Source organism: Lathyrus oleraceus, chromosome 5, assembly GCF_024323335.1.
Source record: "Lathyrus oleraceus cultivar Zhongwan6 chromosome 5, CAAS_Psat_ZW6_1.0, whole genome shotgun sequence".
In the NCBI taxonomy this organism is placed as follows: domain Eukaryota; kingdom Viridiplantae; phylum Streptophyta; class Magnoliopsida; order Fabales; family Fabaceae; genus Lathyrus; species Lathyrus oleraceus.
Window position 1 is genome coordinate 307,182,386 of NC_066583.1, and position 72,089 is coordinate 307,254,474.

Sequence of the window (72,089 nt, forward strand, 5' to 3'; positions counted from 1 at the left end):
GTCCTTCACCCATTGGCACATACGACTACTCCGGCTCTGCTTGGGTACAGCAGCCGGATACATATGAAGAAGCTGTTCCACGATGGGGTGGCTGGGGTGAATGGCAACATACGGGTTGGACAACTCGACGTGAATCTTACCAACCGTATCACCATCCTGAGGAAGAATTTCTTCCATCCCCTCCACATCCTGTTGACTCTTCAGAGCTGTTGGAGATGATGCAAAGCATGCAACTTGCCCAACAAACCTTCATGGAATCCCAGGATGACCGACTTGCTCAAATTACCAGTCAACTTCAAACCCAAAATGAGCGGATCGAAAACTTCTCCACAAGCCTAAATGAACGATATGCAGATTTGGATAGGCAGGTCACAGGGAGTCTTAGGCATCTGGAAGGTGTTTGTGATTACCTAGAAACTCTGGCTGACCCTAGCAGAAACCCAGGCGTATACTACCATCCCGGCCACCGTCACTTAAGACAATAGCCATTCATATGCACTTACATGTTGCTTGTTGTTTTTGCATGTATTTTGTTTTGCTTTGCCCGTTTATGCACCACAACTTCCTTATGTATTTTCTCCTTCTTAATTAATGACTATTGTTAAGAAATGATATTTGTGTGATATTATTTCGTTGGTATCTATATTTCTACTACTGCCTGTGAATTTATCGTTGCAATCTTGAATAATTACTCTGTCTCTCTTTTTGATGTTGTCAAAGGGGGAGAAAAATGCTGACATGCTGACAAACTAACAGTCTGACAAACTGCAAATGGCCTTAGATTACAAAAGAAAGGGGGAGTGTGCAAAATGTGTCAATACTGCATGATGTTCGTCACGCTGAGCTATACGGGTTGTCATCATCAAAAAGGGGGAGTATGTAAAGACAAAGTGTCATACAACATACGATATCAAGTTTCGATGATGACAACACGTCTACGAACAAATGCAACACATTACCCACCATATCCTTTTTCACGTTATCCTAAAGCTACTATAATCATTAAAAACATATAGACAAAGTGTGATCATGACCAAATACATGAAAATCACTAATCACAGCTTTTTTGCAGATTTGAAGGCTTTGAGTCGACCATAGGGGTCAGCTAAAAGCTCACGGGTCGGCGCAAAGGCTCTGCCCAAACCGGAGGGAGTCAGCGCAAAAACCCCTTGCGTCGACGCATAGGAAACCCCTTGCGTCGACGCATAGGGTCGACGCTTAACTCACGGGTCGGCGCAAAAATCCCTGCGTCGACGCATGCAGTCGGCGCGTGCCACACGGGTCAGCGCACGCCGACCCTATGGTCGACCGTTCGCGCGCAAACTCAGCTTTCTGAGTTATTTCAAAGTTTAAATTTCTGTTATGTTTGTTTGGTTTTGTCTGTTACTATAAATAGAAGTCAAAACACTTCTATTAACCAACATTTGCTATTTTTGAGTACAAGTGTTCAAGGAAACAAGAAAGAGTGAAATAGTTGTCAAAGATTCATCATCTTCATCTTCAACAGTCCACAATACATCAACTGCACACAATAACTTTTGATGCGATTTGTGATAGTTTGAAGGTGATAAGGTTCGAGGTAGCGATTGAAGAATCGGGTTCGAGTTGAAGTCTTGGCAGGTTCTTTCTTGAATAAAACCATTAGGGTTTTATCCTCCAATACCGGTTTGCGTTTGGGGGTTTTTGGACGGGTTGCTTCATTATCTTTCAGCTGAGCGAAGGTAACTGATAAGAGAAAGTCTTCATCAGTTTAGTAGCGGAGTCGGTGTTTGAGTAGTGAAGAATCCGGGTTTGATTCGTTCGTGTTCGTGATCAGCCGGGCCAAGGGGTTGAAGAACGGAAGGTTCATCAACAAGTGGCAGGAAACGGAGGTCAAGCATCAACAATCAAAGGTCTTGATTCATCTTGAATCAAGGGGCAAGGAAAAGAAGTATCATTCAACATATTGGAAATTCTGTTGTTTACATACTTTGCACTCCTTGTAAAAACGAATAAATCTCACAGGTGATATCTAATTAATCATCTCAATTCTATTTTTAGAATTGAGGGCAGACGTACCCCGAAGCGAGGACGGCGGGGGAACTGCCTCACCAAATCTCTGTCTCCTTTAATTTTCTGCATAATCTGTTTTTCAGCTTAAAATTTAAGTGATTTTAGTTTAAGCAATTTTTGCCAAACTTTGATATAAGTTGAGTAAGTGATTAAAACAGCTGTTGGAATACTAAGTACAATAACATATTGTACTAGGATAAATTGACTTACTTACTCAACTCAAATATCACTTGGAGTGTTTATGCACACCAAGTGTTTGTAAAATTGCCTAAGCCAAAGTTGCCTTAAGTTTGCACTGAGTTTCAATTTGGTATTTTGGTTCATTGGAACTAGGCTTGCTAGTAAGTGAACTCTATCATTGATTGTGATACTAGTGTAGCGAATTGTATCTCGTTTTATCTCTTATCCATTAGCTTAACGCCTATCCGGTTTTCCAATAACGGTTCGTTTTTAGACTAAATTTTCCTCGGTCGCTTCCGCACCTAAAACATTTTTAAAACCAATTTTTCGTTTAAATTGGTAGCGCCGACTCAAGTTTTTAACTGGGATCTATTCAACCCCCCTTCTAGATCCGTGCCATAGTCTAACAGTTTCGATCGCACGAGGGCGAGAAAGGATAAACTTGATAGGTTAAGATATTTTTGGTTGGATGACGATTACTCGGATAGTCGAGTAAGACAACTCGTATCCTAATAGTCGGGAAAGGGAATAGAAGACTCTTGACCACTTTCTTTTTCATCCTCAATTATAGGAAGGATTTGGTAATAATTAAGGTGTTTTGAATGGATGATGAATACTCGGATAGCCGAGTAAGACAACTTGTATCCTAATAATCGGGAAAGGGAATAGAAGACTCTAGACCACTTTCTCTTTCATCTGAGTGGTTATGAAAATAAGTTTACGTATGGTTGATGTATTTTTAGAATAGACGACAAGTACTTGAATGACTGAGTAAGACAACTCATATCCAAGCATTTAAGGAGAGGAATCGAAGGCTCAAGAGCATCTCCCTTTTCGTATAGTTTATTGTGAAAATGATTTGACTTACGGTATAAGTTGGTGGAAATGACAATTGTTCGACTGACCGAGTAAGAGAACTCGTATCCAAACAATTAAGGAGAGAAGTTGAAGACTCAAAGTCATCTCCTTTTTTTATTTCGTTATTATGAAATAGTTTGATTTAAACGAGTTAGGAAAGTCTTTAAGAGAGATGACAATTATTTGACTAACCGAGTAAGAGAACTCGTATTCAAACAGTTGAGGAGAGAAGTTGAAAACTCAAAGTCATCTCCCTTTTCATTTCTTATTACAAAAATGATTTGTTTTGATTGTGTTTAGGCGGACAGAAATGATGATTATTTGACTAGCCGAGTAAGAGAACTCGTATTCAAATAATTGAGGAGAGGAGTTGAAAACTCAAAACCATTCCCCTTTTCATTTCCAAATGAAATGGTATTTGATTGTGATTAAGTATTTTAATTGAGTTTGAATGAAAATACTCGATGTGGGATTGAGGTTTTAAATTTGTGGATAAATTGTATTTTAGTGAATCAATCATCTAATCAATTAATTAATAACCAAATAGGTCTCATTGTAAGAAAGCCCAAGAGTAAGCTATGTGAGGTTGATGGCGATGCTAAAAGCTATCAACTTACAAGGGTATTGGGAAAATGGGCAGGATGTTAAATCCAGACTTGTGTGATTTGTGTTGTTTTGAATTTGGTTTGGATTGATGATGGACTCGAATGAAATTGAATTTGTTTGCAATAATTATGAATCGATGATGAGACAAGTCTGTCCATTTTTAATTAACAAAATTAAATAGAAAGAATTAAGTGACAGTGTCGCTTTATTTAATTGAATCGGTGTTCTCAAACCGGTTTGTGCAAAATGACAACATGGTTAATGTCATTCGCAAAATCATAACGCGGTGAAGTATCATATTGATGTATTGTAATCTTTAGTGGTATAACAACATGAAATTGTCGAATCCATTGAATAGAAGGAATCCAATTTATTCAATGCAATGAGAAATAAAAATCAACACGAACCCAATATTATTTACAAAAATAAAAAGATAAAAAAAAGGTTAAAACAAATGCAGGGCTTCCTCTCCCTACTTATGAACAAACAATTCTTAATTCCCCAATAACACATCTTACAAACAAATTGAGAGGGAAAAAAATCAAACAAATCCCAATGTGAATTAAAATAAGAGGAGGAGGAGTGTGTTATGTGACAATCACCATATAATCTAGCAAACATTGTCCATACAAATCAAATTGCAGTACACCCTGTTATTACATTACCATAAGAAACTTAACATGCTACAAGCTAATTCACCAAGTATTTTCTAACAATCACAACTTCAGCTTAAAAAAATAATAATAATCGGCATGACCAACAAGATGATCAACGGATCCAAGTTCGTAATTACAAACAAATAGCAATCATCTAGTAATTATTTTGCAAATTTGAAAAAAAAAAGAATTATATTGAAACCAACGTGATAAAACAACTAGCAATAGGTTCCAGCAAATTTAGAACTCATCCACTTAAGTTGACATGAACATAAGCTATCAAATGAAATTATTAAAAACAGCATGCCAACTTTAGAAGTCATCCACTTATTTTAAGTGGAACATAAGCCCCCAAATACTATTATTAAAACCAGAATACCAACCATGACCTTAAAATATATCCAACATAATGTACTTAATTAACTTCAACATAAATGATTAAACACCACACAAAGTCGAATAAGAAAATACTGTGTAATTGGAATAACCACACACACAAACATCCAGCAATACCACAGAATCAAACCGAAACCAATATCAGAGCAACAGTAAGTTCAAAATTTACCGTTATCGTAACATTGTTGTTGAAGTTCGGTTGTAGCCTCTTCTTTTTTTCGATCTTTCAACAGACTGTATTCCTTTTCCTTCAACACATTCTCCTTCAACGTATTCGGTATGTTCCAGTTGTGGGTTTAGAAGTCGTAGACATCTTTGTCCATACCTAACGGCACCGTCACAGATCCGCTTTTGAGTAGTCACGTTTACAACGGAAGGGATGCGTATGGTTGTTTCAAGGTTGAGGACGAGCGGAAACGAGAGTAAGTTTATGCCGGTGGTTAAGATGAAGACGGCGGAAACGTAAAACATAGGAATTTTGGTGGTTGTGATGGTGAGTGTTTGATTGTGAGAATCGTCGGTGAGACGGTTGAAGAGTTGTGGAGATGCGGTGACGCGTCAGTTTCATTTGTGTGGTTAAAGTTGTTTTCCGACAGTGGCTATGGTAGTTGGAGGGTTTCTCGGTGATGGAAGTTATGGGTGGGTGTCCGACGTTTAGTTCGCCGGTGATGGCAGAGGAGCTTTGGAGGTTATTCGCGGTGGTCTGAGGCTCGCCGGAGCGAGTTGTTTTAAGGTGGCGAGGTTAAGGTTGTGTGAGAGTGGTTGGTTCTGTTGAAGAGATGGATGGGGTTTGGTTTGAAAGGTGTTTGTAGCGGGGTATTCGTTACCTTTAGATTTATTGACTAAATCAAAAGTAAACCATACAAATCGAGTCGCCACCGCACTTCTATTTATCCAAAGGAAAGGTTAGAAAGTGAACAAAAACCGAGAAGTTTTATCGAATCAAAAACTAATAAAAATGTCAGAGATCGGGGTAAGGGGGTTGGTTATGCAATGGGAAGGTTTTAAGCACCCAAAACATCCTAGGTACTCCTAGGGAGCCCTTTTCACAATTTGTTGTAAGGTAGGTTGGTATATGTGAAAACTATTTGTACAAACATCTCAAAAGAAGTTGGTGAATTGATTGGTCCAAAAGCCTTAAGGTCTTTAGTTATCCAAGGGAGAAAACTCAGCCTAAAACCACAAATCCACCATGTGAGGATAACTTCAACATGCTAGTGAGGGGTTAACCCTATAATAAGCATGGAAGGCTCATTGTTCATCACTAAGGATATAGGTGAGTATTATATCAACCTCAAGGATAACTCAAACCTAATAGCTAATGGTTATGAAAAAAGTTTTGATAAGAAAGTGGGCATTGAAACCACAAAACATTTGAATGAGTGAAATTTACCAATGAAAAGTATTTACAAGATATGGTCAAAGTTGACTTAAAGATTCAATTTAAAATAAGTGTTATGAAAAGGAAGTTTGAAAAATCAAAAGCATAATGCTTAGGTTTCTAATGTTTGAAAACAAGTGTTAATGTTTGCACAAAAGTTTTGGCTTGGGTTAGAGTGGGGGGAGAAGAAGAATGGCTAAGTCCTAAACATACAAGAGATGAAGGAAAAGAAATAAAACCACAAATGGAGTTCCCTTCTTGAGATCATATTGATGATCCAAGTAGTTCCCATCCTTTGGAATAAGCAAGCAAATAAGCAAATACTCAAGCAATCAATCAATCAAGCAAGCTTTTAGGAATCCTCCAATGGCTCTTATATCTCTCACTTTAGAAGCTCATGACAATGGTTCTTCACTTAGGCTCAAGTTGGAATCCCTAGCACAAGAACACACACATCAAAAAGTTCTATAATGCAAACAAAGAATGGACAAGAGGGAGTTTAGAGAATAGGTCCTTTCAATTCCTCTTCAACATTAAGCATTCTAAAGGCAGGAGGCCTAGTTGCTCTTTGACTTTTATAGCACTCCAATGGCATGAGGCCTAGTTAGTCTTTGACTCCATTTTTGCATAGGGATTGTCCTAAAGTCTAAGTCCTTTTGTCCATTTGCAATTGGTTCACAATAATCAAAATAAAACACAAGCACGATAGTATATGCACAATTACGTGCTCAAGTGAGCAAAAGGCAAATTGCATTAACATAAACATGTGCTCAAATGAGCAAAGGGCAAAAGCAAATGAATAATATGTACAAGAATATTAAATTGCATTAATGTAAAGTGCAAGAATTAAATGTTAATAGTCAATGGTTAGAGTTAGTGTGCCATAAGGCAATTTAGCGCTATGTTAAGCAATCGTAAGTGGACTAATGTAGTAGTCACACCTATCTGAGGCCGGTCAATAAAAATATAGGCAACAACACAAGTTAGAGATCTTGTTAGTGAATCAACCTCCTACAACTTGCCATGCCAAAAGAAGATGAGAAATGATCTTGTATTGATTTAGGTTCTTTGCTTGATTAGGAAGCAATCTATCCTTAATGCAAAGCCATTCACTTGATCTATGATCAAGATGAATTAGATTTGAATCAAGAAAGGTTAAACCTCCCATTCATCAAGGCTAACCACCAATCTTTAACTCATTGATCAAAAAAGAAAAAAGATGAAGAAGGAGATGAATAAGAATGAACATTAATGGAAATTCAAATGAAGTAATCAACCTACATTGACCAAAGATAGATGGAATCAAGGTCAAACATTAGCAAACAGGAGCAAAATGAAACTTAGAAGTCAAGAAACAAATAAAATATTTTTGGTATTTTTCAAAATTAAAATAATACTTGAATTAAAATAAACAATTAAAGGTCATACTTCAAATCTATTTCAAATCAACTTTGAAAAGTCCAAATGGATCATCCTAAGTTCAACAAGGTCAAACAAAGTTTGACAAAAAATTCAGCATTTTTAGAAACCAAAAACTATTTTTTAATCAATTAAAATGCATAAAAAATAACCTAATTGAATTAAAATATCAAATAAATCTTAAATCAATTAATAAATTGATGAGAATATTTTTCATAGATCCATCATCATTCAAAGAGGTTAAGAAAATATTTTTGTATTTTTTGAATATCAAAAACTATTTAAAATGAATTAAAAACAACCAGAAAAGAGAAAATTCATAAAAAATATCAAATGATAAAATAAAAAATATTAAAAATCATTTTTAGAAACTAGAAATTAAAAGAGAAATAATGTAATTGGTCTCGCATTTTTTTGGAATTAAAATGAGTGAGATATAATTTTTTGAAATGAAATGGAATAAAAGAATAAAATGGAATTTAAAATCAGAAATAAAAAATAAGGAAAAACGTGAGGCGTAGGATCTAAGCTCATTAATTGAGCTGGCGCATCAAACGGTTCCCAAGCGCGCGCCCATTAAACATACTAGTCAACTGAGCAACATGTGGACATTAAAAAAGTCATAAAAAGGAAGGATCCAGATTAGATCTGGAAATGAGATCGCACGACCATGATTTGATCTGGAGTTGGGACGGTGGTGTACACCACCGTCTTCTCCGGCGAGTTCTCCAGTTCCGGTGAGAGTTGCAGACATGGCAACCTCAACCAAATGCCACGATCTATACAGCAATGGAAAACTGGGGTGATGTACATCACCCCTGTGCCATCTATTTTCGCTATAGACTTTCATGGAGAGAGAAATCAGAGGTTGAAAAATATGGTGTTCAACTGAAACTTGATGGAATTTCAAAATTCAAAGCATAAATGAATTTCCTTTGATGAGAGGACTTCAGCCAACCCAATAAATGCAAGAAACAAGCTATAAACAAAGAGTTTCGAAGAAGGAAAGTTTGAATATCCACCTCTGAAATGTGGATCTTGAGAGCACGATTCTCCTCAACTAATGCTTGGAGTATGATCTAGTGATGAAGATGAAGCAAGGTCAAGGAATTATAAATCTGAAAATTAACCAATGTAGTTGAAAGTCAGATCTGAATTTTTGAGAAGAAAGTGGAAATTCCTTTAAGTATGGCTATGGAGGGATTCTTGCAGCATAACAGGCGCCTTCAGGTTACCCAATTGTGAAGCCTAGCACTCCTATTTATAGCAATTGGAAGCTGCAAGCATGAACAAAGTGTGTGCATGGATGAAGATGGCCTCCATGCATGGGCCTGTACAGGCGCATGGAGGGCCCAATTCTCATTGCAAATGAATGCTGATATCACATTTGAGTGAAGTGGACGTGCATAAATGATGTCATGAGCTTGTGCAATGTGTTTTCAACTTGTTTCCAAAAATGCACTAAAACTCGAAAATGATATTTCCAAAAATAAAACATAGCCTTATGGGTAATGGTTGGAAATCTATTGGCATGAGGATCAATTGTTATGTTGGGAAAAACTTCATTTGGAATTGGTAAATTGGTGAAAATTGATCATGAAGTGCAAGGTGCAAAACATGTGTATGTGAAAATTTCCAAAAATAATCAACTTCAAGCCCTTCTGTTTTAACGATGCAAGCTCCAAATGACAAAACCTTCAACATCAAAGTTGTAGATATTTTCAATACAATCAATTTGGACTTAAATTTTGAATCATTTGGATTTTTGATGAGAAAGGTATGGGCACTTGAAGTTGGACTTTTTCACATTTCAATGCCTTTGGTCCAAAGTGACCTATAATGTTTTGCATGATCACATGTATTTATTTTAGGATCATGAAAATTTGTTCAACATAAAAAATGAAGTAGACATCTTAGACTTTCCAATTCACTTGATCCCACCTAAAAATCATGAAAAATGAATGAGTTATGTTCTTGGGAAGTTGACCCAAAATTAGGGTTTCAGTCAAAATGACCTATAATGTTTTGAAATGGATTATGACCTTCCAAGCTTCAAACCAATTTTTTATGAACATGAAAGTTGTTTATATGGTTCTTAAGAACATGTTTTCTCTTGGGGTCATCTCCATTTGACAAAAACATTACAAGTTAGGTCTCAGTGTACTTCAAAATAGTCAGATGAATTGACTGATCAACTTCTCAAGTTCAAACTTCAAATCTTGATGAATTGATGATTGAGGACACTCACATAGGCACATATATGCATGAAATTATGAATGAAATAACTTCCCTTGCTTGTATTTGATCATAGGTTGAGGTTGCTTCATGAGCAAGGCACAGTTGATGCACAGTTTAATTAGGGTTTCCTTGGGAAATAATCCTTAAGCCCTTTGGTTTGCTTTGATCAAAATGATGAATTGAGATACTTGGGAGGCATATTTGATGGATGAGAGCTTTGTGAACCATTGTCATTCTTGCTTTTATCTTCACCTGGCCATATCAATGAGCATAGGGGCCTCTAGGTGTAACACCCTTCTAAAATACCCCAAATATTTAATTAAAATAGCAATATATCAATCAGAGTAATTATGCAATTAAGGGTGTCACACAATCATTTCACACCATTCACCATAATAACTGTCATGCTCTTTTATTAATTCAAAACATAAAGCATTTGCACAATACGTAGCGGATAGAAATCAAATCAATCATTCAAAACATGTAACACAATACATGTAAAATTATTCAACAAGGTAAAACATCCCGTCCCGATGTTACATCTATCAGAGCATGACCCACTAAGGAACTACACTAGACTTCAAGCACTAGCTCCTACTCAATCACTGCTCGTTACCTGAAAAATAGTTGTAAGGGTGAGTTCCTCAATCGATATAATAAGCATTATAAAATATCATGTAATGCTAAGTAAATAACACATTAATCACCCTAATCATATCACACATTCAGTAACGGCACATCAACTCAAATATCATGCTCAATACCAACACAATTTATACTCATACTCAATGCCAACACAATTTATACTCATACTCAATGCCAACACAAACACACATATAATATTGGAATACATCCATTCATATTATACACCATACATACATTATGCAATGAGACTCCATGCATGCGGTACCGACTATTCGTGAACATATAGTTCAACTTCACCGACCAAATCCAGGTACGGCTACCAAGCTCACTAGTCCCACTCATTTGAGACCTAGTGACTCACATCACTAATTCCTCACCATGGGAATTAGCTACCACCCCAAGGGCCATGCTATGCACGCTAATCACCTAGCATGCAAACATCAACAACAGTCCAAAATGACTAACATCACTAATTCCTCACCATGGGAATTAGCTACCACCATAAAGGCCACATTATGCTATGCCAAATCACCTAGCATGCAACATCAACAACAATCCACAATGGACATATGCTCACACTCTAAGCCATAAAACAGTCCATCCACAATTACATACATAATATATACATTCACAACATTATGCATATTTTCACACATCATCAGCATATTTATCACATAATTATATTATGTTATGCCAAATAATTCAGTCACAGTATTAGCACACTCTACTAATACCTATCCTACTCAAAACAACGGGAAATAATCTCTACTATATCACACACCGATATAGGCCAATCACCAATTATGTTCACAATATTAAAATATTAATTTTTCACTTTTCCAACAGTGTTAACCGGTTAACGCCCTGGGTTAACCGGTCAACGCAACACAGAACACGCTTTCTGGCAAAACTCAACAGTGTTAACCGGTTAACGCCCTGGGTTAACCGGTTAACGCAGACAGAACAGCAATTTCTCAGAAATCACAACAGTGTTAACCGGTTAACGCCCTGGGTTAACCGGTTAACGCAAGCAAAACAGCAATACTTCACAATTCCTAACAGTGTTAACCGGTTAACACCCTGGGTTAACCGGTTAACGCAAGACAGAAAGCTGTTCCTGCGCTAACACGAAGCAGAATGCAGAATTCTCCGCATTTTCCGCCGTTGGAGGACTTCCGGACCTCCGATTCCGATTCCGTAAAAAGCTATACGTTCGGGAAATCACAACTCACACAAATACAGATTCAATTACAGCTTTAACACAACTTATCCAACACAATTTTTCAGCATTCAACATCCCAATTAGGGTCAATTCAACGGTTTATCACTACCCATTACATGTTAACCCATAATACCCATTAAACGACGATAAACCCCCCTTACCTGAGTTAATCCGGCAATATTTAAGCTCCAAGCTTTTCTCTTCTCCAACCTTCTTCCTCTTGCTCTGTCTCTTTGCCCTTTTCCTCTTTTCAGCCGCTTCTCTGCTTTCACGTGAAAACTCTTTCTTTACCAAATGGGACTCTTTTTCTTATTTCCAACTTATATATATTTTCCAATAATTATTATTCCAATAATAATAATAATAATAATAATCCAATAAATCCAATTATTTAATTAAATTAATAAATATAATATTAACTTAAATTAAATAATTATCTTATTTTTATCGGGGTGTTACACTAGGAGCCTTGGATCTTGTGATTGCTCAAGCTACAAAACAAAAGATGTTAGTGACATATTTTTGTGCTTTTGGTTAGTAACCAAAGTAAGAAAAAGCAATAATATACAATTCAAGCATGCTTGGTGATCTCACCAACTCACAAGTGTTCCCACCCAAAGGTTAGGAGCCAAGATGCCATGATCCTTGAGGCAAGATGCAAATGCAATGTTATGATGCCATGAGGGATCTTAGGGTCAAAATTGGGGTCTTACAAATGCCCCTATTTAAGGTCATTCTAGACGGAGATATGAAGATTAAAATCTTCGTCTCGACGAGGTAGAATAGGCTTAAATAATAACAAAGAGACGAATTTTGGTCCCTAAGAGACCTCATGATGCAAATGTATGTATGCAAAAGGTAACACTCTGTGGGGAGATGTGTCCACAAAGGAAAAAAGAAACCAGGAGAAACTGAAAATCCATAGGAGTAATACACTCATAAATGGGACAGAGACTCTGGGGATTTTACTGGGGAATAAAAGGGAATAAAATGCGTGAGCAGGTCACGACTTAAAACTTGCTGAGAGACATGAAGGAACTCCATGAAAATAGATCAATGGAAGGACTCGAGCTGACGCAAAGATGCACGTATTGGGGAATATGCCAATACATCAAAATTATCCATAAAGGACACTTCGGATAAAAACCCGGACTCAGGCTGAGAAAATCCAGCAAGGGACTCCGATGGGGAATGTCCAAAGAGGACTCAGCTGAGGGAACAACAGAATGAGGTATTACCGGCTACTGGGTAATAAGCTCAAAGAGACATGTGATCAAATCATCGGTATAAGGGGTGAGAGAACAACACGCTTGAGGAGAATGAATATCTAAAACCGGTATAAGGGTGAGAGATATCAATCATCCAAAAATCTGAGGAAGACCTAAAAAGGTATATTTCAACTCAGGAAAATCTGACTCCACATGGGACAAAAGTCAAGATAGGGAGCAGAAGGGAAGGAACACCAGGGATACTGGTTACTGGGCATATAATAGGTGACCAACCAAGGCGTGAATTGGGGAATATTTCCAAAACACTCATCATCCGAAAGGAGGGCTGAAAAAGCAAACTCAATTATAGGATAGGCATCCGATTCCATAAGGAAATACGAATCTTACTCGACTGAGGAAGAAAAAGACTTCGACTGAAGAGCACATGAGATATATTATCTATTACCGTCAGAACGTAGATAACAAGCTCGCATGGAAGATTATCCACAACCAAATACTGGGTTAATAAAGGATAAATCGACCGAAAAGGAAGGACATCGGGATACCGGCTACTGGGTATAAAATGATGACCAATCAAAGGGGAGAAACGATCATTACCGAACAAGGGTAAATGAAAGATGACTCGCTGGGGATACATTGACAAAATCAATGATCCGGGAGATATATCACCGGTTACTGGGAGATATACTCAAAATTAAGGAAAATCAATATCGAATATTGGATAAAGATAACCAACAAAGAGGGGATTACATCTACCGGTCACTGGGTAGAAAACCAAGGAAAGGAGTAACCGTCATCGGTTAGGATGAACAACATCAAGGGTTAACTCTGCGAGGGGAACAAAATGGGGTTTACAACTACCGGTTATTGGGTAGAAAACCACAGAAATGGGACTTATAACTACCGGTTACTGGGTAGAAGGCCACAAAACTCCGTCGAGGAAAAGATGGACAATTACTTGTTACTGAGCAATCATTCATCTAAATTACGGGGAAGTGCAGGGAAAATAACAAGAGTAGTCAATCTAGAAACAAACTAGAGAGACACAATGAAACAAGACTCAACCCAATGAGGATATACTCAGGGGGAGTAATTCCATCCCTATACATATTTAGGGAGGAAACTGAAACAACAATTATCCACGAGGACATAACTCAGTGGGGAATATGGAAGAAAGGGTAGACGCTTTCTGCCTATGGGGCTGACTCTATGTGGAGAGATCAGACACAAACATCTGCTTGGGGAGATATATATATCACCAAATAGCAAAAGACAACAAACAAAGATATATGGCAAAAAATGCAACATGAATATCTGAATGTTATAATTATGCATGTATATGCGTGATTTATGTATGATGAATGCTGACAAACAGACACATCTAACACAAACAAGTACAAGAATCAATGTACAAACATCCGATACTACATCTCGAAAGAGAAAACCAGGCCTACCGGGGAGACTCCTAATTTGACGGGGGCAACAGAAACCAGGAAACACTAATATCCGCGGGGAATAAAATCCGATGCTGAGGATGATCAAAGCCCATCCTGCTGGAGATTGATGTAGGCGAGTCCATTGGGGATAAGCTACAAACCAAATTATTGAGAATTCCACTCATGTTGGGGATTTCCTGCTCACTCTGCGGGAGAAGTCCAATGAGGGAAGACCAAATTCCTCGAAAAGATAGCATATTAATTTATCAATTTATAAGGGATTTTAGGTCCATCCAACCAAGGGATGACAACCATATAATTGATAACACAAATGCTAGATCCAGCCTTACTGGGGAATTAGAAGATTGAGGCCAAACTTCAAACTCTCTGGGGATTTGGTGATGCATAACTTTCTTCTGCACTTGCGGAGGAGACAATCTGAAAGATAATGAAGAAGATACAGGTATGCTGGGAATATGAACAAATGTTTTACCCTTTTGGCGATCATACTATCCTTGGGAGAGCACTGAAGACGTCCCAATTATCCTTTATGTCATTGTGAATGTTCACTTTGCTTAAAACAGTTTATGAAAAAAAATTATTTATTCAAAACAATGATATTTGTCAATTAAAACATGCAAAAATATTTGTCTAAACAGGAACAAATACGAGTGCGAAGAATTGGATAAAGGCTCAAATTTATTTGATAGAATGGTAGTCTGCAAATGGCAAGACTCCAGGGATCTTTACAAATTTGAAATTGGCGATATATATTGGAAAAGGGCTGCATTGAACATAATGACCATTTCCCCACCAACTCTAAATCCGATGTATTTGAAGCTTCAGTTGACGATGACTGAGCGAAATTCTTTGACAGATGACAGTTGTAGAACAAAGTCTTGTCAGGATGCAGTTACTTGCCAAATCCCTAATTTTTGCCTAGATTGCCCCAGGGTGGGGTACTCAATCTAGCGGGATACATATTCATTTTTTTTTATGTCTCTAACTTTTGCCTGGATCGCCCTTTCAGGTTTCCAATCCACTGAGACGCTCATTTTTGCCTAAGCCGCCCTTTCGAGTTTTTAACTTAGCGAGCTATTCTGTTTTTATTTTTAGGTGAAGTATTTCTTGACTGCATCTGAATTCACAGGACGAGTGAAATCCTCCCCATCCATAGTTGTAAGTATCAAAGCACCGCCTGAAAAGTCTCTTTTAACAACATATGGACCTTCATAGTTTGGAGTCCACTTGCCCCTGGAATCGGGCGTGAAAGACAAGACTTTCTTGGGCACAAGGTCACCTTCTCGAAACACACGAGGCTTGACCTTCTTATCAAAGGCTTTCTTCATCCTTTGTTGATATAACTGAGCATGACACCTGGCAGTCAATCTCTTCTCTTCAATCAAATTCAGTTGGTCATAACGACTCTGAACCCATTCAGCCTCAGCCAACTTGGCTTCCATCGACACTCTCATTGATGGAATCTCCACCTCTACTGGGAGGACGGCCTCCATGCCATATACAAGGGAGAAAGGGGTTGCCCCTGTTGAAGTGCGAACAGATGTACGATATCCATGCAAAGCAAATGGCAGCATCTCATGCCAATCTTTGTATGTAACAACCATCTTCTGGATAATCTTCTTGATGTTCTTATTAGCGGCTTCAACAACCCCATTCATCTTGGGTCTGTAAGGGGAAGAATTATGATGCGCAATCTTGAACTCGTTACACAACTCTTTCATCATCTTGTTGTTCAAGTTAGATCCATTATCAGTAATAATCTTGTCTGGCACACCATAACGGCATATGAGTTGATTCTTCATAAACTTCACAACCATATGCCTGGTCACGTTAGCATACGATGCCGCTTCGACCCACTTGGTGAAGTAATCAATAGCTACGAGAATAAATCTGTGACCGTTGGACGCTTTCGGTTCTATCATGCCAATCATGCCAATTCCCCACATGGAGAAGGGCCATGGTGATGAAATCACATTCATAAGTGTCAGGGGAATATGAATCTTGTCCGCATAAATCTGACACTTGTGGTATTTCTTCACATATTTGCAACAGTCAGACTCCATTGTCAGCCAATAGTAGCCTGCTCTCAACATCTTCCTTGCCATGGCATGTCCATTGGAATGAGTACCAAATGAACCCTCATGGACTTCAGTCATCAACAGGTCTGCTTCATGTCTATCCACGCATCTGAGCAGAACCATGTCAAAATTCCTCTTATAAAGGACATCGCCATTGAGGTAGAAACTGCCAGATAATCTCCTCAAAGTCTTTCTATCCTTCGCAGATGCCTCAGGAGGGTAAATCTGACTTTGAAGGAAACACTTGATATCATAATACCATGGCTTATCATCTTTCACTTCTTCTACTGCAAATACATGAGTTGGTCTATCCAAGCGCATCACAGTGATATTGGGAACCTCATTCCAGAGTCTCACCACAATCATCGAAGCAAGCGTAGCAAGGGCATCTGCCATCCGATTCTCGTCTCGAGGAATATGATGGTAGTCAACTTCAGTAAAGAACGTTGAAATCCTCCTCGCATAATCTCTATATGGGATAAGGCCAGGCTGATTCGTCTCTCATTCACCCTTAATCTGATTAACCACAAGGGCCGAATCACCATAAACATCAAGATGCTTGATCCTAAGATCAATACACTCTTCCAATCCCATAATACAGGCCTCATACTCCGCCATATTATTCGTGCATTTGAAAGTTAGCCTTGCTGTAAAAGGAAAATGTGTGCCCTGAGGAGTAATAATCACTTCCCCAATACCATTTCCATATTGATTTACAGCGCCATCAAACACCATACTCCATCGGGAACCAGGCTCTGGCCCTTCATCAAGCGTAGGCTCATCGCAATCTTTCATTTTCAAATACAGAATCTCCTCGTCCGGGAAGTCATACTGAACTGACTGATAATCCTCAATTGGTTGATGTGCCAAGTGGTCAGCCAAGATACTACCTTTAATAGCCTTCTGAGCTCGATACTCAATATCATACTCAGACAACAACATCTGCCAACGGGAAATCCTCCCAGTTAACGCAGGCTTCTCGAAGATATACTTGATTGGATCCATTTTGGATATCAACCAAGTCGTATGATTCAACATATACTGGCGTAAGTGTCGCATTACGCGAAAAACCGGCGGGAAAAACAAGAACAACAGAGCCGCCACCGTGCGTTATTTATCCCAAAAGAGGGAAAGGAAACGCTCAGAGTAAACCTGGGAAAGAACATGGTCTCGCGACCAAAGAGAATGGGATCGGGAGTCGGTTATGCGAAGGGAAGGTATTAGCACCCCTACGCATCCGTCGTACTCGACGGGATCCATGCACAATAGAAAGGAAAATGGTTGCTAAAAACACTGCTCACACACACACAACTGGCTGAAAGAGACACAAGGAAACAAACAAGACTGACTCGGCAGGATATCGCATCCTGGGCCTACTTAGTCTATCAGGCATAGACATCAGAGTCGAAGTAGTTCGGACTGGGGAAACGACACATGCTCGCTAGGATGTCGCATCCTATGCATACGTATCTTCTCGGACGAGAGAAGAATCAGAGCATTCGTAGCTCGGCTGACACGCACACAAACAAACACTGGCAAAGGCAAACGTGGAGCCTGAATGCCAATCACTGGACTTACATCAGCATCCGAACCAAAACACACACAAAGAGGCAAACGTGGAGCCTGAACGCCAATCACTGGACTTACATCAGCATCCGAACCAACAAACTCACACTAGAACCCGAATGCCACTCGATGGACTTACATCAGCTTCCAAGCACACGACAACACAAAACAAAGACACAGGCGCCCGAAGAGATCTGCTCATCTCCTGCCTACGTACCTCATCTGGTATGAGGATCAGGGCGACGTAGTTCCCCTACGGAGGGATAAAGGACTAGCCTAACCAGATAACAGAGGGAGACACAACTAGGGAGACTACGACTCGAGCCTAGATGTTATCATGCAAATCATCCCTAAGTTAAGGTTTCTAGCTAACTTGCACAGGAAGCAAGCCTATCCTAATCATGACTTGCACAGGAAGCAAGCCACACCTAACTTGCACAGGAAGCAAGTCAAACTAACCCGAACTTGCACAGGAAGCAAGTCAAACAAACACACAAGCACAGGTAGCACACACTATATGCAAGCAATGGGCTCAAACAAGGTTAGGTTTTAGTCGAGGGGTCATATCAACCTCAACAAACAAACCACTGGAACTGGGTAGTGTTAGCTCTTAACCTTGCCATTGAGGGGCTAAGGTGAAGCAGATGAAAGGTGAGTGAAGATAAGACTTCACAGCTCTTATCCCTGGCCTGGGAGAGCTTAAGACAAGAATGTGTGGGTTCAGAAAGTGGGAACCCTTCTACACATTTAAAACTGACTCAACTGTACAATTGTACAAGATCTTGGGTTTGTATCTGCAATGCATCAACACAGTGGTGTGAGCAAAGCAGATGACACACAGAATAGCAGGGGATAGATTGCATATCCCTTGGGTTCTGCCAATTGCCTCTTCACTTAGGAGGTCTTTGACTCTATACAAGGACAAATGTAAACAGTCACAAACATTGCCTCTTAAGGAGGACTTCAAACAGTTGCCTGGCCAAGTAACAGGCCAGGTCTTCCAGACTACATGAAGTAAAGAAGTTATACCTCAATGCAAATTGCTCTTAAGCAAAGCAAAGCAAGTTCAAAGAACTAAGCAACTAATGGTACCTGAAATAGTCAAACAGATCAGTACACAATTCAAAAGCTAAAGCAAAGGAGGTAGGAATCAACAGTCAATACAATTAACAAATGTGCAAAGCACAATGCTCAAGGCATGTGAGCCAAGCCACCTACAAAACACACAAGTTAGTCAATGATATTTAAGCAAGCTCAATCAAAAAGAAATGGTCTCATTGGTCATTTGTTGGTCAACCTGAAAACATGAACTCAAAGGTGAGTAACAGGACCACTAGGGCAAGCCTAGGGTCAAAAATGAATGAGAAAGTCAAAACAGCAAGCAATGTCCAATCAAAATCAAATTCAAACATTTAGGAAGCAAACCCAATTGGTTTCATGTTCATATCATGCATCATCATCATTTCATAAGCAAAAGAAGTCAAAGCATGGCAAATGAGAGCTCATAGGAGTCAACAGAAAGACTTGCATCAAAAGCAAACTCAAACATTTTCAAAAATCACCAAATAAATCATGATCAATCCTAACACATAGCATGGTAAGCATGTCAAATTTCATCTCATTTGGACAAGTGGAAGGCAGTCAATGAAAATCAGAAAGTCAAAACAATTTTGAACATGCTCAAGGAAGTCAACCAAACATGCATCAACTTGAAAAATTCATAAATCAGAGATGGCATATGATAAATGAATGGGACTAAAACCATGGCAAAGCTTAGGATGTCTAGTTATCTCATGTAAAATTTCATGTCCATCTAATAAAGTATGAGCATTTCACAAATGAAATGGCAACATGTATCACACAAAGTCAACATTTTGGTCAAACAGGGGAGAAAATCTCAAACAAATGGAAAATGCCATGAACAATTCCACAAAAAATCACACACAAACTAGACATATAATAGTAGGTTCATGCAAAAAATCAATCCATTTGGAGGTCAATAGGCATGGCTATAAAAATCAACAAGTTGAACATCAATGGTGTGACACAAATTATCACACCCTACTTCAAAAATTCACAACTCACAATCCAGATAAGATAAATTCACAAACTCTACATCAAAATAAACATGAATGTGTCTAGTTTGTGCACAAAAATTTTCAGGTCCATAGGATAAGTCATGACTATTTCACAAAGGTTTTGGTGGAATGTGCAAGAAATGGATACATGAACAAAACCCTAGCACCATTTAAAAAACCAAACATCCAAAAATCTTGGAAAAAACATGATAAAAAAGTAGAGATCAAGCAGAGTATGATGCAAAAAATTTCATGAAATTTGGAATTAAAATGGATGAGTTATGAATTTTGTAAGTTGTTGAATCAAAATGAAATAAATATTGAACAAATAAAATGAATTAATGGATTTATTTAAATAAAATGGGACGGAATGGCATAATTGTATTTCTGGGCTTCACTAAACCAAACGCAGCCGTTTAGGGCACGGCCAGGAAATAACGTGATTGGCTGTTGGCTACAGTGCCATGCCATGCACGTGAGAAAGAAAGAAAATCTGGAAAATGATTCAAGAACAGCCTAGGGTTTATGCACAGTACAACAACATTCATCCCAAAATCGATTCATCCAAAAAAATTTCCAGAAATCTCAATTGGATACACAGAAATGATCAGCAAAGCATGACTAACATGAATCTATCATCAATTTTCACTAAAACACAGTATAACTCATGAATCGAGCAAAAATGCATTTCATCTTCAAACTTAAAAACAACATATCTCCTAAACTACTCAACCAAATCATGTGATTCGAAGCTTAATGTACTCAGGAACAAGAGATCTACAAAGTACATATCATGGTTTTGAGAAATTAGAGATTCGTGTTCTTACTTGTTTTTGAAGAAAGTAGTGGAACAGTGGTTGTTTTGATGTTATGAGCTCAAACAGATGCAGACTCATGCTCCAAATGATGAATGGTGAAGATGCTTGGGCTTGAAACAGCTTGGTTTGGCTTCAATCGCACTTTGCCATTGATGATGCTTTGGAAAAACAGTCCATGGAAACGAGCTTACAGTTGGAGAACAGGAGTTGGAATGGGCTCACAATGTGGTTTAGATGATGAAGCAACAAAGGAGGGCTCGAGTTCTCTTGAGGTTTTGCAGATTTTTCAAGAATGAGAGAAAATGAAAATTTGGAGAGAGTGATATTTTCTGTGTGCACAATGGCTGCTAGGGTTTCCTTCAGAGAGAAAATGATGAATATATACTCTGTTCAATGGTACTTAATCAAGGTTCATGAAAAAGTGGAATGGAGTTGGTGAAAAGTGTCCTTTTGCCAATTTTCAAGCAAGTTGGTGATGGGTGTGTGTACTGCACGAAAATGGGCTTTGAACATGTCCAAAATATGATTTCTGAACATATTTGATTGGTAGAATTGGTTGGAAGTGGTTAATTTTGAAACTCATTTTTCAACCTCACTTGAAATTAATTCAAGCAAGTTCAAAAAGGCCATTTTGATCCATGAGGTTTTGGTGCATGAGGGTTACATATTTGGAAAGAGGAGGTCAAATGTGACTTGTTGGAAAAAACCTCACCAAATTTGGCCAAATGGTTTGAGAGATATGGCCTTTTGAAGTTCAAGAATTTTTGAAAATGAATTGATCATATCTTGCTAACCATACATGGGAATTGAGAGTTCTTGGACTTTTTGGAATGGGAGAACAAGATCTTCAACTTTCATGTTGGGCAAAAATTCATTTGAAGCTTGTATCATGATGTAAGTTTGAGGATCAAGACTTTCCATTTTTGGCAGCTAAAATTACAGGTCCAGTTTCTATTTTTGGAAATTTCTTGTCTGGCTTCCAATTCTTCAATAATGGTCTTTGACATGATACATGAAGCCTATTTGGACATGAATGAGCTCTCTCAAACCAAATCCAACCATCAAAACCATAAAAATCAGACACAGTTGACCAAGTTTGACTTTTTAGGGTTTCTGGTGAACTGTGCATTGACTGATGACTTCTGAACATCCAATCCTTGACCAAAACACTTCAAATGGATCCCCAAGTCATGTGAACATGTTGGACCAACCCTAGGGCCTTGTTTCAATGAAAATTGCACTTGCTTGCTTGACTGACTGATCTCCTGACCAGTTTGACCTAATCTGTCTGATGATCTTGCACTTGGGGCAAAGGACAATGCAATGCTATGCAGTGGACCATGTTATGTTATGACCTAATATGAGAATGTATGTACAAGAAGTAGGTGCAAATTTGAGGTGCTACAGCTGCCCCTATTCAATCAGCTGGGAACCCGAACGGATGATAGCGACGGCTGTCAGACTTTCAGGGTAAACAGGGATTGAATACCAAGAACCGTAGAAATTTGCACTCTGCCGGATATGATACAAGAAGAACCACGTCATTTACCGATGACGCCTGCAATTGACAACTTCAGAAAGGCGAAACCATTTACCGATGGTTAGAAGCTGGTAACTTGATATTTACCGATATCAACTTCAGCTCGAACATTTACCGATGGCTACTACAACTGGGGATCTGATATTTACCGATATCGAAGAAAACGGGGCCATTTACCGATGGTTGGTAAAACTGGGAATTCAATATTTACCGATATCGAAGCATACAGGGCCATTTACCGATGGCGTCTCCACTTGGGGAGGAACAAAATCTTTGTGGTGTAATCAGACAAGACGTTTACCGACGACTTCTGGGGATCTTGATTTTGTCAACAAGGAAACAAAGCATAACCAGACATTTACCGGTGACTGGGATGAGACTCGATGTTTACCGACATCGAAAGATGATGTTTACCGACATTCAAAAACGACCATACATTTACCGATGACCGGGGAACACTTCACTAAGGGAAAAAACAAATATTTGCAACTGGAAACCAGATAGGACATTTACCGATGACTCTACTGGGGATCTCTAGCTGGGGATTATCAGACATTTACCGATGACTGCAGAAAAGACTCGATGTTTACCGACATCGAAAGATGATGTTTACCGACATCAAAAAATGACCAGACATTTACCGATGACTGGGGAGAAAACCCGATGTTTACAGACACCGAAACAATGGTGTTTACCGACACCAAAAATGATGACCAGACATTTACCGATGACTGGGGAGAATACCCGATGTTTACAGACACCGAAACAATGGTGTTTACCGACACCAAACAAAGAAACACACGTGGGTGCTGGCATGACACTTACCGGTATCACAAGAACGTCATCTTAGATATGTCAAGGCAAGGTTGACCACTTGCCGGGGGTCTCACTAGGGAGAAACAAACTTTCTGTCGCCAACGGGTGAGGTAATAAACCTCTGTGGGGATATCAATCCTGAATGCTGTTAAGAGCAACTGTAGCAGACTTGCTGTGCTGATGTTGAATGAAATGATCCGCCTCTGCCGGGGATACGGTCTGGTGAGGTTAACACATGAATGCATATGTTTGAATTTTTCTATGGCGTAATGCTCCATATTGAATGGGAATGCTACGCAGTTTGAGGATGCAATGATCACTAAAATGCAAAAATGCAAAAATGATGAAAAACTTCGGCTGGGGAGCCAAAACTGATCGGGTACTCCAACTCTGCGGGGAGACACTGTAGGGAGAGCAACGACTTCTCACTCATGTTGGAGAATAGCACTGCTGCCGGGGAAAGGTAAACTCCGCTGGGGATATCCTTCAGTCCACAGATAGGATAAATGCTGGAGATAAATTTCAATAAACCTGCCTCACTCGAGGAGGAGATCGGCAAATACAGGCCTGCTGGGGATAGGCGATCCTTAGATCTGTTGGGGAATAGAAGGCACTATCCACGGACGTCTCCGCAGGGGAACATAGCTCTGATAGCTTCCAAACTTGCTTGGGGAAAATATCTGCTGAGGAAACATCCTCACAGATGCCAATCCTGAAAAACAGCACAACAAAATGCCCCCAGGGGATACATGGACAAGATACGCTCAAGCGTCCTCGACATTCAAAATGATTTTCAAATGTTTCATCTTTTTGCACGTTATTGTGTAGCCTTCATGTTCTTATATGCAATGCTTATCAAAAATTCGGACATTTTTGCAAACAAAACAGTAAAAATAAAAACAAAAGAGCCATTTATCTGAATAACGACTTTTATTGATTGAAAATGCGCCTGAAGAGGCAAATACATTGGGAAGCAATTCCTGGAAAGAGGTAATTGCGCACAAAAGGAAAAATCTATCCTAATGGCAATGTGAACACGGCATCCACTATTTCCCAATTCTGTTATAACTCACAGATCATCAGTTTTCCTCCCAACTCCTTGCTTTCTGAGAAGAATGACTGGACGGATAACACCTTTCGAGATGGCAGACGACAAAGCTCGATGAAGTACAGACAACTCAGACTGTAGTCTTCGCTTTAATCCCTCTTTTGGCTGGATCGCCCTTTCGGGTTTTCAATCCACCAGGATACCCATTTTTGCCTAAGCCGCCCTTGCGGGTTTTCGACTTACCGGGTGTACAAATTCTTTTCATTTTTATCCCTAATTTTTGCCCGAACCTTTCCTTTCTGTTTTTTGGTTCGCCGGGATGCCCATTTTTGCCTGGACTCTTTTATTCTTTTTGTCCAGCGGGTCAATTTATGCGAAGTATTTTTTGACTACATCTGAGTTAACAGGAGACGGAAAATCTTCACCATCCATAGTTGTAAGCATCAAGGCTCCACCGGAGAATACCTTTTTCACAACATATGGACCTTCATAATTAGGAGTCCACTTGCCCCTGTTATCTGCACCGGGAGGGAGGATCCTCTTCAAAACTAGATCACCGATCTGATAGCTTCGAGGACGCACTTTCTGATCAAAGGCTCGCTTCATCCTTCTCTGATACAACTGTCCATGGCATACAGCTGCTAGCCGTCTCTCTTCGATAAGGCTCAACTCGTTAAACCTTGTTCGAATCCACTCGGCTTCGTCCAGCTTGACATCCAATAAAACTCTCAGAGAAGGAATCTCCACTTCAACAGGTAGGACAGCTTCCATACCATACACAAGGGAGTAAGGGGTTGCCCCGGTCGACGTACGTACTGAGGTACGGTACCCATGCAAAGCGAAAGGCAGCATCTCATGCCAATCCTTGTACGTAACGACCATCTTCTGCACAATCTTCTTGATATTCTTGTTCGCCGCTTCTACAGCACCATTCATCTTCGGTCTGTAAGGAGAAGAATTGTGATGTTCAATCTTGAAATCTTTACAAAGCTCTTTCATCATCTTGTTATTGAGATTCGAACCATTGTCAGTGATGATTCTCTCCGGAACTCCATAACGACAGATGATTTCCTTCTTGATGAACCGGGTAACCACTTGTTTGGTAACGTTAGCATAGGAAGCTGCTTCCACCCATTTGGTGAAATAGTCAATCACAACCAAGATGAAGCGATGTCCATTCGAAGCAGTGGGCTCAATCTTCCCAATCATATCAATGCCCCACATGGCAAAAGGCCAAGGCGAATTCATGACATTCAGAGGGCTTGGTGGTACATGCACCTTATCAGCATAAATTTGACACTTATGGCACTTCCGAGCATACTTGAAACAATCGGATTCCATAGTCATCAGTAATAACCCGCTCTCAACAATTTCTTAGCCATTGCATGTCCGCCGGCATGAGTACCGAAGGAACCTTCATGAACTTCCTGCATTAACATGTCTGCCTCGGGTCTGTCCACGCATCTGAGCAAGACCATGTCAAAGTTTCTCTTATACAGCACATCATCCTGATTCAAATAGAAGCTTCCAGCTAGCCTTCTCAGGGTTTTCTTGTCATTCTTCGACGCACCTTCAGGATACTCCTGAGTCTTGAGGAAGTTCTTGATGTCATAATACCACGGCTTCTCATCAATCACAACAGACTCGGCTGCAAACACATACGCAGGCCTCTCGAGTCGATTCACCACAACATGTGGCACATGATTCCACCAATGAACTTTGATCATAGACGACAAAGTAGCCAAGGCATCAGCCATTTGATTCTCATCCCGGGGGACATGGTACAACTTCACCTTCTTGAAGAACGTCAGTATTCTTCTGGTGTAATCTCTATACGGAATCAAATGCGGCTGGTTCGTATTCCAATCTCCGTTGACTTGATTGACCACTAGAGCTGAATCTCCAAATATATCAAGAGTTTTGATCCTCAGATCAATGGCTTCTTCTATCCCCATGATACAAGCCTCATACTCAGCTTCGTTGTTGGTGACGTCAAACGTCAATCTGGCAGAAAAAGGTATATGAGCACCTTTAGGATTAATCAATACTGCACCCACACCGTTACCGTTCATATTCACAGCCCCATCAAACATCAGTGTCCACTTGTCATCCGGATCCGGTCCCTCCTCGACAAGAGGCTCTTCGCAATCTTTCATCTTAAGATACATGATGTCTTCATCAGGGAACTCAAACATCATAGGCTGATAATCTTCAATCGGTTGCTCGGCGAGGTAGTTTGACAGAATACTACCTTTGATGGCCTTTTGTGACGTGTACTGAATATCATATTCTGTTAGAATCATCTGCCAACGAGCAACGCGTCCGGTGAGAGCCGGTTTCTCAAAGATGTACTTCACTGGATCCATCTTAGAAATCAACAAGGTAGTATGGTTCAACATATACTGTCTCAGTCGGCGAGCAGCCCAGGCCAAAGCACAGCAAGTTTTCTCGAGCAGTGAATATCTTGTTTCACAGTCGGTAAACTTTTTGCTAAGGTAGTATATGGCATGCTCTTTTCGACCAGACTCGTCATGCTGTCCCAATACACACCCCATCGAGTTCTCAGTCACTGACAGGTACATTATCAGAGGTCTCCCTGGAACTGGAGGTATAAGGATGGGAGGTTTCTGTAAATACTCTTTAATCTTGTCAAAAGCTTTCTGACAATCATCATTCCACTTGATCGCCTGATTCTTTCTAAGCAATTTGAAAATTGGTTCACACGTGGCAGTTAGGTGAGATATGAACCTTGCAATGTAGTTCAATCTCCCTAAAAACCCACGGACTTGCTTCTCCGTTTTCGGTTCAGGCATCTCTTGAATAGCTTTGACTTTTGCTGGATCAACCTCAATCCCTTTCTCACTGACAATGAAGCCTAAAAGCTTCCCTGATCTCACCCCAAACGTACACTTGTTCGGATTCAACCTCAGCTTGAACTTTCTCAACCGATCAAACAGCTTCTGCAAATTAACCAAGTGCTCCTCTTCCGTCTGCGACTTCGCAATCATATAATCTACGTACACTTCAATTTCTTTGTGCATCATGTCATGAAAAAGAGTCGTCATTGCCCTCTGATAGGTAGCACCAGCATTCTTTAGTCCAAATGGCATCACCTTATAGCAGAACGTGCCCCAAGGTGTAATGAATGTCGTCTTTTCCATGTCCTCTGGCGCCATCTTGATCTGATTATATCCAGAGAAACCATCCATGAAAGAGAATACCGAGGATTGAGCTGTATTATCGACCAATACGTCAATGTGAGGTAATGGGAAATCATCTTTCGGACTCGCTCTATTCAAATCCCGGTAATCAACACACATTCTGACTTTGCCATCCTTCTTCGGCACAGGAACGATGTTGGCCACCCATGGGGGATAACTTGTAACAGCCAAAAAACCTGCATCCCACTGCTTCTGAACCTCTTCCTTGATCTTAGTTGCCATGTCAGGACTCGTTCTACGAAGCTTCTGCTTGACCGAAGGACATCCTTCTCTAAGAGGTAATTGATGCACCACAATGTCTGTATCTAACCCAGGCATATCCTGATATGACCAGGCGAATATCTCCACATATTCTCTCAGCATCTCAATCAGCCTCCTCTTGACAGAGTCCTCTAAAGCGGCCCCAATCTTGATTTCTCTTGTGGCGTCCTCAGTACCCAAATTAACAACCTCCAACTCCTCCTGATGAGGTTGGATGACCCTTTCCTCCTGCTTCAGCAATCTGACCAATTCTGCAGGGAGTTCACAGTCTTCCTCACTCTCCTCTTCAGCTTGGTAGATGGGATTGTCGAAATCATACTGAGCCATAACAGAACTGTTCATAGTGAATGCCATAAGATCGCTTCTGCATGTTTAATGCTTTGTTTTAGAAAAAGAGTTCAATAAAGTCACAAAAAACAAAAACATTGCCATTTTTATTGTTTTTGAAAAAAGATGAAAACAAAAAATAGAAAGACAGGGATCACAAAGTTTGATTGCAAAAAATGTCCTTCATTAATGATAATCATTAAAACATGATGAGGCCCTACAATGAATCACTACGCCTTGGGCAGATCGTAGGATTTTCATGCAAAATGAAAAAACAACAGAAAATTACTCTGTCAGAAGAGTAACTTGAACCATTTCTTCAGCCGTCCAGTTGTTGATAGACTCCCCTGGTACACACGAGCGAACCCAGTTGTCCAAATCACAATCACTGTCACAGTCTTCACTACCGGTTGCAGAGACGTCGCCATGATTCATCAGCCCAGCGCTGGTAAAGGTACTCGGACCCGCTTGACCATTCTGCTCTGCTTGGAGAGGCTCGTAACCAACGCCAAATTTGTCTTCTTTGACAGGAAAATCCACCATCTTGCCCCAGCCTTCAGCTTTGCCAGAATCAACAACCTCCTTAGCCTGCTTGTAAGAAGTAATTGAAGCACCTGGCTTCCTCTGCTCAGCGTACGCCACCTTCTCAAGAGCCACAGTCTCAAACGCCTGGCATAAGGTTTCGTGGATCTCGCCATCCACCTCAACATATTTGAACGAGGATAGATGACTCACCAGAATCTCTTCTTCACCGCACACGGTCACAATCTGACCGTTCCAGACATACTTGAGCTTTTGATGGAGAGTCGACGAGACTGCCCCTGCTGCATGAATCCATGGACGCCCCAATAAACAACTATAGGCGGGCTGGATGTCCATAACATAGAAGATGATATCGAATACCTCAGGACCTATCTTCACAGGCAAGGTAACTTCCCCTCACACAGAACGTTTGGATCCGTCGAAAGCACGAACGATCAGGTCACTGGGAGTAAGCACAAACCCTTCCACATCAATCTTCTTCAGAATCTGCTTAGGCAACACATTCAGCGACAACCCGGTGTCTACCAATACGTGAGACAACACTGCCCCCTTGCACTCCATGGTGATGTGCAAGGCTTTGTTATGGTTTCGCCCTGCAGGCGTTAAGTCTAGGTTGGTGAATCCTACACCATGCCTGGTGCTCACATTGGCCATCACACCCTCCAGTTGATTGACAGAAATCTCCTGAGGCACGTAGGCCAGATTCAACATCTTCAGCAAGGCATTACGGTGTGCCTCAGAGCACAACAACAGTGAAAGTATAGAAATCTTGGACGGAGTTTGATTCAACTGATCTACAATCTTGTAGTCACTCTTCTTGATTATCTTCATAAACTCCTCCACGTCCTTCTCAAATGACCCCTCGGGCGCTTCCTTCTGGACAGGTCCTTCCTCAACCACAGCTTGCTTACCCTTTGCTTTGGCGAGAGCCTCAGCATTATTGTCCCTCAAAGGCTGCGGTGCGAACAGACGACCGCTTCTGGTAAAACCTCCTGGACCCCCTACATTATCCACAGCCGGACCAACAGTTGCAGGAACTCTATTTGGTAAACCAATTGTCACTGGAGCTTGATTCACTGCTCTCGTCTGACTTTCAGCCCTTCTGTTACTGCGGTAAGCATTATCATACTTCCACGGCACGGCTCTACTATTCTCAACAGCCCTTCTTCCAGACGCAACGATAGTAGTTGGAGCACTGATGGTTATAGGCACGGAAATGGCAACTGGGGTACCATTTGTTGCAGGTGCACTAACGACCCTTTGTCCACGTCCTTCAGTTGGTTTAAAGTAAATGGTGATAGTTGACACTGTTCCACGATCTTTTACAGCCCTACTGAATTGCAAACAACCCTCATCCATCATACCCTGGATACCGGCCCTTAACTGGTCGCAACCATTCTCAGATTCTGCACAGCCCAAACAATCCTCATCACAGCCCGAGTAGACACCCCCATTCAGCAGACGGCCCTTCACAACTAGCAGAGAAGTCTGAACATCATCAACATTAACAACCATATCTTCAGCTTCTTTCCCCTCAATATTGTTCACTCTATGCCCACCATGCTGAGGCATAGGGTTGTTTACGACGTTAGGCACTGGAGCGAAGTTGATCGCCTTGGCATCGATCAAATCTTGGACCTTGTGCTGGAGAGCCCGACACTTCTCAGTATGATGCCCTGGTGCCCCAGAGTGAAAGTCACAACGGACGTTGGCGTCGTACCCAGGAGGCAATACTGTAGGCGGAGCCATTGTACGCAACTCAACCAACCCCAACCTGAGTAGTTCGGGCAGCAGTTCGGCGTACGACATGGGTAGCGAATCAAAACGTCGATCAGGCATCCTTTGTCTGGGCTGATACGGACGTTGCTGTTGTTGTTGTTGCGGTTGTTGAACTCTTTGTTGTTGTTGTTGACGAGGTTGAGGTGCCGGAATGGTCACTGCAACAACCTGACAGTGTTGACTTCTGTTCTGATCTCTGCGGTATTGAACAGCATTAGTTTCACCCTCTCTTCGACGAGGTGCCCCAGCAAATGGCTTCTTAGAAGAAGAGGAACCAGCATCTTGGATCTTCCCAGTTTTAATCAAGCTCTCAGTCCTCTCTCCACAAATGACAACATCAGAAAAACTACTGAATGGGCAGCTCCCCATCCGGTCCATAAACACACCCTGAAGAGTACCGATAAACATATATGTCAACTCCCTCTCCAGCATAGGAGGTTGAACTCTAGCAGCCAGTTCACGCCACCTCTGGGCGTACTCCTTGAAGCTCTCTCCGGATTTCTGACATAGACTCTGCAGCTGAGTCCGGCTAGGCGCCATGTCCATGTTATGTTTATATTGCCTCAAGAAAGCCTCACCCAGATCCCTCCAGCATCGGATCGAATCTCTCTTTAATTCCATGTACCAGTCCAAAGAAGCCCCAGATAGACTATCTTGGAAAAAATACATCCACATCTTTTCATCATCTGTATACGCAGAGATTTTTCGATAATAAGCCTGCACATGGGTGCGAGGGCAAGAAGTACCGTTGTATTTATCGAAGGACGGTGCTTTGAACTTGTAAGGGATTCTCAAACCTTCCACCAACCCCATATTGGTAACATCAAAACCGAGAGAATTCTGACATTCCATAGCTCTAATTTTCTCAGCAAGGGCATCAACTTTACGATCCCTCTCGTCAACCCTTCCCAGAACATCTTCGTCTTCACTGAGCAGAGTGAACATATCCTCTTGTCTGTCAACAATCGGAGCAGGATTACGGGCCGGGGCACGGACTGCTCTGGCATTAGCGGCATCTGGAGCAATAGGTTGACCGTTGATTCGAATACCCCCCAACTCATCACCTACAACATAGTTGTTGATGGGTACAGCAGCAACAACATTATTATCATTGACCGGGCCTCCCTCTGGCAGAGCATGGTTGACCGGTGGAATTGCAGCCTCTTGTCTTTGAACCAGGGCTCGAAGTTCTTCTTGACCTTGTGCAACCCCTTGCATCATATTCATGAACTGGGCCATGTTAGCCTTCATCTCAGCCAACTCAGCTTGAACTTGATCCATACCTCTCTGTTGATTCAGTCTTGTTGAGTAGCGGTGCGGACGTTGATCAGCTATTCTGCCTGAACAGGAACCAAGAGTGAGAAGTCACGACCAAGAACACCTGTTATGCAAAATGATATGAGTATGGTGCTAATGATGCGTATGATGCACATGATATGTTCATTCCTCAGGCATTCAAAGAGCCTGAGTCATCCTCAAAAGATGGCAACCTGCAGCAAGAACAACATAGAAGCACAGAAACAATATACACAAGAGTGATGAGTACAAGGTGAAATCAACAACCTCATCTATATGAGTAACAGGATCATACAACAAAGTCGACAAAGAAAATCCAAACAATCGGAGTACAACAATGAATCCCATCCAACAAGCCTGGAGGTGATTCTCAACATACATATCAAAGATACAAGCTAAGACAAACGGCCTCCCGGAATGAGAGTCTTCAAGTACTGACATTGGTCTATCAACAGGTCACATTCTGAACATTCTGGCAAAAGAGTGATCTTCTCCTTCAGTTGTCGTCTAAGCTCTACCACTTCTCCTCCAAGGTGGTTCTCTGATGCCTGTCTCAAGTCTACTTCCTTCTCCAACTGGATGTCTTTATCTCTGAGTTGCTTCTCCAAGTCTCTGATCTTCTTCTGATAGCTGGCCTCAACTCTCTGCAGCCTCAAGCACTCCCGGTGTTCTGCATCTAACATGCTCTCCACCTCCTCATAGGATCTCTTCTTGCTTCTCAGTCTGCTAGCATCTTCTCCTCGCACTCCTCTGAGTTGATGAGGCAAATTCAACCTATCATCTTTGGCTTTGTACAGCTCCATCTGGGTATCTTGCTCCTTCTCTCTCAAACGGCGATTCTCCATCAAGGCTTGCTTGTAGTGCTCCGCAGGCACACTCTCAGCAAGGATCAAAGGTGGTTGCTCCTGCAACGGCTCCATCCTATCGTAGGGTAACAACAAAGTTTCTACTCTCTCCTTGACCCAATCAGTGTAATCGGGCATAGTGTAAGACCCCAATTTTGGCCCTAAGATCCCTCATGGCCCATATCATATCATATCATGGCCTCAAGGATCATTGCATACCCTAGCTTCCCTCATAATGGGTGGGATACCTTGTGAGTGTGGTTCTTGATCACCAAGCATGTATTGCATTTGTATATCATTGCTTTTCATATGTTTACTAACCAAATGTACAAAAATATTGTCATCTAACCATGTTGCTTGCAGCTGAAGCAATCATCAGTCAATCAGTCAAATCAGGCCTTGAGCAATAGATGGTGGCCATTCTTGAAGAATTTGGACACCATGATCATTCATTAAGAGTTCATATAACTTGTGGTATCATTTGGAACCAAGATCTCATCTGAAAGAGGCTTGGAATTCATCAGAATGTGGCCCAGTCAACCAAAAGTCAACAGAAGTCAACTGTGGTCAACTGTGGATTTAATCAGTGATTTGATGATTGGAATTGATTGGAAAAGTCTCATTCATGTCCATACAAGTCTCATTTGATATTTCGAAGATCAAGGTTGAAGGATTTGAAGTCAGATAAAAAGTTTCCCAAAATGGAAATGACCTGTAAATCTCAGCTGCCCAAAATGGAAAGTTTTTCCCCTCAAGATAATTTCATCATACAAGCTTCAAATCAAAATTTGTCCAACATGAAAGTTGAAGATCTTGTTCTCACAATTCCAAAAAGTCCAAGAACTTGAAAATCCCATTTACGGTTTGCAAGATATGGCTCAGTGAATTTCAAAAAAGACCCGTAATCAGGAGGCCATAACTACCACATGGATTGTCCAAATTGCAAGTTCTTTATATGCACAAACTCCATTTAATATGTACTTCAATGGTGCATAATTGGATTTCTTCAAAATTGCTCAATGCAAAAGGTCAAATTTCAACTGGACTGTTAAATGAACCAGGGGCAAAATCGTCCAACTTGTGAAATAATTGGAATTTTTGAGTGGGGATTTTTTCTACACCTCATGAATGGCATTTGAAAATTGTTGGAATAATCACAATATGCCTAGGCCCCATGGTTTGATATCTAGCTTTTGAAATGGACTTGAAAATACATGACATTACCATGACATGGTGAATTTGCAAAGTATATGGCCAATGGAAATGAGACTTGTTTCTACACATCATATATGGTATTTTGGACTTGCTTGAATCAAAAAATTGGACTGATATGGGCTGGTTTAGAGGAAGGGCATAAAAGGCCAATGCATCACATAAGCTTAAGTTCACTAATCCATTTTTTCACTAATCAAGATTATTGGTGGATTAAGAGCTTAGTATAAAGAGTTAATCTCTAACAGAATTGCACTGGTTAATCATAATTCACAAAATCACAACAGAAAATCTGAAAGAGAAACTCTCCAATTCTCTCATTTTCTCCATCTTTCACCAAGAACACTTCACACAAAAATTGATCAAACTTCACCAATTCTTGACGAATTCTCGAAATTCCTTTTGTGTTGATCTTCCACCATCCTCTACTCCATCTGTTTTGGAAGTTTGAATCGAGAAGAGCCACAATTCGCAACTGTCCAAGAAAGCTCCATCAATGGTGAATTTGATTTTCGCGCATTAGAAGCAATTTCGATTGAATTTGAGCATTGCATTCAACTCCTGGAAGATCATTCTGCAACTGTTTTTGACTTTCACACGCCAATACCTCACGATTCATCACTGTCATCAAACGACGGTAAATTTTCGAACCTCAAGAATTGATAAATGTTCATATGCGTGTGGTAGTTTGTTAGATGTAGTTTATCATGCTAGGCTCGGTTTGTGAAACGGCGGACTATAGGCTGAGAAATTCGAACTCGAAGCTTTGATACGAAATCTTCTTTCGCTCGATCTGTGCTGTACGATAAGAATTAGGAGAAATCGTTGTGATATTTGAGATCTACGCGGAATAACCTTTCCAACGGACATAAGCTTGTGAGTTTTGGTGAGAATTTGTTGTTCTTGGTGTTCGTCCAAGTTCTGGAAATGTCGCGAAGGAGATGAGAAAAATCTGGAAAAATCTCACTTCGATCCTGCGCCTCGCGTATTCAATTCGAAAGGCTGTTTCCCGCGCAAAGCCGTCGAATCAGGTGCTGCCAGCAAATTAATGTGATACACACCGTTTTGGCAAGGCTGGAGTATCTACTGTTAGGCCACTTACTGTAACATTAATCAACAATTCCATTAATTCACAAATTAATTAATTATTACATAAATATTCAAAACTTCTAAAATTCATAAAACCACCAATAATCATCAAAATAAATCAAGACTTTTTTTGTTAATCTCCATTTTTGATCTACTTTTTAATAGATACAAAAAATAAAATGTTGCTTGGTAGAAAAATTAATTGCCATAGAAATGTATGTAATGTGTACAAATTTCACATGCTTTGCCATTTTAATTATGAAATCACCATGCATAATCCAAATTAAATGAAATTTTAGGAGTAGAATCTTGACTCATTTCTGGAATTTTTGACATAGGTTTTGTAATTTTTGGACCTCTGGTCTTTTAGCTATGATTTATTGAACTTGAGTGTGGAAATATGTGACACCTTGTGATATGCTGAATTCTCCAAATTTTTTACCATGCTTCCCCTTGGCCAATGGCCTTAATTTTTTGCATGTAGCACCATTAACATGTTAACATTCACTGTGATTTTTTGTGGATTTTTACAATCCATTTCCTAATTGATTAGGATTTTTACCTTCTGCCTATCATTTTTGGACCTAGCTTGTGTAACCTTTTGTATATATGTTGCCAAATCCACATCCTTAACCCTATGGACATGAAAATTGGTAGGGTAGTTCCTAACACATTAAGCTGTCATTTAGCTTTGGTCCCATCCATTTCCCACTTGCCATCACTGTTTACCATTAGATTGAAGTTAGTGTACATTTTGTAGCTTCATTGGATTGTGTTTTTGCATGCTTAGACATGTTGAATTAATTCCCATAGTTCCACTAATCCAAATTGCTTGAAAATTGACATGTAGCTTGTTGAATGTCCTCTGTTTAGGATATAATTTTTGTGGAATTTACTGTGTTGTTTTGATATTTTTTTTGATGTGATCTTGCTGGTTGCTCATATGTGGTTTAACATTGCTCACTTTGCCTTACATGTCGCATAGATTGAGATGTGTACATATTTTGGATATGGGACCAATTGAGATCCCTTTGTTATTGAAATAGCTTGACTTTGATCATGAATTGGTTGCTGTTTTAGGATTTTTCCTTCTTTTGGACCATAGGCTAGCCCTAGTGGTCTTGTCACTTACATTTGAACTTGTTTTTGGCTTTTCAGGTTAAGAAGTTAAGGCTTAAGGATATTGTTTCACATTTGGGATATTTTACTTGACTTGTAAACTAATGTGGCTGTTTTGTAGGATGTTGGTTCACATTGAGCTTTGTGCTATGCACCTTGTCGTTTGATTGTACCTTACTGATTGATCATTATATTGTTGTCTGATTATGAATGGGATGCTGATTCTGTTTGATTTTTCCAGGTACCCTTAGTTGCTCAGTTCTCTTAAGAACTTGCATTGCTTTGCTTAATAGCAATTAGCATTGAGGTATTGCACCTTCTTCTTCATGTAGTCTGGAGACCCGGCCCGTTATTTGGCTGGGCAAATTGTCTGAAGTCCTCCTTAAGAGGCAATGCTTGTGTATGTTTATATTTGTCCCAAGCAGGAAAAGTCCTCATCCGAGGCAATTGGTGGATCAAAGAGATAAGTAGCCTATCTCCCACTATTCCGTGTGTCTTCTCCTTGCTCCCATTACATGGTTGTAGCATTGAGATCCAAACCCAAGATCTATCGAGTCTAATCGGGGAAAGAGTTCCATCTTTCTGAACTCCCCCATATCCTTATATTTACATGCTCTCTCGGACCTGAGATAGAAGCAATGAGGCACACCCCTCATATCCTTTCATCTGCTTCACCTTAGCCCCTCAATGGCAAGGTTAAGAGCGACACTTACCTCTTACAGTGGACTTTCATAGTCAAACCCTTTTGCTTGAGCCTCATTGAATGGTTATAGCGTGTGCTACTTGAATTTATGTGATTGATTACTTGATTCATTTATACATGATTACTTGATTGTCGGTGTGCATTTATCATCTTTGTTTGCCGTCAGTGCATGATCAGTTCTTTTGTCCTTGTGACATTGTTGTTTTCCCATTGAGGAACCAGTTATAAGTCCCTGTGAGTTGGCATCTGTTCCCATGACATGGAAGAGATAGAGTGTAAGACCTCACTGGTCACTCATATCTTCTTTGCTCTTTGTTTGAGCATTGTTGTTGTATGTGAGGATTCATTGTAAGTCCCTGTGATGTGGCATTTGTATTCCTAGGATCATACTGTGGAGGTTAACATAAGTCCAGATAGATTGGCAGTTGACTTCCCTGTTTTGTTTTTTTGTTTTATTCTGATGGAGATTAGTGTAAGTCCATAGAGTGGCTTCTGATATCCTTGCTTGTTTTAGGAGACAGGTATAAGACCATTGAGTGGCATCCAGTATCCGCTTTTATTTACTTTCATCTGTTATCATGTTCATATTATTGCTCATTTGTAGCCTATTCCTAAGGACCCACTTGAATCATCTTCTATATGATTTCAAGAGGTGGACCCTTCTAAGAAGTTTTACATACACACCATTCCATTCACCCCATTGTGTCCTACCTTTTCACACATGTTTTAAAACTTGAAATAAGTGTTGTGCAAACATTCTCACTCTTTCCAAATTAGAAACTTGGACCTTAAGTCCATGATTTTTCAAACTTCATTTTGTAAATACTTCTTTGAATTGACTTTAATCATACTTTGACTCCTTTTGTGAATAATCCTAATCAACTAATTTCACTCACTCAAATGTTTTGGCTTTGTCCATTCTTGTTAATCTTTCCATGCATTAGCCATAGGTTCCAATTCTCATTGTGGTTGATGTAAACCTCACCCTATCCTTAGTGAGTCGACAATAAGACTTCCGTACTGAAAACAGGGTTAACCCCTCTAGTACGTCGAAGCTATCCTCGCATGGTGGATGTTGGTCTTGGTCGAGTTTTCTCCCATTGATAATGAAGAACCTTAAGTGCTATTGTTTAAAAATGAACTCATACATATTTTTGGAAATCTTTTAGCCGAACTACGGCGTTTTGATCCTTACCTTTGATGGAAGGTACGTAGGCAACGGGTTCATCCGTTCGAACACAAAAATAATTAACTTGTATATTCTTTTCTCATCATCCCACTCATGTTTGCACAATGCTTATGTCATGACAAATAATAATTTTCAAACAACAAAGTGTGAAAAGGTCTCCCTAGGAGTACCTAGGACGCATTGGGTGCCTAACACCTTCCCATTGCGTAATTTACCCCTTACCCAGACTCTCTGATCTTTTCATTAGTTTTCTACGTGTAAAACTTCTTAGGTTTTTGTTCGCTTTTTAACCAGTCCTTAGGATAAATAAAAGTGCGGTGGCGACTCTATGTTCATTGTATGCTTTGCTTATGATTTAATTGATAGATCATATAGTAACGAATACACCGCTACAGAAAAGTGGCGACTCTGCTGGGGAAAATAACCTTGGTGGTATTGCCTACTTTTCACCATTGTTGTGTGATATATTATTATTTGTTATTTGACATATTTTTGTACAATTTGGGATAACTGTATTGATTGTAATGTGTGAATTGCTTGATATACAAATGCTGTTTGCTTTGGTGATCTCTGTGAGATGAGTTCTATACCCGAACTCGAGTGCACTCTAGGATAGGAGAATGGCATAGTCTTGTCGACTGGTGTGGAGTAGTCCTTAGCCAGTTGACTTGCGAGCCCATTCACTTGGTGGAGGTCATGTTGGATTGATAATGTCACACAAGTCATTTGTGGTTAGGCATTATTCTTTCAATCATGTGCCTTAGAAGCCAAGGACCTTAGTTTACCAAACCCATCTTGGCCTATTTTTAGGACGTAGTGCGGAGGTCGTTCGGATGTAAGATCTGATGCGATTGTTACGCGATACTACACCCATAAGAGTCTCTCTTGAGAATATTTTTGGAATACGAGTATTCGTTCCTCCGATAATATCCGAGAGATGGGACGATGATTATGGGAACCTCTGGTAGAACATGTCTGGCAGGTTTAAACCCTAGTACATTCCCTTTGGGTGGTTCTTAACCATGACTCCATGCTCGTGACTCTCAACAAACCCGTGATTCGTGGTTGAGTCGTTCAAACATCGTTAATATCAATGGATCCCGGATCAGGTGTAAAACCTAAAATCCACCAAAGCGGCTGGTTGATATTAAGGATGTTCGAACCGGTTCATGTACCGTTAATATCAATGGAACTTGGGTGTCGATAAGGTGAAAACCTAAATCCACCAAAATGGATGATTGATATTAGGGATACATTGAGCTTTCCCACGACCTTTGTTTGGTGTGCTTTGCTTGATCCTTGAGTGTGATTGTTGCATTCATGCATTCATACATTCATCTGCATCCATATCATCAGATAAAAAGAAAATTTTCAAGGAACTCAAAGGAGTTTATTTGCAAAAAATTTCAAACATGAAAAAACCGGGAATTTTTTTTCACCTGATATATCTGATGAGATATTCTCATATATATATGATCAAAATGTTAATATTTCAAAGTTTGCAAATAGAACCCTCGAGTTCCTTTGAAATAAAAAACCAATCATATGCATAAACACTTCATGCATCACTTGCATAAGCGGGTGTTTTGTTCCGGGCTCCTGTCCTGTGGCCTGACCCTGCGATCTTCATTTATTTTGAAGACGCACCTCGCCGGTATTATACCAGGGCCAGCTCTGCCAGATTGATGGATCATCTTGAGCAAGAGAATTGTGAACTCAAGGAGGAATTTTCCCGACTGAGTACTTTTGATGGATTAAATCCCGGGCTGGCATTGGCTATTGTTCTGGGGTACATGATGATCAGCCGGAAGAGGAAGCTGCTGCTATCATTGAAGAAGATGCAGAGGACATGAGCAATTTCGTTATTCCTGGTGGTGTCTGCCACAATTGGGTCGCTGTGGATGTTCCTACGGTCATTCATAAGTCAGCGTGATTTGTTCACTTTGTTCAAAACCCTTCTCCCATGCCAAAAGGAGAAGTGATGACATTGTTGGCAAAGCATAATACAATGATGTTTTCATTCAATTAATGCATTGTTAAAACATTTGTTTTTCCATTTGTTTTCACTTTTTGCTTTTGCATGAAATCAGTGATCACAAAAAAACCTGAAAAACAAGAAAACAGCTTTTTCATCTGCATAAATGATTTGCTTGTTTAAATACCAAAGCTTTTCGTTATCCAGAATCATTATGCAGGGATTTCTAAACCCATTGAACATAATGATCCAACGCCATCTCCCAAATTTGAATTCCTTGTATTCGAGGCAGAGGAAGATGATGTTGAAGGGGATTCCTGATGAGATTACCCGAACACTTGAGCAATGAAAAGCAGATCATTCAGTTGCGTCTCAAGAACCCAGCAACAGTCAAACTGGGGCATTACAAATGTAATGTAAAAAAAAAAAGAGAGAAGAGGGTGAAAAATCAAAGTAAAAGCAAAAATCAGGAAAAATTTTTCAAATAGAAAAAAGAATAAAAGAAGCCTGATACCCTCAAAGTCCCTAGTTGACTGATGCTGAATGGATTCAGAGTCGTTGTGACCAACTGAATCTGATTGAAGAGAAACGATTGACTGCCATGTGCCATGGTCAGTTGTATCAGCAGAGAATGAAGAAAGCATTCGATAAGAAGGTCAAGCCTCGCGTGTTCAGAGAAGGTGACCTTGTGCTCAAGAAAGTTTTGTCTTTCGTGCCCGATTCCAGGGGCAAGTGGACTCCGAACTACGAGGGTCCATATGTTGTTAAGAGAGCCTTTTCAGGCGGAGCTTTGATGCTTACAACAATGGATGGGGAGGATTTCACTCGTCCTGTGAATTCAGATGCAGTTAAAAGATACTTTGCCTAGAAAAAAAAAGTATATGCAAACGAAAAACAGAATAGCTTGCTAAGTTGAAAACCCGAAAGGGCGGCTTAGGCAAAAATGAGCGTCTCGGTGGAAAACCTGCAAGGGTAATCCAGGCAAAAGTTAGAGACTTGATAAAAAAGCATATTTGCATCCCGCTAGATTGAGTACCTCACCCTGGGGCAATCTAGGCAAAAATTAGGGATCAGGCAAGTAACCGCATCCTGACAAGACTTTCTGTTTCATCAGTTGTCTTTTCGTCAGAGGATTCTCGATTCGTCGTCAACTGAAGCTTCGAATACATCGAGATTCAAATTGGTAGAGAAAGGATCATTATGTTCAATGTAGCCCTCTTCCAATATATATCACTGATTTCAAATTTGTACAGATCTATGGAGTCTTGCCATTCGCAGACTACCATTCTATCAAATAAATTTGAGCTTTTATCCAATTATTTGCACTCTTATTTGTTTCAATTCAACAAATGTTTTGCATGTTTTAATTGATAAAAATATCATTGTTTTAAAAACAAAATTTTTCAAAGATTATTGTTTTAAACAAAGTGAACATTCACAATGATAAAAGGATACTCAAAGAATTTCTCAGCGCTCTCCCAAGGGTGGCATGATTTCCAACAGGTAAGACATTTGTTCATATTCCTGGCTTGGTTTGTATCCTTTTTCTCCAGATTTGGTTGTTGGGGTTGTTCCCCAAGCAGAGATTTGGTTGTTGGGGTGTTCCCTAAGCAGAGCTTCTGTGGATTTTGACTCCCCGAGGCAGAGTGGTGTGTTGAAGACTCAGTCTGTTCTCCAGCAGTAGTCTCTCCTCGGCCTGATCGCTCAGTTGTTCAGGATATTTGTGGTTAGTGGGTTGATATCCCCGTATCCCGTATTTCTCCCCAAGTGAGTTGCCAGCATAATTGCAAGTCGAGTTGTTGGTGGGGTTATTCCCCAAGCAGAGTGTTGTTGAAGAGTCAGTGTCCTCCAACAGCAGTTTTCCCCAGTATGGATGCTTTCCTTGTGGAAGATTCGGCGGTTGATTGGTTCGTCACCTGGGTGCCTCGCCACTTTCTCCAGTGGATTGCTATCCCGAGACTTTATTTGTCCCCTCGGCGAGTAGAACAGTTATTGATATCCCCATTGCAGTCGTGAGCAGAGTTGTTGTCACTCTCCCCAGCGCAGTTGCCAGCGGATTTGTCTGTTTTCTCAGCACGGTCGCTTTCCTTTTGGAAGACTCGGTAAGTCAGTGGTTTGATACCCGGTACTTTACCTTTTCCCCGGCAAAGTCGTCAGTGGAGTTGTTTACTTTCTCTCTATCAGGATGGTTGTTATTCTCAGCAGAGCAGGATTTATTTTCCTACTCAGTGGTTGATTGGGTTGATATCCCAGTATTTTCATCCAACTTTTTCCAGCATTTGTCTGCAGAGCGGTTGTTGTGGCAGTGTTGCCTGTTGAACCTCCTTCAATCCCCGATATGGTCGGTTGATGGCTCCGTCATCCAGAGATTGTATTGATTCCTTGATTACTCTTCGATCCTCAGTAGAGCGGATTTTGTTGCAGAATCTGCTGATGTGATCCATCAGATGTATGTTCGCCCCGAGTAGAGTGGTTTGTTGCAGAATCTACTTGTTTGGTGCTTTCATTCCTCAGTGGGTTGTTCCCCAAGAGAGTAATTGATGATATCCCCAGTAGAGTTGCTTGTGCGGCCAGACTCTATCCGGGTGACCTTTGCTCCCTCAGTGGGTTGTTCCCCAATGGAGTTATGTTGGATCCGTTTCCATAGCAGTGTTTGCTAGGATCCCCTGCAGGACTTTGAGATTTGCTCTTGTTCCCCAACGGATTTGTCTTGGTGGCTGTTTCGCCCGTTGTGACTTTTTGTGCCCTAGTTGGGGTGATCGCTGATCCATTGCTCAGAGATTTGGTATTCTCCAGATATCCCTGATTCTTTTGCTTCTGCTTTCCAGCAGTACCCGCAGATCTTTGCTTTATAGCATATAGATCTCCAGCAGAATTGGCTTTCCAGTTGGTTTTCCCCTGGAAGTATAATACCGGACGTTTGATTCCTGGACTGTTGTGTTAGAAGTGTCTGTTTTGTCAGCATTCATCAAACATAAACCACGCATATTCATGCATATTCATAAAACATTCAGATATTCATGTTGCATTTTTGCCATATATCCTTTGTTTGTTGTTCCCTGCTATGGTGATATAGATCTCTTTACAGATCCCCCCAAGCAGAGGTCGGGTGTTATAAATCTCTCCATATAGAGTCAGCCCCATAAGCAGAAAATGTTGTCTTTCCTTCTGCGGTTCCCCACTAAGATATACCCTCGTGGATGACGGTTTCTTCCGTTTCCTCCCAGCACATATATCGGGATGGAGGTTCCTATTTGAGTTATATCCTCATTAGGACGTGTCTTGATTCAGTCTGTCTTTTCGGATCTTTCCTGAATTGACATTTATCGTCTGTTCCTTGTGCTTCCCTGTGGTGATTTTTATCCCCAGCGGAGTAGTTTCGGGCCTCTACCCTTATACCGGTAGTTATAAGTCCTATCTTTCCTGGCTTTCTTGGCAGAATTTATGGTTATACACCTTTTATTCTCCAGCCAGAGTTTTGGTTTTCTACCCTCATACCGGTAGTCGTAAATCCTATTTTCCTGCTCTCCAGCAGTTTGTGGTTTGTTATAAACCCTATTTTGGTTTCCCGTGCGGATTTGTGATTTATTCTATCCCCACGCGGAGTTGTTGGTCTTCTACCCCGTATTCGGTAGATATAAACCCTAATTTTGTGGTCAACCCCACCATCTTTTGGCCTTCTGCCTACAAACCAGCAGTCGTAAGTCCTATCTTTGCGGTTTTTCTACAAACCAGTAGTCATAAACCCTGTTCTCTCCTTGCAGAGTTAACTTTGTTGTTCATCCCAACCGATGACAATTCCCTCTTTGTGGATATCTTCATCCAATTCTTGATGTTGATTTTCCTTTGCTTGGATAAGTTGCTTAGATCAGCACTTATATCCCCAGCAAGTCTTTTGTGGATAATTGCCGTATGCTAGCAATTTTATCCCCAGCGGGTCCTTTCACCTTTTGTCAGTGATTGTGTTCCCCGGATCATTGATTTTCATCAATGCATCCCAGCGAGTCTTCTTTCATTTATCCTCTTGTTGGTAATGTCTGTTGCTCCCTTTGACTGGTCATCATTATATACCTAATTTGGTATCCCAATGCCTTTCTTTTCGGATTTTATCCTACAAACAACCTACAACCCGGTTCAGGATAATCTTCCATGTGAGTATTCTATCCACGTTCTGACGGTAATGGATATTATATCTCGTTCACTCTCGAGTCAATCTTTGATTGTTTTCTCCACAGAGTCAGATTCGTATTCCTTGTGGAATCGAATGTCCATCCTATAAACAAGTCTGCTGTTCTAGCTTTCTTCAGGGTGATGAGTGTTTTGGAACACAAACCAATTCACGTTTTCGGATTTTATCCTATAAACAACCTACAACCCGGTTAAGGATAATCTTCCATTCGAGTATATTATTCACGGTCTGCCGGTAATGAATAATATATCTCATGCGCTCTTTGGTTGGATCCTTTGTTGATCATCCCCAGTCGAGTAAGATTCGCATTCCTTGTGGAATCGAATATCCATCCTATAAACAAGTCTGCTGTTCTAGCTTTCTTCAGGGTGATGAGTGTCTTGGAACACAAACCAATTCACGATTCCGGATCATATCCTATAAACAACCTACAACCCGGTTCAGGATAATCTTCCATGCGAGGATATTGTCTACGTTTTGACGGCTATAGATAATATATCTCATGCACTCTTTTGTCGAACACTTTGTTTGTTTCCCCAACTGAGTAAGATTTGTATTCTTTACAGAATCAAATTCTCATCCTATAAACAAGTTTGCTTTCGCTCTCTTCAGAATGATGAGTGTTTTGGAACACACACCAAATCACGCCCTGGTCGGTCGCCTGTTACATACCTACAACCCGGTATCCCTGGTGTCCCTTCCTTTCCACTCCCTATTATGACTTTGGTCCCTTGTGGAGTCGGATTTCCTGAGTTTATGTACCTTTCCCAGGTCCTTCTCAGATGTTTGGTTGATTGATATCTCTCACCCTTATGTCGGTCGTAGATATTCATTCTTCCTGAGTTTGTTGCCCTTATACCGGTGACATCTTCATTTCTTTGGTGCTTCCTCAGTGGAGTTTCCTGTTGCTCCTCCCCAGGAGTCAGCTTGTGTCTTTCCAATGGATTTATGTTCCTCTGGAATTCTTTATTCCCCGGTGTGAGTCCTTTGCTTCCCCAGCAAGCTCTCCAGTCCGATGTCTGTTATCCCCACTCGGAGTCGTGACTTATTCACGCTGTGTCAGTTTTGTTTTCACTAATCAAAGTCGTGCCCTGCTCACGCATTCTTTTCCTTATTATCCCCTAGTAAGAGTCCGAATAAGAGTCTTATTAGAGTCTCTGTTCCTGGTGAGTGTATTACTCCGATGGATCGTCTCTTCTTCTGTGTGAACTATATTCCCCACAGAGTTTGCTTTTGCATGCATACATCTGCATCATAAGGTCTCTTAGGGACCAAAATTCGTCTCATTACTATTATTTAAGCCCATTCTACCGCGTCGAGATGAAGATTTCTAAACTTCACTTCTCCGGCTAGAATGACCTTAAATAGGGGCATCTGTAAGACCCCAATTTTGGCCCTAAGATCCCTCATGGCCCATATCATATCATATCATGGCCTCAAGGATCATTGCATACCCTAGCTTCCCTCATAATGGGTGGGATACCTTGTGAGTGTGGTTCTTGATCACCAAGCATGTATTGCATTTGTATATCATTGCTTTTCATATGTTTACTAACCAAATGTACAAAAATATTGTCATCTAACCATGTTGCTTGCAGCTGAAGCAATCATCAGTCAATCAGTCAAATCAGGCCTTGAGCAATAGATGGTGGCCATTCTTGAAGAATTTGGACACCATGATCATTCATTAAGAGTTCATATAACTTGTGGTATCATTTGGAACCAAGATCTCATCTGAAAGAGGCTTGGAATTCATCAGAATGTGGCCCAGTCAACCAAAAGTCAACAGAAGTCAACTGTGGTCAACTGTGGATTTAATCAGTGATTTGATGATTGGAATTGATTGGAAAAGTCTCATTCATGTCCATACAAGTCTCATTTGATATTTCGAAGATCAAGGTTGAAGGATTTGAAGTCAGATAAAAAGTTTCCCAAAATGGAAATGACCTGTAAATCTCAGCTGCCCAAAATGGAAAGTTTTTCCCCTCAAGATAATTTCATCATACAAGCTTCAAATCAAAATTTGTCCAACATGAAAGTTGAAGATCTTGTTCTCACAATTCCAAAAAGTCCAAGAACTTGAAAATCCCATTTACGGTTTGCAAGATATGGCTCAGTGAATTTCAAAAAAGACCCGTAATCAGGAGGCCATAACTACCACATGGATTGTCCAAATTGCAAGTTCTTTATATGCACAAACTCCATTTAATATGTACTTCAATGGTGCATAATTGGATTTCTTCAAAATTGCTCAATGCAAAAGGTCAAATTTCAACTGGACTGTTAAATGAACCAGGGGCAAAATCGTCCAACTTGTGAAATAATTGGAATTTTTGAGTGGGGATTTTTTCTACACCTCATGAATGGCATTTGAAAATTGTTGGAATAATCACAATATGCCTAGGCCCCATGGTTTGATATCTAGCTTTTGAAATGGACTTGAAAATACATGACATTACCATGACATGGTGAATTTGCAAAGTATATGGCCAATGGAAATGAGACTTGTTTCTACACATCATATATGGTATTTTGGACTTGCTTGAATCAAAAAATTGGACTGATATGGGCTGGTTTAGAGGAAGGGCATAAAAGGCCAATGCATCACATAAGCTTAAGTTCACTAATCCATTTTTTCACTAATCAAGATTATTGGTGGATTAAGAGCTTAGTATAAAGAGTTAATCTCTAACAGAATTGCACTGGTTAATCATAATTCACAAAATCACAACAGAAAATCTGAAAGAGAAACTCTCCAATTCTCTCATTTTCTCCATCTTTCACCAAGAACACTTCACACAAAAATTGATCAAACTTCACCAATTCTTGACGAATTCTCGAAATTCCTTTTGTGTTGATCTTCCACCATCCTCTACTCCATCTGTTTTGGAAGTTTGAATCGAGAAGAGCCACAATTCGCAACTGTCCAAGAAAGCTCCATCAATGGTGAATTTGATTTTCGCGCATTAGAAGCAATTTCGATTGAATTTGAGCATTGCATTCAACTCCTGGAAGATCATTCTGCAACTGTTTTTGACTTTCACACGCCAATACCTCACGATTCATCACTGTCATCAAACAACGGTAAATTTTCGAACCTCAAGAATTGATAAATGTTCATATGCGTGTGGTAGTTTGTTAGATGTAGTTTATCATGCTAGGCTCGGTTTGTGAAACGGCGGACTATAGGCTGAGAAATTCGAACTCGAAGCTTTGATACGAAATCTTCTTTCGCTCGATCTGTGCTGTACGATAAGAATTAGGAGAAATCGTTGTGATATTTGAGATCTACGCGGAATAACCTTTCCAACGGACATAAGCTTGTGAGTTTTGGTGAGAATTTGTTGTTCTTGGTGTTCGTCCAAGTTCTGGAAATGTCGCGAAGGAGATGAGAAAAATCTGGAAAAATCTCACTTCGATCCTGCGCCTCGCGTATTCAATTCGAAAGGCTGTTTCCCGCGCAAAGCCGTCGAATCAGGTGCTGCCAGCAAATTAATGTGATACACACCGTTTTGGCAAGGCTGGAGTATCTACTGTTAGGCCACTTACTGTAACATTAATCAACAATTCCATTAATTCACAAATTAATTAATTATTACATAAATATTCAAAACTTCTAAAATTCATAAAACCACCAATAATCATCAAAATAAATCAAGACTTTTTTTGTTAATCTCCATTTTTGATCTACTTTTTAATAGATACAAAAAATAAAATGTTGCTTGGTAGAAAAATTAATTGCCATAGAAATGTATGTAATGTGTACAAATTTCACATGCTTTGCCATTTTAATTATGAAATCACCATGCATAATCCAAATTAAATGAAATTTTAGGAGTAGAATCTTGACTCATTTCTGGAATTTTTGACATAGGTTTTGTAATTTTTGGACCTCTGGTCTTTTAGCTATGATTTATTGAACTTGAGTGTGGAAATATGTGACACCTTGTGATATGCTGAATTCTCCAAATTTTTTACCATGCTTCCCCTTGGCCAATGGCCTTAATTTTTTGCATGTAGCACCATTAGCATATCAACATTCACTGTGATTTTTTGTGGATTTTTACAATCCATTTCCTAATTGATTAGGATTTTTACCTTCTGCCTATCATTTTTGGACCTAGCTTGTGTAACCTTTTGTATATATGTTGCCAAATCCACATCCTTAACCCTATGGACATGAAAATTGGTAGGGTAGTTCCTAACACATTAAGCTGTCATTTAGCTTTGGTCCCATCCATTTCCCACTTGCCATCACTGTTTACCATTAGATTGAAGTTAGTGTACATTTTGTAGCTTCATTGGATTGTGTTTTTGCATGCTTAGACATGTTGAATTAATTCCCATAGTTCCACTAATCCAAATTGCTTGAAAATTGACATGTAGCTTGTTGAATGTCCTCTGTTTAGGATATAATTTTTGTGGAATTTACTGTGTTGTTTTGATATTTTTTTTGATGTGATCTTGCTGGTTGCTCATATGTGGTTTAACATTGCTCACTTTGCCTTACATGTCGCATAGATTGAGATGTGTACATATTTTGGATATGGGACCAATTGAGATCCCTTTGTTATTGAAATAGCTTGACTTTGATCATGAATTGGTTGCTGTTTTAGGATTTTTCCTTCTTTTGGACCCTAGGCTAGCCCTAGTGGTCTTGTCACTTACATTTGAACTTGTTTTTGGCTTTTCAGGTTAAGAAGTTAAGGCTTAAGGATATTGTTTCACATTTGGGATATTTTACTTGACTTGTAAACTAATGTGGCTGTTTTGTAGGATGTTGGTTCACATTGAGCTTTGTGCTATGCACCTTGTCGTTTGATTGTACCTTACTGATTGATCATTATATTGTTGTCTGATTATGAATGGGATGCTGATTCTGTTTGATTTTTCCAGGTACCCTTAGTTGCTCAGTTCTCTTAAGAACTTGCATTGCTTTGCTTAATAGCAATTAGCATTGAGGTATTGCACCTTCTTCTTCATGTAGTCTGGAGACCCGGCCCGTTATTTGGCTGGGCAAATTGTCTGAAGTCCTCCTTAAGAGGCAATGCTTGTGTATGTTTATATTTGTCCCAAGCAGGAAAAGTCCTCATCCGAGGCAATTGGTGGATCAAAGAGATAAGTAGCCTATCTCCCACTATTCCGTGTGTCTTCTCCTTGCTCCCATTACATGGTTATAGCATTGAGATCCAAACCCAAGATCTATCGAGTCTAATCGGGGAAAGAGTTCCATCTTTCTGAACTCCCCCACATCCTTATATTTACATGCTCTCTCGGACCTGAGATAGAAGCAATGAGGCACACCCCTCATATCCTTTCATCTGCTTCACCTTAGCCCCTCAATGGCAAGGTTAAGAGCGACACTTACCTCTTACAGTGGACTTTCATAGTCAAACCCTTTTGCTTGAGCCTCATTGAATGGTTATAGCGTGTGCTACTTGAATTTATGTGATTGATTACTTGATTCATTTATACATGATTACTTGATTGCCGGTGTGCATTTATCATCTTTGTTTGCCGTCAGTGCATGATCAGTTCTTTTGTCCTTGTGACATTGTTGTTTTCCCATTGAGGAACCAGTTATAAGTCCCTGTGAGTTGGCATCTGTTCCCATGACATGGAAGAGATAGAGTGTAAGACCTCACTGGTCACTCATATCTTCTTTGCTCTTTGTTTGAGCATTGTTGTTGTATGTGAGGATTCATTGTAAGTCCCTGTGATGTGGCATTTGTATTCCTAGGATCATACTGTGGAGGTTAACATAAGTCCAGATAGATTGGCAGTTGACTTCCCTGTTTTGTTTTTTTGTTTTATTCTGATGGAGATTAGTGTAAGTCCATAGAGTGGCTTCTGATATCCTTGCTTGTTTTAGGAGACAAGTATAAGACCATTGAGTGGCATCCAGTATCCGCTTTTATTTACTTTCATCTGTTATCATGTTCATATTATTGCTCATTTGTAGCCTATTCCTAAGGACCCACTTGAATCATCTTCTATATGATTTCAAGAGGTGGACCCTTCTAAGAAGTTTTACATACACACCATTCCATTCACCCCATTGTGTCCTACCTTTTCACACATGTTTTAAAACTTGAAATAAGTGTTGTGCAAACATTCTCACTCTTTCCAAATTAGAAACTTGGACCTTAAGTCCATGATTTTTCAAACTTCATTTTGTAAATACTTCTTTGAATTGACTTTAATCATACTTTGACTCCTTTTGTGAATAATCCTAATCAACTAATTTCACTCACTCAAATGTTTTGGCTTTGTCCATTCTTGTTAATCTTTCCATGCATTAGCCATAGGTTCCAATTCTCATTGTGGTTGATGTAAACCTCACCCTATCCTTAGTGAGTCGACAATAAGACTTCCGTACTGAAAACAGGGTTAACCCCTCTAGTACGTCGAAGCTATCCTCGCATGGTGGATGTTGGTCTTGGTCGAGTTTTCTCCCATTGATAATGAAGAACCTTAAGTGCTATTGTTTAAAAATGAACTCATACATATTTTTGGAAATCTTTTAGCCGAACTACGGCGTTTTGATCCTTACCTTTGATGGAAGGTACGTAGGCAACGGGTTCATCCGTTCGAACACAAAAATAATTAACTTGTATATTCTTTTCTCATCATCCCACTCATGTTTGCACAATGCTTATGTCATGACAAATAATAATTTTCAAACAACAAAGTGTGAAAAGGGCTCCCTAGGAGTACCTAGGACGCATTGGGTGCCTAACACCTTCCCATTGCGTAATTTACCCCTTACCCAGACTCTCTGATCTTTTCATTAGTTTTCTACGTGTAAAACTTCTTAGGTTTTTATTCGCTTTTTAACCAGTCCTTAGGATAAATAAAAGTGCGGTGGCGACTCTATGTTCATTGTATGCTTTGCTTATGATTTAATTGATAGATCATATAGTAACGAATACACCGCTACACATAGCAACGGCAAACTTCTTCCCTAAGACAGATCCATCCTTCACACCAATAGACTTCCAAGCTCTCCCTATCTGCTCCAATCTATCCGGGTCACTCTGCTTCTCAAAATACACACTTTCTGCTATCTCAGCCTCAAGTGGTCTTCCCTTCATCACAAACCCCAACTGGCGAAGAGAAAGAATCGGTTTGTAATTGATGCAACCCCTAGTCCCTACGAGTGGCACATTACGGAATCCTCCACAGCTCATAACGACGTTACGCACATCCATCCGGTAAGATTGCCATCTGATATCATAGGAAGTAAGAGACATAACCCTCTGAGTCCACTTATGCGTGCTCTGAGCATCCACAAAAGGTCCACTGACTGGCAGGAGAGACAAGAACCATCTGAGCAAAAGCGGGAGACAACACCTGATAGCCCTACCCTTACCATGCCTACTGTGAATAGCATAGTAAGTGTCAGCTAATAGAGTAGGAACTGGATTTCCTCCAATGAAAATACTGACTGCAGCATAGTCAACAAAATTGGGCATACTCGGAAACAGGACGATCCCATAGATCATGACGGCCAACTGAGCATGAAAGGCTTTCCAACTTCCCTTCTCTGCTTCTTCTCTAGCTACCCTCAACAGAAACTTCAAAGGCAATCCTACAACATCCCCACTGGACTTCCAACTATCACTGACTTCCTTGATACCCAAATGGAGAGCTCTGGCAACAACTCTGAAATCAACCTCCTTGGGCACATCCAAGAAAGGAACCTGATACCGGACCGGGACACTCAGCAGAATGGAGTACTCCTCAAGAGTAGGCGCCAACTGATAATCTTGAAAGGTGAAACAATGAAGCTCTGGGTCGTAGAACTGTAGAAGAGTCTGCAACGGCACCGGATCGACTACCATCTTCAACAGTGTCAGAATATCTCCATACTGGTCAACAAACCCCTTCTGGTTACCACTGGTCATAAGGTTGCTCAACTCAATCAGAGACGTCAAAGGTTCACGGTGAAAGCTGTAGGAACAAGTCTTCCGCTTCAACTCTGGGACTGTTGCCATCTCTATCAGTGAACAAGCTCTGGAATGTACCTGAGAAATGATATGCATGCAGGGATTAGTTTTTTTTTCTTTTTTTTTTTTTTTTTTTTTTTTTTTGTATCTTTTTTTTATTGCGTTTCTTTTGAAAAATAAATATGCTATGATGCAAATGATGCAGACTGGACTGGTTGGCTGTGTCTCTCGGAACACAGGATCAAAGCTTCGGCTTGAACTCGGAACCACATATTCATCTGAAACCCAAAGTCATCTGAGACCCCAAACTTCCGAACCAATAGTCACCAACAGGATCACAAGTCACCAACAAGTCACCAACAAGTCACCAACTGTACCTGTAATAATGATCATTCCCTCCCCACTCACGGGTGTCATCTAGGCCAGGGTAAGGTCGAGAGAAACGCAGCATAAATAACCTTTCGCAGAACATCATCATATACACACCCGAAGTATGTAACGATAATATCCCACCAGGGTCTGAACTGCTCGTGATATCAATGTTCCGCTAAGTGGCGCAATACCACCCGCTTCCCATGAATCACTCTATTCCTAAGTATCCTAGATTTCACTCATGGCCTGGGTATTGGGCCTTTTACCTCATGTAACTCCCACCCCAACAGAGAGAAACAAACAACCAGCCAGGTGAACAGATGAATATGAATGCAAACATCAATGCAAACAATAAATGCAAACGATAAATGCACATATATACAAATGAACGCAATAAATAACAGCCAATAGCAACCAAAGCCTTAACCTAGAGAGCGCTAGGAGAGACTCGCTTAGGGAAGACGGACCAACACATGTCAATTTCTCTATATTCCCCAGCAGAGTCGCCAGCTGTCGCATTACGCGAAAAACCGGCGGGAAAAACAAGAACAACAGAGCCGCCACCGTGCGTTATTTATCCCAAAAGAGGGAAAGGAAACGCTCAGAGTAAACCTGGGAAAGAACATGGTCTCGCGACCAAAGAGAATGGGATTGGGAGTCGGTTATGCGAAGGGAAGGTATTAGCACCCCTACGCATCCGTCGTACTCGACGGGATCCACGCACAATAGAAAGGAAAATGGTTGCTAAAAACACTGCTCACACACACACAACTGGCTAAAAGAGACACAAGGAAACAAACAAGACTGACTCGGCAGGATATCGCATCCTGGGCCTACTTAGTCTATCAGGCATAGACATCAGAGTCGAAGTAGTTCGGACTGGGGAAACGACACATGCTCGCTAGGATGTCGCATCCTATGCATACGTATCTTCTCGGACGAGAGAAGAATCAGAGCATTCGTAGCTCGGCTGACACGCACACAAACAAACACTGGCAAAGGCAAACGTGGAGCCTGAATGCCAATCACTGGACTTACATCAGCATCCGAACCAAAACACACACAAAGAGGCAAACGTGGAGCCTGAACGCCAATCACTGGACTTACATCAGCATCCGAACCAACAAACTCACACTAGAACCCGAATGCCACTCGATGGACTTACATCAGCTTCCAAGCACACGACAACACAAAACAAAGACACAGGCGCCCGGAGAGATCTGCTCATCTCCTGCCTACGTACCTCATCTGGTATGAGGATCAGGGCGACGTAGTTCCCCTACGGAGGGATAAAGGACTAGCCTAACCAGATAACAGAGGGAGACACAACTAGGGAGACTACGACTCGAGCCTAGATGTTATCATGCAAATCATCCCTAAGTTAAGGTTTCTAGCTAACTTGCACAGGAAGCAAGCCTATCCTAATCATGACTTGCACAGGAAGCAAGCCACACCTAACTTGCACAGGAAGCAAGTCAAACTAACCCGAACTTGCACAGGAAGCAAGTCAAACAAACACACAAGCACAGGTAGCACACACTATATGCAAGCAATGGGCTCAAACAAGGTTAGGTTTTAGTCGAGGGGTCATATCAACCTCAACAAACAAACCACTGGAACTGGGTAGTGTTAGCTCTTAACCTTGCCATTGAGGGGCTAAGGTGAAGCAGATGAAAGGTGAGTGAAGATAAGACTTCACAGCTCTTATCCCTGGCCTGGGAGAGCTTAAGACAAGAATGTGTGGGTTCAGAAAGTGGGAACCCTTCTACACATTTAAAACTGACTCAACTGTACAATTGTACAAGATCTTGGGTTTGTATCTGCAATGCATCAACACAGTGGTGTGAGCAAAGCAGATGACACACAGAATAGCAGGGGATAGATTGCATATCCCTTGGGTTCTGCCAATTGCCTCTTCACTTAGGAGGTCTTTGACTCTATACAAGGACAAATGTAAACAGTCACAAACATTGCCTCTTAAGGAGGACTTCAAACAGTTGCCTGGCCAAGTAACAGGCCAGGTCTTCCAGACTACATGAAGTAAAGAAGTTATACCTCAATGCAAATTGCTCTTAAGCAAAGCAAAGCAAGTTCAAAGAACTAAGCAACTAATGGTACCTGAAATAGTCAAACAGATCAGTACACAATTCAAAAGCTAAAGCAAAGGAGGTAGGAATCAACAGTCAATACAATTAACAAATGTGCAAAGCACAATGCTCAAGGCATGTGAGCCAAGCCACCTACAAAACACACAAGTTAGTCAATGATATTTAAGCAAGCTCAATCAAAAAGAAATGGTCTCATTGGTCAGTTGTTGGTCAACCTGAAAACATGAACTCAAAGGTGAGTAACAGGACCACTAGGGCAAGCCTAGGGTCAAAAATGAATGAGAAAGTCAAAACAGCAAGCAATGTCCAATCAAAATCAAATTCAAACATTTAGGAAGCAAACCCAATTGGTTTCATGTTCATATCATGCATCATCATCATTTCATAAGCAAAAGAAGTCAAAGCATGGCAAATGAGAGCTCATAGGAGTTAACAGAAAGACTTGCATCAAAAGCAAACTCAAACATTTTCAAAAATCACCAAATAAATCATGATCAATCCTAACACATAGCATGGTAAGCATGTCAAATTTCATCTCATTTGGACAAGTGGAAGGCAGTCAATGAAAATCAGAAAGTCAAAACAATTTTGAACATGCTCAAGGAAGTCAACCAAACATGCATCAACTTGAAAAATTCATAAATCAGAGATGGCATATGATAAATGAATGGGACTAAAACCATGGCAAAGCTTAGGATGTCTAGTTATCTCATGTAAAATTTCATGTCCATCTAATAAAGTATGAGCATTTCACAAATGAAATGGCAACATGTATCACACAAAGTCAACACTTTGGTCAAACAGGGGAGAAAATCTCAAACAAATGGAAAATGCCATGAACAATTCCACAAAAAATCACACACAAACTAGACATATAAGAGTAGGTTCATGCAAAAAATCAATCCATTTGGAGGTCAATAGGCATGGCTATAAAAATCAACAATTTGAACATCAATGGTGTGACACAAATTGTCACACCCTACTTCAAAAATTCACAACTCACAATCCAGATAAGATAAATTCACAAACTCTACATCAAAATAAACATGAATGTGTCTAGTTTGTGCACAAAAATTTTCAGGTCCATAGGATAAGTCATGACTATTTCACAAAGGTTTTGGTGGAATGTGCAAGAAATGGATACATGAACAAAACCCTAGCACCATTTAAAAAACCAAACATCCAAAAATCTTGGAAAAAACATGATAAAAAAGTAGAGATCAAGCAGAGTATGATGCAAAAAATTTCATGAAATTTGGAATTAAAATGGATGAGTTATGAATTTTGTAAGTTGTTGAATCAAAATGAAATAAATATTGAACAAATAAAATGAATTAATGGATTTATTTAAATAAAATGGGACGGAATGGCATAATTGTAATTCTGGGCTTCACTAAACCAAACGCAGCCGTTTAGGGCACGGCCAGGAAATAACGTGATTGGCTGTTGGCTACAGTGCCATGCCATGCACGTGAGAAAGAAAGAAAATCTGGAAAATGATTCAAGAACAGCCTAGGGTTTATGCACAGTACAACAACATTCATCCCAAAATCGATTCATCCAAAAAAATTTCCAGAAATCTCAATTGGATACACAGAAATGATCAGCAAAGCATGACTAACATGAATCTATCATCAATTTTCACTAAAACACAGTATAACTCATGAGTCGAGCAAAAATGCATTTCATCTTCAAACTTAAAAACAACATATCTCCTAAACTACTCAACCAAATCATGTGATTCGAAGCTTAATGTACTCAGGAACAAGAGATCTACAAAGTACATATCATGGTTTTGAGAAATTAGAGATTCGTGTTCTTACTTGTTTTTGAAGAAAGTAGTGGAACAGTGGTTGTTTTGATGTTATGAGCTCAAACAGATGCAGACTCATGCTCCAAATGATGAATGGTGAAGATGCTTGGGCTTGAAACAGCTTGGTTTGGCTTCAATCGCACTTTGCCATTGATGATGCTTTGGAAAAACAGTCCATGGAAACGAGCTTACAGTTGGAGAACAGGAGTTGGAATGGGCTCACAATGTGGTTTAGATGATGAAGCAACAAAGGAGGGCTCGAGTTCTCTTGAGGTTTTGCAGATTTTTCAAGAATGAGAGAAAATGAAAATTTGGAGAGAGTGATATTTTCTGTGTGCACAATGGTTGCTAGGGTTTCCTTCAGAGAGAAAATGATGAATATATACTCTGTTCAATGGTACTTAATCAAGGTTCATGAAAAAGTGGAATGGAGTTGGTGAAAAGTGTCCTTTTGCCAATTTTCAAGCAAGTTGGTGATGGGTGTGTGTACTGCACGAAAATGGGCTTTGAACATGTCCAAAATATGATTTCTGAACATATTTGATTGGTAGAATTGGTTGGAAGTGGTTAATTTTGAAACTCATTTTTCAACCTCACTTGAAATTAATTCAAGCAAGTTCAAAAAGGCCATTTTGATCCATGAGGTTTTGGTGCATGAGGGTTACATTTTTGGAAAGAGGAGGTCAAATGTGACTTGTTGGAAAAAACCTCACCAAATTTGGCCAAATGGTTTGAGAGATATGGCCTTTTGAAGTTCAAGAATTTTTGAAAATGAATTGATCATATCTTGCTAACCATACATGGGAATTGAGAGTTCTTGGACTTTTTGGAAATGGGAGAACAAGATCTTCAACTTTCATGTTGGGAAAAAATTCATTTGAAGCTTGTATCATGATGTAAGTTTGAGGATCAAGACTTTCCATTTTTGGCAGCTAAAATTACAGGTCCAGTTTCTATTTTTGGAAATTTCTTGTCTGGCTTCCAATTCTTCAATAATGGTCTTTGACATGATACATGAAGCCTATTTGGACATGAATGAGCTCTCTCAAACCAAATCCAACCATCAAAACCATAAAAATCAGACACAGTTGACCAAGTTTGACTTTTTAGGGTTTCTGGTGAACTGTGCATTGACTGATGACTTCTGAACATCCAATCCTTGACCAAAACACTTCAAATGGATCCCCAAGTCATGTGAACATGTTGGACCAACCCTAGGGCCTTGTTTCAATGAAAATTGCACTTGCTTGCTTGACTGACTGATCTCCTGACCAGTTTGACCTAATCTGTCTGATGATCTTGCACTTGGGGCAAAGGACAATGCAATGCTATGCAGTGGACCATGTTATGTTATGACCTAATATGAGAATGTATGTACAAGAAGTAGGTGCAAATTTGAGGTGCTACAGTAATGTGGCAGTCATGTGGGATATAAATCTGGAGATATAATTCAAGCGACCAAGAAAACCTCGGACTTGCTTCTCAGTTTTGGGCGCAGGCATCTCTTGTATTGCTTTGACCTTGGCAGGATCAACTTCAATACCTCTCTCACTGACAATAAAACCCAATAACTTCCTGGAACGGACTCCAAATGTACAATTGTTAGGATTCAGATGAAGCTTATACTTCCTCAAACGCTGAAAAAGCTTCAACAAGTGATCTACATGTTCAACTTCCGTTCTCTACTTCGCAATCATATCATCAACATATACCTCGATCTCCATGTGCATCATATTGTGAAACAAGGTAGTCATAGCTCGTTGATACGTGGCTCCGGCGTTCTTCAAACCGAAGGGCATCACTCGATAACAGAATGTTCCCCAAGGTGTGATGAATATTGTCTTCTCCATATCCTCGGGTACCATTTTAATTTGATTATAGCCGGAAAACTAGTCCATAAATGAGAAGAAATTGAATTTAGCTGTATTATCTACTAACATATCAATATGTGGTAGGGGAAAATCATCTTTCGGACTAGCTTTATTCAAGTCTCGATAGTCCACACACATTCGGACTTTTCCATCTTTCTTAGGCACAGGCACAATATTGGCCACCCATTGAGGATATGTAGAAGTCACCAGAAACCCCGCATTAATTTGCTTCTGAACTTCCTCCTTAATCTTCACTGCCATATCAGGATGAGTTCTTCTGAGCTTCTGTTTTACAGGCATACACTCAGGCTTCAAAGGCAGGAAATGTTGCACGATATCAGTATCCAGACCAGGCATGTCTTCATATGACCAGGCGAAGACGTCGACATATTCTCGTAGCAACTCAATCAACCCCTTCTTTACAGATTCTTCCAGGAGTGCCCCAATCTTCACTTGCGAACACAATCCTCCGACCCCAAGTTGCCTGTTTCCAGATTCTCAAGATATGGCTGAATGATCTTCTCTTCGTGCTCAAGTAGACGGGTAATCTCGTCAGGAATCTCTTCAACATCATCTTCTTCGGCCTCAAATACAGGGAACTCAAAGTTGGGAGATAGTGTTGGATCATTATGTTCAATGAGTTTGATCAACCTGCATAATGATTTTGGATATAAAAATTGATTTTAGAATTCAAACAAGGCAAATCATTATGCAGATGAAGAGATTGATTTTATTCTATTTTTTTAGGGTTTTATGTGATCACCAATTTCATGCAAAAAGCAAAAAGTGAAAATAATTGGGAAAACAAACATTTAACATGAATTTATTGAATGAAATATCATTGTATTTATGAGCCAACAGTGTCATCAGTCCTCCTTTTGGCATGGGAGAAGGGTTTTTAAACAAACAGCAAACATTACGTTGACTTATGGATGACTGTTGGAACATCAACAACGACCCAATATTTGCAAAGCCCTCCAGGGATGACAAAGTTGCCAGAATCTTCCTCTACATCCTCTTCCACAACAACAACAGCTTCCTCGTCTTGGACGGTGTGGATGAACCCACCACTCTGAAACAGCCCAAACTTGTTGAAGGTGCCTGACGAATACCTTATGCCAGCCCGGGATTTATTATCTTCTATCTTGATCATTTGCCTTAAACCAGTAGTTGTGTCATGCTCAATGGCCAACTTAGCATCATTGTAGGATACAAATGAAGAAGTTCCTTTCTTAGAAGGCTCAGCAATAGATAAAGCTTGGAACGACGTCCCAACTTCATCCTTAGCATCTATATAAGAAAAGGAATACATATGGATAACCAGGAGAGTCTTCTCTCCCCTTACCACCACCAGCTTTTTGTTCTTGACAAATTTCAATTTCTGGTGTAGGGTGGATGTCACGGCGCCTACCTCGTGAATCCATGGTCTGCCCAACAGACAGCTATATGATGGGTGGATATCCATGACTTGAAAAGTGATTTGGAAATCACTTGGTCCAATCTTAACTGGGAGTTCAACCTCACCAATAACCGTTTTGCGGGATCCATCAAAAGCTTTTACCACCACTCCACTCTGCCGCATGGGAGGCCCCTGGTATGACAATCTAGCCATAGTGGATTTTGGCAACACGTTTAGTGATGATCCAGTGTCTACCAGCACATTAGACATGGCATCATCCTTGCAGCTCATAGATATGTGAAGTGCCAAATTATGGTCTCTTCCCTCCTTAGGGAGATCAGCATCAGAGAAACTCAGATTGTTACAAGCGATAATGTTTGCAACAATACTATCGAATTGTTCTATCGTGACGTCATGGTCTACATACGCCACATCCAACACCTTCTGCAGAGCTTCACGGTGTGGTTCTGAGTTCATCAGCAAAGATATCACAGAGATCTTTGATGGCATTTGTAGAAGCTGATCTACAACGTTGTATTCACTCCTCTTGATGAGCCTCAGCATCTCATCACAGTCCTCTTTCATCATGCCATTCTGGCCAGCAGGGACATGAGTTCTTACAGCGGTGGCAGGTTTATTAGCAACAAGTGCCAGATTCGGAGCAACAGCAGCATTTCCAACCGGACGAAAAGCGCAATCAGCAATATCAGCCTTTCTGATGTCAGCCCGGGGTTTCGGCGGAGCCGAGAAAACACGACCACTATGGGTCAGGCCGCTGACATCAACGGTATTAACAACAGAGGTAGAGGGCAGGGGCACCTCCTTCCCATCTTCCAATGCCACAACATTGTAACGATAGGGGACAACCTTATCAGAAGAATATGGCACAGAGCCAACTAGTTTAATTATGAGAGAGGGAGAAGCCTTCTATTTGCTGCCATCATATCGAATGACAACAGGCTCTGGGATCCGGAACACTGGTGATATCACATTAACTTCATCATCCCCATCGCGATTCTGAAGTATTTCAATTACACCTTCATCCAGCATTTCTTGGATGTCTTCACGGACTTGGTGACACCCCCTCTGATTGACAGTGCAGACTCGACATTTGTCATGGTCATGCTCGTAGTGACTGTATTCACACAACAGTCTGTGCATCTCGACCAATGATTGTCGGATATGGCTCACATATCGGACTTTGTATTTAACAGGGTATCCCTGGACCATGTTGACAACAGACTTCCCATGCTCTGGCAATGGGTTCTTCTTAACGTTGGGACCTACGTCCTCGAAAAACAAGATACCACTTCTCACAAGGTCTTGAACATTGGTCTTCAACGGGTAGCAATTTTCCACGTCGTGTCCGGGGGCACCAGAACGATAAACACAATGAAGCTCGAGCTTATACCACCACTGAGGGTTGGTAACTATAGACGGTGGGTCACGTGGAGTGATCAGCTTTCTCTCTATTAAAGAGGGATATAGCTCTGCATAGGTCATACGAATAGGATCAAAAATGACCTTTTTCCTCTCATAGCTTATACTAGTTTGATTATTGTTTCGAGGCTGGTAGGCCTGCTGTTGAGGACGGTGTTGTTGTTGATATTGTTGATGTTGTTGTTGCTGGTTATTATTATGTTGATAGTGCTGGTTTTCTCTGCAAATAGGTGTTATGTGAGCCACCTGATGCTGATTACCGGCGGGACGTACGGTCTTCCTCCTCACAAAGGGTCTTCTGGGTTTGACATGGGAGGTCACAGTATGTGCCTCACCATCTTTCTTCTTTCCAAACGCCCCATATCGTTTGTTAGAAGAGCCTTGTTCTCTAGTCAGGCACCCTTCCCTAACTCCTTCCTCCAGATGCATCCCCATGTTCACCATCTCGGTGAAGTCAGAAGGAGCGCTGACAATCATCCGCTCATAATAAAATGAGCTCCAGGTCTTCAGGAAGATCTTGGTCATCTCTTTCTCTTCCAGCGGAGGCACGATCTGTGCAGCTAGTTCTCGCCACCTCTGGGCGTACTCCTTGAAAGTTTCCTTGTCCTTCTGGGACATGGCTCTCAATTGATCCCTATCGGGAGCCATATCCATGTTATACTTATACTTATTGACGAAGGCTTCGCCAAGATCATTGAAGGATCGGATGTTCGCGTTGTCCAAGCCCATGTACCATCTCAGGGAAGCACCGGATAGGCTGTCTTGGAAATAATGAATGAGGAGCTGATCATTGTCGGTCTGAGTTGACATTATACATAACCAAGTGGCTGAGAGGGCAAGTGTTTCCCTTGTACTTTTCAAAGTCAGGTACTTTGAATTTTACAGGGATTTTGACATTAGGAACCAAGCAGAGTTCAGCAGCAGACTTGCCAAAGAGGTTTTTTCCTCTGAGAGTTTAGAGTTCCTTGCGGAGCTCAAGAAACTGATCGTTCATTGCATCCATATTTTCATACACGTCTGGGCCCTCAGACGGCTCAGAGTGGTAGATGGTGTCGTCTACTCTTGGCATAGTATGCACGACCGGAGGTGGAACGGCGAGGACCGGGCTAGATGTCGATAGAGAAGCAAACGTTGAGGCGAGACCCTCAGGAACAAAGTTTATGGGCATCCCCCAGGGAAACCCGACTGGCATAGCAGTTGGCGCAAAATGGGCACTAGCAGCAGGCACTGTTGAAGATGCAATCTCAGAGATGATTGTCCTCTGGGGAGGAGTTGAAGGCGTTAGAGACGACTTGCTTTGGGCGGCTATGGAAGACTCCATCAGGGCATTCAACCTGGCCACTTTCTCCTTGAGTTCTCTGTTCTCTTGCTCTAAGTGATTCAATCTGGACTTTGTATTTAACAGGGCATCCCTGGACCATGTTGACAGCACACTTTCCATGCTCTGGAAATGGGTTCTTCTTAACGTTGGGAGCTACGTCCTCGAAACACAAGATACCACTTCTCACAAGGTCTTGAACCTTGGTCTTCAACGGGTAGCAATTTTCCACGTCGTGTCTGGGGGCACCAGAATGATAAACACAATGAAGCTCGGGCTTATACCACCACTGAGGGTTGGTAGGTATAGACGGTGGGTCACGTGGAGTGATCAGCTTTCTCTCTATCAAAGAGGGATATAGCTCTGCATAGGTCATAGGAATAGGATCAAAAATGACCCTTTTCCTCTCATAGCTTGTACTAGTTTGATTATTGTTTCAAGGCTGGTAGGCCTGCTGTTGAGGACGGTGCTGTTGTTGTTGATATTGTTGTTGTTGCTGTTGCTGGTTATTATTATGTTGATAGTGTTGGTTTTCTCTGCAAATAGGTGTTATGTGAGCCACCTGATGCTGATTACCGGCGGGACGTACGGTCTTCCTCCTCACAGTGGGTCTTCTAGGTTTGACATGGGAGGTCACAATATGTACCTCACCATCTTTCTTCTTTCCAAACGCCCTATATCGTTTGGCAGAAGAGCCTTGTTCTCTAGTCAGGCACCCTTCCCTGACTCCTTCCTCCAGATGCATCCCCATGTTCACCATCTCGGTGAAGTCAGAAGGAGCGCTGACAATCATCCGCTCATAATAAAATGAGCTCAAGGTCTTCAGGAAGATCTTGGCCATCTCTTTCTCTTCCAGCGGAGGCACGATCTGTGCAGCTAGTTCTCGCCACCTCTAGGCGTACTCCTTGAAAGTTTCCTTGTCCTTCTGGGACATGGCTCTCAATTGATCCCTATCGGGAGCCATATCCATGTTATACTTGTACTGCTTGACGAAGGCTTCGCCAAGATCATTGAAGGATCGGATGTTCGCGTTGTCCAAGCCCATGTACCATCTCAAGGAAGCACCGGACAGGCTGTCTTGGAAATAATGAATGAGGAGCTGATCATTGTCGGTCTGAGTCGACATTATACATAACCAAGTGGCTGAGAGGGCAAGTGTTTCCCTTGTACTTTTCAAAGTCAGGTACTTTGAATTTTACAAGGATTTTGACATTAGGAACCAAGCAGAGTTCAGCAGCAGACTTGCCAAAGAGGTCTTTTCCTCTGAGAGTTTTGAGTTCCTTGCGGAGCTCAAGAAACTGAACGTTCATTGCATCCATCTTTTCATACACGTCTGGGCCCTCAGACGGCTCAGAGTGGTAGATGGTGTCGTCTACTCTTGGCATAGTATGCACGACCGGAGGTGGAACGGCGAGGACCGGGCTAGATGTCGATAGAGAAGCAAACGTTGAGGCGAGACCCTCAGGAACAAAGTTTATGGGCATCCCCCAGGGAAACCCGACTGGCATAGCAGTTGGCGCAAAATGGGCACTAGCAGCAGGCACTATTGAAGAGGCAATCTCAAAGATGATTGTCCTCTGGGGAGGAGTTGAAGGCGTTAGAGACGACTGGCTTTGGGCGGCTATTGAAGACTCCATCAGGGCATTCAACCTGGCCACTTCCTCCTTGAGTTCTCTGTTCTCTTGCTCTAAGTGATCCATCAGTCTTGAAGTGTTGGCTCTGGTGTAGTACCGGTGAGTCAGCTTGTCTTCAAAATAAATGAAGAACACATGGTTAGACCATTGAACAAGAAGCCTGGAGCAAAAGCTGCTTATGCACATGATGCATGGAATGCTTGTGCATATAATTTATTTTATTTATCAGAGGAACTTTAGAGTCCTATTTGCAAATATTGAAAATATTAATTATTTAGACACATAGAGAAATCTCATATCAATAATATCTGGAAAAAAATTTACACCAAAGAAGTACAATCTTGGTAACCAAATACAATACAAGAGAGAAGGAAAATGAACATCCTATGGAACCCTAGAAACAATCTTCTAAAGCTTTGGAGACCGGAAGATACGCTGCATGAAGCCTCTTCACCTCTCGCTCATAATCTGCTTCCATATCTTCCATCTCTTTGGCGAGTCGATCGTACTTCCTCTTCTAGAACTTGGAAGACTGAGGAAGAAGAGAAGTCACCACATCATCAGGCTCATCGATAATCTGATGCTCAAGAAACTCTATCAAAGCGTCCTTATCTCTAAGCTGCTAAAGTAGCTCCTCTCGTTCACGGATCCAAGCACGCGAACGGTCTTTGTCTCTCAACTCCTCTACTCCTTGGTCAGGGAGGGTTGAAGGCCCAGCCGTAACCAAAGGTGTAGGTCTCGGATACTCGTAAGGCATAAGGTACTCGGAAGCTCTCCTCCTCACCCATGAGGTATAGGGTTCCAAAGCAATACAGTTCTTCGGACCAAGCTCTTTCCTTCCCTTCCTATGGATCTTGCGCCAAGCGCGGACCATCCTGCCTTTCAGGCCTTGGGGATCTTTACCCTCCTTAAAGAACATACCCTCTAACAAAATATTATTAGGTTTATCCTTTAAGGGGAACCCAAGCTGACGGCGTGCCAAAATAGGGTTGTAGTTAATCCCGCCACATGTACCAAGAAGAGGCACATTAGAGAATTCACCACAAGAGTCAATAATCTGCACACCATCATATACACGATTGTACCAAAAGATATCATCATTAGTGAGAGATATAAGCCTCGTGGACCACCGTAGACATCCTTTGTTCTCCTTGAAGGCGACCGTCTGTGGCAAGTGCGAAATAAACCACTTGTACAACATAGGCAAACAACACACAATGGTACCACCACCCTTTGCATTCCTCATATGCAAAGAGAAATAAGTGTCACCCAACAGAGTCAGAACGAGATTAAGAGTAGAGAAAATCCTAATGGCGTTCACATCCACAAACTTGTCGATGTTGGGGAATAACACTAGCCCATAGATGAGAAGTAAAAATATGGCCTCAAAGGCATCCTCACTCATGGCCTTCCCATACAAAGTAGCTTGAGCAATGAGGAACTCAGAAGGGAGACTCTGAATTCCACCTTTGGTAGTCATATGAGCACCAACCAAAGATTCATCTATATGCAACATATCAGCAATCTCTTGAGAAGTAGGAACCGTTTCCAAGCCACTGAATGACAACTGATCTAGGATAGGTATACCCACAAGATAGGCATACTCCTCAAGCGTAGGTGTCACATTACGCGAAAAACCGGCGGGAAAACAGAACAACAGAGCCGCCACCGTGCGTTATTTATCCCAGAAGAGGGAAAGGAAACGCTCAGAGTAAACCTGGAAAAAGCATGGTCTCGCGACCAAAGAGAATGGGATCGGGAGTCGGTTATGCGAAGGGAAGGTATTAGCACCCCTACGCATCCGTCGTACTCGACGGGATCCACGCACAAAAGGAAGGAAAATGGTTGCTAAAACACTGCTCAAACAATCATCTACACAGGCTGAAAGAGACACAAGAAAACAGTCAAGACTGACTCGGCAGGATATCGCATCCTGGGCCTACTTAGTCTATCAAGCATAGACATCAGAGTCAAAGTAGTTCGGACTGGGGAAAACAACACATGCTCGCTAGGATGTCGCATCCTATGCATACGTATCTCCTTTGGACGAAGGAGAATCAGAGCATTCGTAGCTCGGCTAACACGCACACAAACAAATGCAGGAAAAGGCAAACGTGGAGCCTGAATGCCAATCACTAGGCTTACATCAGCATCCGAACCAAACACACGCACACTGGAACCCGAACGCCACTCGATGGACTTACATCAGCTTCCAAGCACACAACGAGACAAAACAAAGACACAGGCAGAAGAAGGGTCTCGATTGCAACTAGGGCAAGAGAAGGGGAAGGTCTCAATCGCAACGAGGGCGAGAGAAAAGAAGTTAGTGTTAGTGGTTAGTCAAACTCGACAAGACATCGCATCTCGTGCCTACGTATCTCATCTGAACATGAGAATCAGAGTTGCCGTAGTTCGGCTAAACTATTCCTGTTGGTTTGTGTTTTTTAGGTGGACAACGTCACTACGCAATCTACCGGATGCTCGACCTTTGGAGACTTACTCACCTGTAGTAGAAGGAGTTGACGTATCCTTAAGAGGGGATAATGTTTGTTTGTGTTTTAGGAAAGCTCAAGCAAGAAAGGAAGTCCTATACGAAGGAACCGTGCTACCTTAATTGTCATGCAAACGAGACTACGCGGAGTCTAGCAAACCTAGGGGATACAATCACACCACACAAACATATACAACATGAAATAAACACACCAACAAGGGGCTCAAACATCAGGGCTAGGCTTTAGTCGAGGGGTCATATCAACCTCAACAAACAAGCCTCTGTATCGGGGTAAGGTTAGCTCTTAACCTTGCCATTGAGGGGCTAAGGTGAAGCTGATGAAAGGTGAAGTGAGGATCAGACCTCACAGCTCTTATCCCTAACCAGGGAGAGCTTCTGACAAATGAGCATGGGTCCAGAATGGGGGGACCCTTCTATACTCAGAGACTCTGACACAATGTGCACTGCACAAGATCTTGGGCTTGTGATCTCAATGCTACAACCATGTAATGGGAGCAAGGAGAAGACTCAACTGAATAGTGGGGGATAGATTGCTTATCCCTAACTTCCACCAATTGCCTCTTTTAGAGGACTTTCACCTGCTTGGCACGAAAAATAAACAATCACAATCATTGCCTCTTAAGGAGGACTTCAGACAGTTGCCTGGCCAAGTAACAGACCGGGTCTCCAGACTACATGAAGTTAGGAAGTTATACCTCAATGAAAGTTGCTTAAGCAAAGCAAAGCAAAAGTTCACAAGGAACTGAGCAACTAAAAGTACCTGGAAACAGTCAAACACAGTTAGTACTCAGACAGACAAAGATAAACAGCAAGTATTAATCATCCAGACTATACAAACTAATGCACAACAAAGCAAGCTCAAAGCTCAATCCCAAACTTCACAACCTACAAAACAAAGTTATATTTGTGTACAAACATCAAACAACATCAATTGAATTGACTTGGATCATTCTCCATTCACATTGCACCTTTTCATCCTGAAAAATCAATCAAATGTTAGCAACTAGACCACTAGGCCAAGCCTAGGGTCCAAAGGCAAGAAAAATTCCTAAACAGCAAGGTATCTCTAACCAAACTCAAATTAATGTCAAACAAGAGCCAACACAATTAGTCCCATGTCTCTATCATTCATCATGTTCATGTTATGCACAAAACAAGGCAAACTAGCTCAAATGAAGCATCAAACATGCAAACAGAACTATTGCATTCAAATCCACATCAAAACACTTCCAAAAATTCTCAAATAATTTATACCTAAACAGCACATGTTCAAGGTCTAGCATGTCAAATTTTAGCTTAATTGGACGAATGGAACCATGTCAATGAAAATCAACAAAAACAAACACAATTACATGCTCCAAATCACAACATCAACACATGCTTCCACTTCAAAAATTCATAACTCAATGAAAACAATAAAGAAATGAGTAGGACCAAAACAGGGATGTTCTATCATGAGTCTATTACCAGCATATCAAATTTCATGATCATTCAATACCATATGAGCATTTCACATTAAATCTACCAACCTATGTCACATGAACTTGCACTATTGACCAACAGAGATGAAAAATAGCAATCAAATTGAAAATGCCACATAAAATTCCACAAAAATTCACATAGCATCTTAACATGTTAATGAACATCCATGCAAAATTTCACATCATTCTAACAAGCCTAGGTCATTCAAATAAATCCAGCAAGTTGACATAATGAGGTGTGACACACATTGTCACACCTAGATTCCAAAATTCATAACCCAATGACCAGGAATCAAAAATTCATGAAATTTACATGTAAATAAGCATCAACCAGTCCACAATCATCACAAAAATTTTCAAACATTTATTTGCAACCATGAGCATTTCACAAAGGAATTGGCACAATGTATCAAAATGTAGCACATGTTAAAGAACCCTAGGTCACACATAATTTCTACCATGCACAACTTCCATCAATAGGTCAAATAAATTCTAGAGTCAAAAACAAAGTCAACACAAAAATTCTCACATTTTTCTGATTTTTCTATGATTTTTTATGAATTTTTTAAAGTCTTTATGAATTTTTAGAATTTTTATGAGTTAATTGAAATATCCAGTGGCACTCTGGTAATTAGTGGAGCGCGGGGGAGGGAAACACGTTATTTGAAAATTCAAACGGATTCAAAGATCAAACAAGCATTTCATCATCACTTTCATTCAGAAATTCCCAGGAACACGCATGAACATGAATTTTCAAATCAACACCAAAATGCGCAAATGAATAGCCGTTCAAACCGTCTTAACATGTACAATCCAAATATCAACTTAATCTAACCTAAATGTTGCTATATCACGTGAATCGATCAACTTAGGGTTTTGGTTCGAAACTTCCAATCCAGATTTCTTAGCCTACAGTGCATCATTTCACAAACCAAGCACATCACCATAACCTACGTTCTAAGCTCTACAAAACGCACCTAAGCACTTGAAAAATCGTGACACTCGAAAAATCACATACCTGGAATGGCAGTGGTGTTCTAGCTGTTCTTTGCGTGCTTCAACCTCAAACAGATGTAGTATATGCTAGTGGAAGTGAGATGCAAAGCTAAGATTCACTCGATTTCGCTCCTAATGCTTGAATTCACGATTCACCATTGATGATGCCATCTTGTACAGTTGAGCTTCACACGGTTTTGGATGTTGAAAGGCAAAAACAGATGGAGCATATGGTGATGCAAGATCAATGCCACAAGAATTTCGAAGATTGATCCACAATTGATGAAGTTTGATGAATTTTGGTTTTGGAGTGTTCTTGAGGAAATTGAGAGAATGAAGAGTTTTCAGATCTGGTTTTGGGATGTGTGATTTTCTGTTAGGATTAGAATGTGATTATGAATATATATGATACCTTAATCCAAACTTAATCATGTAATTAGCCAACTTGCATTTGATTAGTGAAAATGTTAATTTTCAAGTAAGGGACAAAATGGTACTTTCACACACAAGCCAATGCCAGCTCATGGACAACTCACACACTCTCTAAATGACATGTGTGAGCTGTTGCAACTTGTCTCACTCTCATTGGATGCATATTTCTCATTTTCACTATGTAATTGCACTTTGTCCAATTTTGCACTTTCATTCCACAAGCCAATTTCCAAACCATGAAGCCTAGCCATGTAATGATGATTCCAACAAGTTTCAAATACCATTTGTGAGGTGTAGCAGAAATCCCCACTCAAAAATTCCAATTATTTCACAAGTTGGACAATTTTGCCCCTGGTCCACTTAACTGTCCAGTTGAAATTTGACTTTTTGCATTGGCCACTTTTGAAGAAATCCAATTATGCACCATGAAAGTACATGTCAAATGGAGTTTGTGCATATAAAGAACTTGCAATCTGGACAAACCATGTGGAAATTATGGCCTCCTGATTATGGGTCATTTCTGAAATTCACTGAGCCCTAATTTTCCAACCATGCATTGGATTTTCAAGTTCTTGGACTTTTTGGAAAGGTGAGATCAAGATCTTCAACTTTCATGTTGGACAAAATTCCATTTGAAGCTTGTATGATGAAGTTATTTTGAGGGGAAAAAGTTTCCATTTTGGGCAGCTGAAATTACAGGTCACCTGCTATTTTTGGAAACTTTCTGTCTGACCTCCAAATCTTCAACCTTGGTCTTTGGTATGTCAAATGAGACTCATATGGACATGCATGAGGCCTTTCAAACCATTTCCCACCTTCCAATCCATAAAATCGGGCACAGTTGACCACAGTTGACTTTCTAGGGTTTCTGGTTGACTGAACAATGACTGGTGATTTCTGAGCATCCAACCTTTGGCCAAACCACTTCAAAATGATCCTTGGACCATATGAGCTTGATAAATCAACCCTAGGGCCTTGTCCCAATGAAAATGGCACTCCCTTGCTTGATTGACTGATTCTCCTGATCAGTCTGACCCAATCCATCAATTGAGCTTGCTCTTGGGCAAATGGACAATGCAATGTTATGCAGTGGACATTGTTAATGCTATGACCTAATATGAAATGAATGTAAACAATGGTAGGGTGCAAATTTGAGGTGCTACAGCTGCCCCTATTCAATCAACTGGGAACCCGAATGGATGAGAGCAACGGCTGTCAGACTTTCAGGGTAAACAGGGATTGAATACCAAGAACCGTAGAAATTTGCACACTGCTGGGAAATTTTCTGTTTTCTTGTTTTTATTGTTTTTTTTTCCAGAGGTACAAGCACATCCAGACATCGACACACGATGACTGGGATCAGAAATCATCTCAACTAGACGCCAACGGACAACTAGGAAAAACTCAACGTTTACCAAGACCAACGGAGAGGTAAATCAACTCTACTGGGGATAACCAGGAAAGGATACAACCATACGTCAACGGACGTAATGGGGAAAAACTCAACGTTTACCAAGACCAACGGAGAGGTAACCAATCATTAATGAATGAATGGAAAGAGAGATACAACCATACGTCAGCGGACGTAATGGGGAAAAACTCAACGTTTACCAAGACCAACGGAGAGGTAACCAGACATCATAGGATGAATGGGAAGAGAGATACAACCATACGTCAGCGGACGTAATGGGGAAAAACTCAACGTTTACCAAGACCAACGGAGAGGTAACCAGACATCATAGGATGAATGGGAAGACTCGACCAGACGTCATAGGACGACAGGGAGACTCAACGTTTATCGACACCAACGGAGAAGGAGAAAACTCAGCCAGACGTCATAGGACGAAAGGGAGACTCAACGTTTATCGACACCAACGGAGAAGGAGAAAACTCAGCCAGACGTCATAGAACGAAAGGGAGACTCAACGTTTATCGACACCAACGGAGAAGGAGAAAACTCAACCAGACGCCAACGGACGAAAGGGAGACTCAACCAGACGTCATCGGACGAAAGGGAGAAGGAGAAAACTCAGCCAGACGTCATAGGACGAAAGGGAGAAGGAGAAAGCCACTTCACGAGGGAAAGGCACCACAACCGGAAACCGAATAGGACGTCTACTGGGAATTCTGGTTGGGAAATCAACCAGACATTAATGAATGAATGGGAATAGGGTACACAATCAGACGTCATCGGACGAATGAGAAAAACACAACGTTTATCGAAACCAACGGGGAGGTAAATCCACTTGGGGAAGGGTACAACTATACGCCATAGGACGAATAGGAAAAACTCGACGTTTATCGACACCAACGGAGAGGAGGAGACTCTGAGGGGAATCATCTGGCCTTACCAAATGATCTGTAGGGAATAAGCAACTAGACGTCATCAGACGCATAGGAAAAACTCGACGTTTATCGACACCAACGGAGAGGAGGTTCAACTGGGGAAGACCCTGTGGGGAAAGATATCAACTATACGCCAACGGACGCATAGGAAAAACTCGACGTTTATCAACACCAACGGAGAGGAGGACTCTTCTAGGGAGAGCGAACACAACCAAATCATCAATGGATGATGGGGAAAAACTCGACGTTTATCGACACCAACGGAGAGGAGGAAACTCCACTAGGGAAGAGTGAACACAACCAAATCATCAACGGATAATTGGGAAAAACTCGACGTTTATCGACACCAACGGAGAGGAGGAACTTCACTAGGGAAGGGACGACGTT